The sequence below is a fragment of the Bidens hawaiensis genome, unplaced genomic scaffold (genome assembly GCF_021521415.1).
Source record: "Bidens hawaiensis isolate Kalapana, Puna unplaced genomic scaffold, B.hawaiensis_p1.1 tig00003510_1, whole genome shotgun sequence".
Taxonomy (NCBI): Eukaryota; Viridiplantae; Streptophyta; class Magnoliopsida; order Asterales; family Asteraceae; genus Bidens; species Bidens hawaiensis.
In genome coordinates this window covers 1,198,561-1,270,649 of record NW_027491198.1, presented here as the reverse complement: position 1 = coordinate 1,270,649, position 72,089 = coordinate 1,198,561, and the positions used below count along the sequence as shown (strand labels likewise).

Below are 72,089 nucleotides of genomic sequence, written 5' to 3'. Positions count from 1 at the left end.
GAACTCTTTAAGCAGCTCCATATCAACATCCCTTTTGTCTAGGCTATTGCTCAGATGCCAAAATATGCCAAGTTTCACAAAGAAGTGCTGACAAACAAAAGGAAGTTGGAGGAGATCTCGCATGTCACCCTAAGTGAAGAATGTTCAGCTGTCCTCCAAAGCAAGCTACCGACAAAGATGACCGATCCAGGGAGTTTTACTATCCCTTGTCTCATAGGAAATTTATCTATTAGCAATGCCATAGCTGACCAAGGGGCTAGTATTAATTTAATGCCTTATGCGGTTTTTGCAAAACTAGGGATAGGAGAACCAAAGCCCACCCGCATGAGCATTCAGTTAGCTGACCGATCCGTTAAATATCCTCGGGGCATTGTTGAAAATATGCTTGTCAAAATTGACAAGTTTGTTTTCCCAGTAGATTTTGTGATTCTAGACATGGAGGAAGACAAAAGTGTACCTCTAATTTTAGGAAGACCCTTTTAGCCACCGCAAAGGCTATCATTGATGTTTGCACCAGTAAACTCACTCTCAGGGTCAATGAAGAGGCAATCAATTTTGACATAGGAAAATCTATGCAATATCCGCAACAGCACGATGACATCTTATATTGTGTTGACATCATAGACTCCATCGTAAGTTGCTATATGCGAGATTACTCCATCAATACTCCCTTAGAAACACAAGTCTTAGACAAAACACTCAACAAACCCATTTTAGAAAACGAAAATCTCAACAATAACTACCACGAAGAGTCAGAAATGATATACGAAATCATTGAAAACAATGAAAAATCAAAACCATCAATCGAAGAACCACCAGCCTTAGAATTAAAAGAACTACCAAAACATCTCGAATACGCCTTTGTAGAAAAAGATTCTCAACTCCCAGTAATTATTTCATCTCACCTTTCTAAAGAAGAGAAAGACGAACTTCTTAAGGTTCTCAAAAACCATAAGAAGGCTATTGCATGGAAGATCATGGATATCAAGGGCATCAGTCCCTCTTTCTGTACTCACAAAATCCTCATGGAGGAGGAATACAAACCTGTGGTCCAACATCAAAGACGTCTCAATCCCAACATGCAAGATGTGGTGAAGAAGGAAGTAATCAAACTGCTTGATGCCGGATTAATCTACCCGATCTCGGATTCACCTTGGGTTAGTCCCGTTAAACTAGTACCCAAGAAGGGAGGAATGACGGTCGTAATGAACGAAAAGGACGAACTAAAACCAATGAGAACCATCACAGGCTGGCGAGTTTGCATTGATTACTGGAAGCTTAATGACGCCACAAGAAAAGATCATTTTCCACTTCCTTTCATCGATCAAATGCTTGAGCGATTATCTGGAAAAATGTTCTACTGTTTTCTTGACGGATTTTCCGGATACTTTCAAATTCCCATTGCTCCTGAAGATCAGGAGAAAACCACCTTTACATGTCCGTATGGAACCTTCGCCTACCGAAGAATTCCATTTGGATTATGTAATGCTCCAGCCACCTTCCAGCGTTGCATGGTGGCCATCTTTCATGAAATGATTGAAACTCTATGGAAATTTTCATGGACGACTTCTCAGTCTTTGGAGACTCCTTCGATCATTGTCTGAAAAACCTAGACAAAATGTTAGCTAGGTGTGAAGAAGTAAATCTAGTGCTCAACTGAGAAAAATGTCACTTTATGGTAAAAGAAGGCATTGTTCTAGGTCATAAGATTTCTCAAACGGACTAGAAGTTGATAGGGCCAAAATAGAAACCATATCCAAACTTCCGCCGCCAACTTTAGTCAAAGCCATTAGAAGTTTTCTAGGTCACGCGGGTTTCTACCGTCGCTTCATAAAAGACTTCTCAAAAATCTCAAGACCTATGACCAAACTTCTGGAAAAAGACGCACCGTTCGTCTTCTCTAAGGAGTGTGTTGAGTCATTCAATACACTAAAAGATAAACTTGTCAACGCACCAATCATGACCACACCCGATTGGACCCTTCCATTCGAAATCATGTGCGATGCAAGTGACTTTGCAGTTGGAGCCGTACTCGGACAACGCAAAGAAAAGCACTTTCACCCAATTAACTATGCCAGTAAAACTCTTAATGATGCACAAGAAAATTACACCACAACAGAAAAAGAGTTACTAGCAGTAGTGTTTGCCTTTGAAAAATTTAGATCATACCTAGTTCTTTCCAAAACCATAGTCTACACCGATCATGCCGCAATACGTTACCTATTCAACAAACAAGATGCCAAACCTAGACTCATCCGATGGATCCTACTACTCAAAGAATTTGACATCGAGGTTAAGGATAAATAGGGAGCAGAGAATGTAGCCGCAGACCATCTTTCACGCTTAGAATGTCCAACTCCCGAAGAACTTCACAAAGAAATTATCAATGATAATTTTCCACATGAAATTCTCATGCGCATCCAAGAAGTCATAGAGGAAAAAGACGAAAGTCCTTGGTATGCCGACTTCGCAAATTACTTAGCTTGTAGAATCCTAAGAGAAGGGCTTACCCATCAACAGCGGATAAAATTCTTCTCCGATCTTAAGTTTTACTTCTGGGAAGATCCATACTTATTTAGAATATGTGCGGATCAAGTCATTCGTAGGTGCGTAGCAGGCAAGGAAGCCTTAGACATTCTCCAACACTACCATGAAGGACCAACAGGTGGACACCATGGTACCGCCACCACGGTCAGGAAAGTGTTTGATGCGGGATTTTTCAGGCCCACTATATACAAAGATACACATACTTTGATCCAAGCATGCGATTCTTGTCAAAGAGCCGGGAACATCTCATCAAAAAATGAGATGGCTCAAAAGGGCATTCAAATTTGTGAAATCTTTGATGTATGGGGTATAGATTTCATGGGCCCGTTTCCTAACTCATTCGGAAATAAATACATCCTTGTAGCAGTCGACTACGTGTCTAAATGGGTAGAAGCACAAGCTCTTCCCACTAACGATGCTTGAGTAGTTGTACGATTTCTGAAAAAGTTATTTTCAAGATTCGGTACTCCGAAAGCCCTAATCAGCGACAGAGGTACCCACTTCTGTAACACCCTGATAGACAAGGTTTTAGCACGGTATGGGGTCCATCACCGACTGGCAACACCATATCACCCTCAAACCGGTGGGCAGGTAGAGGTCTCGAATCGAGGAATTAAGAGAATTTTGGAAAGAAGTGTGGGAATGAATCGAAAAAATTGGGCAGAAAAGTTAGATGACGCATTATGGGCCCTCAGGACGGCCTACAAAACTCCTATAGGAACGGCACCCTTCAAGCTCGTTTACGGGAAGGCACATATCTGCCAGTAGAGTTAAAACACAAAGCCTAATGGGCCCTCAGAGCAGTGAATTTTAATCTAGCGTCTGCCGGAGTAAACTGGGAAGATCAAATTCGTGAGCTCGAGGAACTGAGAACATTGACCTACGAAAATTCCTGGTCCTACAAGTAAAAAACTAAATGCATACACGACGCTCATTTAAAAGGAAACAAAAAATTTCAAACTGGCGATCGTGTACTGTTATACAACGCTCGTTTACGTCTTTTCCCAGGAAAACTAAAATCCCGGTGGACAAGTCCATACGTAGTTGAATTAGTTTTTGACTATCGAATAATCGAAATTTCAAATTCAAACGGCCAGAATTTCAAAGTAAATGGACATCGATTAAAACCATACATTGACGGTCCACTTAAAGAAGTTTTGGAGGTTTAACCGTCCAAACCTTTTAAATAAGAAATTAAGGAAACAAGGTCTGGCCAAGACCTTCACAAAATTAGGCCTTGTAAATAAATGTTTAAAAATAATAATAATAATAATAAAAATTTATATTTTGAAAACCACGGGGGCGTGCTTTCAAAAGCACGGTCCCGTGCCTAAAAATACGGCCCGACATCTTCGCTGCAAAAATCTCAGTCAGACTGGCTTGTAACAGAATTGTTAGAGCAAAAACACGGGGGCGTGCTCTCAAAAGCACGGTACCGTGCTCGGGTTACTGGTTGGTTATAAAAAGGCACCTTGTGTCATTGCATTTCTTGCACAAACCAAAACCAATAACCTCTGAAAATTTAGCATGCCAACTGAGATAAGTGAAGCAATCCCCGTTTCCCGACATCCGAGAAACGATGCCCGCCATGTTTCCAAAACCGAGCTTCTCTTGAAACTCCAAGAACTCGTGAAAGAACTCACTGAAATGAATCTTCTTGCTGAGATGCGTCTCGTGCAACTCACTGAATCATTGGAAAACATGAAAATGGAACTCCGAGACATCAACGAACAACTCCAGTTCAAGTTCTCGGTTTCATGTATTTTCCACCACTAGGACCATTCGGAGGAGGAGAGCCTTTCGGGGAACTCTAGGAAACTTAACTTTCTGTTTTCATGTGTAAACAAGTGCATTAAGCATAATGTGTTAGGACTTCGGGCTTAACCCGAATATTTTCTTTTCTTAGGAAACCCGGGCTTATCCCATAATTGTTCTAGGACCTTTATCTTAATGAAAAGTAATTTTTAGTTGACCAAACTTCCAAATTATCACAATAAACGTCATTCTAAAAATTCCGGATCTTGAATCGTGTTGAAAATTAAAAGGAAATTCACTGTGACAAAAAGCACGGGTCGTGCTTTCCTAAGCACGAGGCTGTGGTCACCCCAGAATCTTTAGCATGATACGCGCTGACTCCGTACAATTCTCTGACTCAGAAACATTTATTCCTCTAGCAGCACGGGGCCGTGTTCAACTTTCTACTCTCTATATAATGCATGCATAAATTCACTATTCCATTCACACCAAACACAAACTACCTAAATGGAAGGAAAACGGGTTGAATGGAGACCAGTGAAAAAGGGGAAACAACATGAATCCTCCTACCTTGAGGAGGAAGTCATGAGACTCCAATGCATCATAAGAGATCAAGTTGAGAGCAATATGCAAACCGAGGCTCGAGTAATCGAGTTAATTAACAAAGTCGACATGCTTAGGTTCAAGAACTTCCATGTTGTGGATGGCCACCACAAAGATGTGACTTCCAAACTTAACTTTCTCAACCGAGAAATCGTTATGATTAACAAAAACCTTGACGAACTTTTGGAAGCCAAACGAGCACCACCACACATCGAGGACTTGTTCGGAAGTGGTGGCCGTTGAAGTTCTGACTTTGTTTCGTGTTGAAGTTGTTTCCGCTAGTACTATATGTTAGGATCAGAGAGTTGTTGTACTTTTCATTTCATCTATGTTTAATTATGTCCTTAGTTTAAGTTCTATGTTTTAATGAAGTTTAGAATTACCATGTTAAACTAACCAGAAAATAAAAACCAGCTAAAAACAAACCAGTTCAACAAATAATCAAAATTTAAAACAATACTGTCAGCACTAAGCAGCACGGTACCGTGCTTTCAAAAGCACGGGGCCGTGTTTTTGGTCATAGGGCAGTTACGAGTTTTAACTTAATAAAATAACTTTCTCCAACCACCAACCCCAATATTCACTGCGTTCTGAACCGGAAAACCGCCGACTATCCAACATTTCGCTAATTTCTTCATCAAATCTTCAATTCAAAACCTAAGGTATGTTAATTTAACAATTTCATTGTTTAAATTCGTCATTTTAGGTTTACATTAACCCTAAAATCGCCAAATCGACCAAATCGGGTCAAAACCCGAAGAGGGTATGGGTTATTTTGCTTGCATATGATGAATAGATTGTTGAATGTTTGATGGTTAGGGTTTAATTTAAAGGAACACTTCGGGTTTTGGGTATTAGCATAAATACCCGACACACCATTAAACCTAATTGATATACTCAGTTGGAAACGAGGGTTCGAATCTAAGTAAGTTAGAGGTCAATATTAAAAACACGAGCCGTGCCCAAAACAACACGAGTCGTGGTCAACTAAAAGTCAAACATCAAAGGAAACTGAATCAGAGGCTCCAGCATGGGGCCGTGCTTCTGAAAGCACGCCGCCGTGCTTTGCTCTCTGTTTCAGCAAATTGAAAATTATTCACGAATTTTGACTGATTTGGGTGTAAATTGCAGATGGCCGAGTATGGAGACAAAATTCATGCATGCCTAGTCTTCAGAAACCGCAAGACAAAGGACTGACAGGCAAACACGAGATTAACTTATCTCAACAACAGGTATCCAGAAGCCAACTTCCATGTGTGTGAAGAAACTTTGAGACACGTCAACCAATGGGACCGTTATCAGAACATTTTGAAGGGACCTTGGAGATGGGTTTTGGGCCAAACGAGGGAATCAGTGATGGAACTTACAAAGGAATTCCTAGCCTCGTTCAATATGAAGAAGAAAAAATTTGACATGTGGGATAACGAGGCAATCGAATTCCGATGTGGGGGTGTATGGCATAAAACTTCTGTCACCCAACTAGGAGTTGATTTGGGAATTTACACGACCGAGGAAACTGACTCAGACATCTGGTTCGAGGCTAAAACAACATTTCCATATGAAGGTGATGATGATAAAGCTGAAGCAGGTGCCATAAAGGAAGAAGCTTGGGAACAGTTGAGTTATGGAACAACCGAGTATAGACCGAGCGTTTCAAAAAGCACAGCACTGCGTGACCCGCTCATGAGGTACATCCACCGTTTGCTGAGTCACACCGTCACAGCTCGAGGACAGAGTGAAGGGGTTGTCAACCTGAGGGATATTTGGGCATTGTACTGCATGAAAAACGAACTACCATGCAATATCACTATGCTATTTTGCAAACTTTTCATGTCAAATGCTACTGCCCGAGAAAATACCCCGATCTTCGGTGGTCCCTGGATCTACAACCTCTACAGGGCTTATGGTGCAGACACAGAAGGAACTCCAAGCCCAGACCCGATAGCTCTCAACCTTGATTACTGTGAAAGCATGCAGATTATTCAGCAAATCAGCCCAGGTGTGTGGAGGTTATGTGATAAGAACAACCAAGTTTGGGACCCAGAATACCCGGCAGAGATGATGATACAGGATGTGCATGAGAGACGACAATCACCACCCAGACAGAGACGCCGCCAAACTTACCATCAGAGAGGAGGCCCATCTTCATCAAGGGCCGGCCCTAGTTCGTCACATGATAACCGATACTCTTTCGAGGGTGTATATGGACTTATTGATCAATTCTCAGCTAACACTACCACCTCATTTAACAGGATTACAGAGCAGATGGCTGCCACAGATGCACAGCGAGCAGCCGAATATGCAGAGACAAGGCGAGAAATTGATCGTTTTGGCTATCGCATGGACAGGCAGTGGGGACCATTTGACCCGGACACGGGTAACTGATGACTGGCGGCACTGGCAGGTCGGGCACGGGCATGGGTTGGTAATATTTCATAAACTTATTATTTGTGTTTTAAACAATTTACTTTCCGTCGTACTTGTTTATTTGTTATTATGTTGGTTTGGATATTTTTATAGCCATGGGTGCCAAAGACAATATGCTAGGTACTACTTAGCCCGATAGGGCAAGAGATGGATGATTCCATACCCCTTGGCTGTTTGTGGATGTTTGCAGTTTTATATTATACAGGTACAAAAACAGGAAAACAGACGAAAAACAAGGGACGCTCTGTCGAAATTTCGTTAACCCGTAGGGAAGTAACTCTCCATTTTAACCCATAATACTCAATAGAATTTTTATATTTTCATGAATCTTGTCACATTGAGGACAATGTGAGAATCAAGTATGGGGAGGGGAATTCCTTGACCAATTGATTGTCCAATTAATTATAAAAATTCTCTAAAACAACAAATATTTTTGCAGCAAACAAAGATTACTCTAAAACCTAAAGAGAAAAACCAAGAAACTTTTTTGCAAATAACCAATCATTACATAAAAGTGAAAAGTAAGAAGAAGTTTTTTAATATTGAGAATAAATTTATGCAAGATATGGCGTTAATACCTTTTTTCTCCGTTACTGTGAGATAAACCTCATGCCATATAAATATTTTTCGGAAGCTTTGAGTGAGTCATATGTTTCGTGTGATTTAGAACTTGTCGCAATTATTCATTTCAAGACCGCACGAAGCGTTGTATAACGAAGAAGGTAATATTTACACAATTCCATGAAACCCATCACCAAGTTACAAAACCCAAAAACCTTAAAACCCGATCACTTTATCCATTTTCACCGGTAAAATACAACACTGGTCTTTTACCAGCAGATCCTAAAGAACCGGAAATGCATTCTTTCGATTTCAATTTCCTTTGCTGCATACACTTCACAAAACCTAGGTTGCCTCCAGAACTTAGGGAGAGAATCTTTCTCTTTAGCAATGAGGTGAGCAAAAAGTGGCGCCAAGACGAACAAAGGCCACCATTCTATGGAATTTCCAAAAACGCAATGAAGATAAGATCAAAAAGATATGAACGATGCTTAGTTTGCGGAAACTGGTCCCACGAAGGAAGGTGTAGAAAAAGTCAAACTCAGTCTCAGCATGAATATACCGAACTAATGAGGGTGGGGGATATTAGGCTCAAAGCCGAACGATCCATTAGAGTTGGAAGTTATATTCAGAACAGGATTGAGGAAGAATTGATCCACATCCTTGCTAAAACTGGTTTTGACGATCTGACCTTAAAAGAGTCATTAGGTATCTAAAAAAAAAGAGCTAACCATTGAAGACATCTCAAGACTCCCGACAATCAGTGGAAATTGTATTTACCATCCTCATTAACCCTTGAACCGCCACAAAATACCAAAAACCTACACAAAACCAAAACCCTTCTTACCTTCTGATCTATGCAACCCTTTAAAAGGTGGAGATTTAAACTTGTTACAAGGTTATTTATCACAGGTTGCATTTTGGCTAAGAGTGTTCACATACATACATCACAGGTATGATCAGATATAAAACCGAGTGTGAGTGAACATTGTGAGAACGTGACGTTTTGCATAAACGGAAGCTCATAAAAACAAAAGTTCCCTCTTATTTATCACTAACATAAAGATGGGCTATTTTGCTTCGTCTTCTTGGAGCTCACTTAAGGGATAGCTATAATCTAAATTTGCTGTTTTTAGAGGATATTTATAAGAAGATTGCTTGAGGACAAGCAATGTTCAAGTGTGGGGATGTTTGATGTACATAGAAATATACATATTTTCGGCATCAAATAATCTCAAAAACTGCAATTTCTATCTAATAACATAGCATAAAAGGCTACTTATCATAATAAAACATAATTTCAGGTGAAACCAAGTCCCAAATGAAGAAACAAGCAAAAAGACGAAGAAAAACAGAAGAAAACACAAGAAAATAAAGAAACACGCCCCCATTCCTCAAGAAACACGCCCCCATGCTTCTAACACAAGAAAAGACAAAATCTGGAAGCAAAAGCACGGGGCCGTGCTCATCATGCACGGGGCCGTGGACGGGAATACAAAAAAGACAAAGAAGAATTGAGCACATGTCACTAAAAAACACGGGGCCGTGCCTACCAACCAGGGGGCCGTTGCCACCTCACGAAAAAGACAAAACAAATCTGGCACATGTCATAAAAATGCACGGGGGCGTGCTCATCAAGCACGGGGCCGTGCCTCACTATCCATATTGCCTATAAATAGTGGCTCATGTTGCACTCATTTGGTGTGCATTGAAAAGAGTTCTCTCCGGTTTTCACTTATAAAAACACACACTAACACTCACTTTGAAGATCTAGTGAAGAGTTTGAAGGCTTGGAGGTCATTACCATCAACCATCATCATCAACCATCATTACCATCATTAAGAAGGAAGATTCATCTACAATTGGTTAGATTGTTGTTGGTGCATAAATGTCAGTAGTTCATATGTCTAGTGTCTGTAATCGAGTCTGTAATACTGTTTATGTATTTGTTTGTTTAAAGCGAAGTTGTTGACAAGTTCGCTTAGGCGAACTTGTTAACCAAGCGAAGTTGTTAACAAGTTCGCCTAGGCGAACTTGTTGAACGAGCGAAGTTATGGACAACTTCGCCTGAGGCGAAGTTGTCGTGTATTTATATAGGTTACGGATTATCGTTTTAGTGTTGGTTTTAAGTGGTTAAGTTACGTGTAATTCAGTGAGTCAAGTGACGTGAGGTCGAGAGTCTGTAAGAATCACGTGTTGAGTTATTAATATAACGTGAGTTTATTCGTATCGTATTCGTGTGTTCGTGTGTTTGTGTTCTACGTCCGTAACGATCTACACAGGGATTCCGCACCTGTGTATATCGGGATATCTCGTGTGATCCGTCCAGGGAACCTACAATTGGTATCAGAGCATTTGCTCGATTGTGTGGTTCGAGATATTCACGCGGGTGTAGAATTTGTCCCGTTTCGACTATTCACGGGACGAGTTTTTGGTGTTTTTGCTCATTCTAGCCTCCTACCAGTGTGTTCAAGCCTTTAAACCGTCAAAAACGTCGTTAAAATCCGATTTTCAGATCTGCAGAAAGTTTAAGTTCGTCAGGCGAAGTTGCTGTTCATCAGGCGAAGTTGCCGTCAGGATACGTAGGGTTTCAGCGAAGATATAAGGAGAAGCGAAGTTATTTATAACTTCGCCTACCTCCTCAACTTCGCCTAACTCAGCGAAGTTCTCATCAAGTTCGCCTAGCTCAGCGAATTTTTTTCAAGTTCGCCTACTTTCTAAGTTCGCTTACCCTAAGCGAAGTTATTCTCAACTTCGCCCAGTCACGCGAATTTAAGAAAGGTCCAGCAAAGTTATCCCTAACTTCGCCTACAGTACTGTTAAGAGGAATTTTTTTAACTTCGCCTACTCAGAATTTTTCGGGTTTCTTAGTCTTCAAGAAGGATGTCGTCGATCAACATTTCGGAGCTTGTAAAGATGGAAGTTGAAGCGGGGTCAGCTACAAACGCCCCAAGGTTGCTGAAGGGAACCGATTTTGTCACGTGGAAGGATCGGTTCATACAATACGTTAAGTACCAGGATGCGAAAATGTGGGTATGCATCCAAGATGGATATATTCCACCAGTCATGGAGTATGAGGGTCGAGACCAAATCAAGAAATACAGTAAAATGGAAGAGGAGGAGAAAAAGATGTATGAAGCCGAAAGCAAGGCTCATGCTGCAATCACAATGGCTCTTCCACAGGAGATCCTCCATACGTTCAGAAAGTATACATCAGCTAGAGAGCTTTGGGAAGCTCTTGAGAACAGATTTGAAGGGAATGTAGGTATTCGGGCGTCAAAGATAAAGTTGCTCAAAACTCAATTTTCAGTCTTTAAGTACTTGAAGAACGAATCTCTTGATGATATTATCACTCGATATTATCATCTAATGACTGAATTGAGTAACTACTCCATTTCCTACCGAGAAGAAGAGATTGTGGAAAAGCTTCTCGATGCCCTCCCACCAAAATGGGAGATGTATACTGTGCTGATGAGGGAAGACAAGGACTTCCCTACTTATGATCTTGAAACCACTGTCAACAAGCTCAGAACTTTTGAGCTTAATATGGTAAGAAAAGAAACATCTATAGATCAGGTTCAAGATCCAGGCATGTACGGTGCTAAAGTAAACTCAAATTCAAGTTCAAAGACTGATTCTGCCGCCTACTACTCGAAGGGCGAGTCTTGTGACAAGTCTTCACAGGAGGGGCATGTGTCAGTAAACTCAAATGGGGATGTTTGCTTTGTTGCGGGTGGATCAAGTGGTACTCAACAGATAGCAAGCAAGATTGGTGGATCTTCAAGTTCCTCAAGAAATAATTACTCTAAGATGCCAATGAGCGTCAAATCTGCTGAAGAGCAGTTTGGCCTCTATGCTTCGTTTATTGCTTCATATGAAAACTATATTCAAGGAAAGGTTGTTGATCCAGCGATGCTGGATGAAGACTATGACCAGATCGATGCTGATGATCTGGAGGAAATGGATTTACAATGGCAGATGGCCATGATAGTGAGGAGAGTGAAGAAGTTTATGAGAAAGACGGGGAGAAAGTTTGTTGGTGGCAGGCCAGGGTTCGACAAGTCTAAGGTGAGGTGCTATAACTGTCAACAAAACGGGCACTTTGCCAAAGAGTGCAGAAACGAGCGAGTTGAACGTGGTCATGGCCGGTCTGCACAGCACACTGGGAGTAGTAAAGAAGTCAATGCCATGATATCCAGAGAAGCAGGTGAATACAACTGGAACCTGCGTTCGAATGAAACTAGTGAGCAGGCAAATATGGCTAAGGTTGAGAATGAAGAATGTGAGAAGATTAACGGAGAAGAGAAAGCTACTGGTAAGGAAAAAGCTTTCATGGCAGATAACAAGGATCAACTCTCCGAGGTAAGTTCTAAACCTATTTGTACTAAATGTGAGAATTTGTCTGAGCAACTTGCTACCATAACTGATCAGTATGTTCGTTTAGATGCTGAATTTAAAACTCTTAAAGAAGATCATCACTTTATGAAAGCAAGAGAAAACAGTTACAAAGTTAAAATAAAAGCGTGTGAAAAGATGTTAAAAGCTTAAAAACAAAACTTGCTGAAAAAATTGAAGTAATTGATCTAAGTTATGAGGTTTTAGAAGAAAAGACTAAACTGATTGCTGAACAAGAAAAGCAGATTGCTGACCACCAGGTGAAAGTGGTGGAATTGAACCGAAAACTTGAACAGTTCAGAAATTCCTCAGCTATTCTTGATCACCTTGTTAGTGATCAAGGTACCTCTACAAAGAGGGGAGGAATTGGTTATCACGAGGTTCCACCACCTTATAACCACAATTACACTTTTAACCCTAGTGTTCAGAAATCTGTTGATTTTGAAGTTCCTCAGACAGTTCCAATCAAGGTTACGAGTAAAGAACCAAGTGTTAGTAGTGGCGAAACGAGTTCGCCTGTTTCAAGTGTGAATATTTCTGTTACGAGTCCAGTCTCATCGGATTCGGATAAGTTGTCCGAATCGGGTAAGACAAAAGAGAAGGTAGTGTTACCCACTGGTGGAGAAAAAGATAAAACCTATAAAAAGAGTACTCTACTCAACCCGTACGTCCCACCTTATGTGAGACGAACGGCCGGTAACACAGCCTCGACATCCAAAACAACCTTTGAAAAGAAAAAAGAGCATAGGTGTTGTTTTAGGTGTAATAAGTTAGGACATCTAGTTGCAGATTGCCCTCTGACGCCAAAATTCAGAGGTGTGAGGCCTATTAAAACTGAGCATAAGCCTAATGGTAATTTTAATACTGCTAAAAATGAAAACCCTTCAAAGTTCCGAAATGTAACTAATTCAGGTTTTCACAGAAACAAACCTCAGTTTAACAATGCTAATAACCAAACCACAAGATATAATACTTTCAATACACATAGGTTTGGAAGGCCTCACACTCAATTTCCAAGGAGATTTCTTAATAGGACTGACAGGAATTATCCAGATGCTAACATTGGAAAGCAGAAGTACGGGATGTATAGATCCAAGACCAATTGGTCTTGGGTCCCTAGATTCTAATCCTTTGCTTTATTGTGCAGGAACAGTTGAACAGGGCTGCCCACAGTATTTGGATTGTAGATAGCGGCTGTTCCCGGCACATGACGGGTAACAAATACTTGTTGCGCGACTTAAAACCTGTTCAAGGCGCGAGAGTTAGCTTTGCCGGTGAAAGTGGAGGCAGAATTACTGGAAGAGGAACGGTGTCCAATGGAAAAATGACTCTTGAGAATGTGAACTTTGTAGAAGAGTTGAAGCACAATCTGCTGAGTGTGTCGCAGATTTGTGATAAAGAGTACACTGTTCATTTCACGAAGAATGAGGCGATCGTGTTGAAGCCTGGTTTTCTGATACCAGACGAGTGGATAGTGATGAAAGCTCCACGTGATACAAAAACTTATGTGATGGATATGAGGTCTACTGAAATGGCCACGGAAGAATCATGTTTAATGACGAAAGCAAGCGAATCGGAATCCGAACTGTGGCACAGGAGGATGGGGCACATTCATCTTCGGAAGATGAACCACATTGTCAGGAATGGACTTGTGATGGGCGTTCCCTTGAAAAGTTTTAACTTTGAAGACAAATGTATAGCATGCAAGAAGGGAAAGCAACACAAGAAATCCCATCTCACCAAGAAGGTCAACTCTATTGCCAGTACTCTAGAACTGCTTCACATGGATCTCTTCGGTCCCGTGAATGTAAAAAGTCTAGGAGGTACTTCTTACTGCTTGGTGATCACTGATGACTACTCGCGATATTCGTGGGTATATTTTCTGAAATCGAAAGATGAGACGGCTCAAATGGTGAAGAATTTGATTACCAAAGTTGAGAACGTCATGGGTAAAACAGTGAAGTTCATCAGAAGTGACAATGGAACGGAGTTCAAGAATTTTGAAATGGAGATCTTCTGTCTTCAGAAAGGAATTGAACACCAATACAGCGCTCCGTATACTCCGCAACAGAATGGAGTGGCTGAAAGGAAGAACCGAACTTTAATTGAAGGAGCCAGAACTATGCTGGCAGATTCGAAGCTTCCTGTGATGTTCTGGGCTGAAGCAGTTGCTACAGCCTGCTATGTTCTGAATAGAGTGTTAACCGTTAAGAGACTTGGTAAAACGTGTTACGAGCTTATGCATGGAAGGAAGCCCAACTTGAGTGGTCTTGAACCATTCGGGTCCCCTTGTTCGATCTTGAAGACAAATTCTAAATTTGGCGAAGTAGCCGATGAAGGAATATTAGTCGGTTATGTTGTTGGTACGCCCAACAGACGTGTCTTCAATACTTCGACTTGCAAGGTGGAGGTGGTGTGTAACACCGACATCACAAGTTACCAACCGCCAAAACCAAGCAATGGACCTGCTGAGCTTTTCGACTATGTTAAGCTTTTTAAGTCTTTTAACATACCAGATTTGGAAATTTCTGAAGAAGAAGAAAGAGTTGCGACGAAGATGATACTCGATGAGGAAGAAAATCTATTGCAAAGACAGCTGATTGATAAATGTCAACCTTCCTCATCAAACACTATCGGTACCCCTGCTGCCTCAGCTGAAGAAGAATTTATCAATCATTTTCACTCTCAGCCAGAAACAACCATTGACGAGATCTCTTCTAATTTGGAAGATAATTTGCATGTCGGTTCTGTTCCGACCACGAGAATTCATAAAGATCACCCTTTGGATAATGTGATTGGTGATGTGTCCTCAAGTGTCCAAACGAGAAGTAGCTTGAATGAACATACCTGTGTTTATACAAGCATTAAGGAGACAGGAATAATCAATGAATGCCTGTACACCTGCTTTATAAGCCAGATTGAACCGAAGAATTATCAAATGGCTTTAAAGGACAGCTCGTGGGTCGAAGCCATGCAAGAAGAGTTGGCTCAATTCGAGAAGATGGAAGTTTGGACTTTGGTTGAAAAACCAAAGAATGTGCATGCGATAGGCACAAAATGGGTGTTTAAGTGCAAGAGAGATGATAAGGGGATTATTATAAGAAACAAGGCGAGGCTAGTCGTTAAAGGTTTTAATCAACAAGAGGGGATTGATTATAACGAAGTGTTCGCTCCTGTCGCCAGGTTGGAAGCTATAAGATTGTTTTTAGCGTTTGCTGCTTATGAAAAGATGAAGGTGTTTCAGCTAGATGTGAAGAGTGCGTTTTTGAATGGGAAAGTTGATGAGGTTGTGTATGTTGAGCAACCTCCGGGTTTTCCTGACCCAGACTTTCCAGATCACGTGTACAGGTTGAGCAAGGCGTTGTATGGATTACATCAGGCACCTCGTGCCTGGTATTCAACTTTATCGGATTACTTGCTCGAGAATGGTTTTGAAAGAGGGAAAATTGATAGCACGTTGTTCTTCAAAAGAGATGGAAGCGACTTCCTGCTGGTACAAGTCTACGTGGATGACATTATATTTGTTGCGTCAAAAGTCTCCATGTGTCAGGAGTTTGAAGCCGTCATGAAGAAAAGGTTTGAAATGAGTGCTATGGGTGAACTAACTTTCTTTCTAGGATTGCAGGTTGATCAGAAGAAGGACGGGATGTTCATTCATCAAACGAAGTATGTTCATGATGTGCTCAAGCGCTTCAAGATGGAGGACAGTTCTCCATATGATACTCCAATCTGCGTCAATCACAAATTGGGTGCTGAAGTAGACGGTGATGCAGATGTGGACCCAACTCAATATCGGGCAATAATAGGTTCTTTAATGTACTTAGCTGCATCTAGGCCTGATATAATGTTTGTTGTTTGTCTTTGTGCACGTTTTCAGGCAAATCCAAAAGAATCTCATTTGAAAGGTGCAAAGAGGATACTGCGGTATCTCAAGGGCAAGCCGGAGCTGGGGTTGTGGTACCCGAGAGGAGGAGACTTGGAGCTGGTCGCTTACACAGATTCTGATTATGGAGGGTGCAATCAGAGTCGGAAGTCAACAACTGGAGGATGTCAGTTTCTTGGTGGCAGATTGGTGTCGTGGCAATGCAAGAAGCAGACTTCAGTCGCAATTTCAACCTGTGATGCAGAATACATGGCAGCATCCAACTGCTGCTCTCAGGTTCTTTGGATTCAACAACAGTTGCGCGACTATGGTCTGAATTTCTTACTTACTCCTATTTGCATTGATAACACAGCTGCTATCTCAGTAACTAACAATCCCGTGAAACATAGTAAAACTAAACATATTGACATACGTCATCATTTTATACGGGATTGTGCTGAGAAGAAATTGATTGTGCTTGAAAAGGTGGATACGCTTGATAATTTCGCTGATTTATATACTAAAGCGTTTGACAAATCCAGATTTCAAAACCTTATTGAACTGAATGGGATGATCAATCCCGAGTAACCATGCTTTTCTTGTGATATTTAAAAAAAAAAAAACGTCACTAATCGCTTAAAAATATGTCAGTTATATCAGTTTGAAGGACTTGTCTTCGGATATGTTTTGGTCCTCATTTTCTACTTGTAGATTTTGAGGATAGCCATTAACCAGATTACTGTTAGTGACCGGGGCGGTTTATGATGTGTTTTTATTCTTTCGCTGAGAATTAGTCGATCATAATTAGTTAGAAGGACACATACTAGTATGTGGTCGGTCCAGCTGATCCATTGGATCTTCGGGATAGCCGTTTACCTGAAGACTTTGTTTTGGTCGGGGCGATTAATGTTAAAATTTTGAAAGAAATGGGAAATGAAATTATTTTTCAAGTCTGTTACTTCGTAAGAAGTTCGTTAGCTATGTTTAACAGAAAATTGATCCAACCTTGGAAAATGATAGATATACTAATTCTGTGTGCTTAACTAGTTAAGTTATTAGGCTTAAAAGGCTTTAGGACAGTCTTTGTATGTCATGGTAACTTTTTATGGTGCGTAAAAGTAGACGTGATACAAACTAAATCTACTTGATTTTACGTGGAAACTCCTTAAGAGTTTTGCATGTCTTCATATATATCTTTCCGAATGATAGGCAGAAAAGCGATTACCCAGTCATACACGAGCCCATGTGTGTTCTGATTCCCGTGAAGATAGCGTCTCAAGATCCTGCAGTGATCCAGATTCGGGAGTTGCAGTTAATTTCTACCTTGAAGTCTATGTTTATTAAAAAAAAAATGGAGTTATTGAAACATATTAGAGATGACAAAATCAAGACTTCACAATCATTGAGTAAGAGAGAAGAACGGGAAGCAGATCAAGAATACTTACAACTTAATCAGACACTATGGGTCGAAGTCAATTCGGGGTGACTTGGGGAAAGCCAAATACGCTTTGAGGAGAGATAGGAGGCATCAATATTTCTGAGTTGTTGCCCACTTAAATTTTGAGGCATAATTGAACCTAACTCGTATCACAGAAACGATGAAAACCAACTTAAGTATATTACCTGCTTACAACCTGTTTTCTTATGTCATAATACAGCTAAACACGGATCTATGTGACAGTCACATACTTAGTATGATTCCTGTTCGGATCTTTTCTAAAACGTAGCAGCCCCTATCGAGACTGAAATTTAATCCCTTATACTTTAAATTGTTAAAAGTTTTCCTTTTCTGTAGTTGTATTTTTTTAAAACAGGTTACTTGGACTTGATCGTGTCGTTTAGTTCTTATAAGGAATTCTTAAAGTTTTATAACTTAATTGGAAAAATGTTAAACTTATAAGGTTAAATTCTGTAAATATATAGGCGATGTTGTTGAACAGGCGAAGTTGTGGATAACTTCGCCTAGGCGAAGTTATCCGTAACTTCGCCTGTATAACTTCGCCCCTATATAAGGAATTCTTAGAGTCAAACAGTTCATTATTCAGCGAACTTATATCCAAACCGATTATTCAGCGAACTTATATCCAAACAAATCCAAAATTGTTCACTTGTTCTTCGATTTCAAACCGATCTAAAGGTTGTTTGGGTTCTTTTATCTGATGTTATACGTTCTTTGATTAATCTAAGGTTGTTTCGACAACCGGGTAATACCCTCGGACGACCGATCATTAAACCCAATTTCAAAACTCGTTTTCACGTGGGCATGTACAAACTGATCGTCAACCTATTGTTAAAAGCTTGAGTTTAAAAGTCCTAAATCGTCAATATACCCTGAAAACTTCAGATCTTCATGTTTGAATCATTCGAACTGTCGCCGATTCAGATTCAGGCGAAGTTAGGGTTTAGGCGAAGTTATCCGTAACTTCGCCTGAAGCTTAAGTTCGCCTGAGGCGAAGTTATCCGTAACTTCGTCTGAAGCTTAAGTTCGCCTGAGGCGAAGTTATCCGTAACTTCGCCTGAAACTTAAATTCGCCTGAGGCGATGTTGTGATGAGGCGAAGTTAACATTAACTTCGCCTAGATCATTTTTACTTAATGTTAATTAGACGAACTTAAAGCTGAAGCGAAGTTGTTCCCAACTTCGCCTCATCTTTAACTTCGCCTATACAGAGTTTATCACAACTTCGCTCATGGTAACTAGCGAACTTGTGTTATTCATTAACGTTTATCTAACTTGGTTCGTTTGTTGCAGATATGGCTGCAGTAGCTGGTGCTGGAGGTGCAGGAGGAGACGATGGTGATAACCAACGTCAATTTTTCCCGGGTCACAATATGTACATCACCCTTGACCCGGAAGCGAGCGGCGTTGAGGATTACCGCGAGATTATTACTTTCCTCATACGCTCTAGGATTTTTCATGCCATCACGAACACTCTGCCGATATCCTTACCAAATATCGAAGACTTTTGGCAGACGGTAGAATACGATTGTCGTGTTGAGCCCCTGGTCATGCGAGCGACTGTGAACAATCAACAGGTTCAGTTCAATTCTGAACAGATTTGGGTGGCATTACGGTTTGGAGAAGAGACGAGGGACGACCCAACTGAGTTTGTGGCTCCGTTTCGTGATGGAGCGTTTCTCCGAATGGGCTATTCTGGTCCATTAGGCGATACACAGAGACGGAAGGGTTTTCTGCTTGATCAGTGGCGCTTCCTTATGCACGTCATGATAGTTTGCATGTCAGGAAGGAAGGCGGGCACTGACGGTATGGGTGCGACCATGCAGTCCGCAATGACTGCATTGACTTACAATAAACGCTATAGTTTTAGTCAGATGGTCTTTTACGAGATTGACAGACAGAGAAGGGCGATGGCTCGGGAGCGGTTCATTATGTACCCACGTTTCATCCAGATGATATTGAACCATGTGGCTCCGAATCTACCTCAGAGACGACCGATCAGATACGTGGAATCTGTGAGCAAACGTATCTTTGTTCAATGTCGCACTTCGAGTGCGAGGAGCAACCCTGAACGTCGTCCATGGCATACTCCACTGTTTGGGTTTTTAATCAACCCAGAGTATGTTCCTGCTGGTGGGGACGAGTTCAGAGATCCTCAACCGCGACAGGCAAGAGCAACTCAAGCTACATCTGCTGTGCCTGTTGTGTCGGCTGCAGAGGATATAGATCTTGATGCTGTCTTTGGAGGTCAAGGTTATTTCGATATGGATCAAGTTGAAGAGGTGCAGGTCTCTGCTGCACAGGGTTCGGGTGTGAGTGCTACTAGAGCAGCTACATCGATGGCTGACTCAGATTTGGATGAGATCATGAATGAGGGGAGACGGTTGATGGTGTCTCGAGAGAGAACGGTTGGGAAGAGAAAGAGAACGGAGGATGATGACGAGTCAGAAGAGGAAGAAGATATACATAAGCTGATAAGACGATCAAGACGGGAAAGGACAGGTGCTGGTATGGGAGCTGGAGAGACTTCAAGGATGGTACGTTTTGCTCCGGCCTCACTGTCTGGTATGTCTATCGTTCCTACTTCTATACAGGTTACAAGTACAAGCGCTGCGGATGTTCCCGTGGTGGCTACATCATCTGCTGGCATTCCATCTACCACTACCATCCAGATGACAACTCCGGAGATCGTGTCTCTACCACCTACAACGCTTACTCAGTCGGTGGTTGCTGCACGATTTGTAGAGTCAACGGTCGTCACTACTGCAGGGTTATCAGGTATGGTACCACCTGCGGTTACGCCTGCTTCTGATGTCTCGCCTACGCCTATATCAGACTCAGAGAGAATAGCTTCACTAGAGCGGATCGTGGCAGAGCAATCGAACACTATTCAACGCCTAGTAGAAGCAAATCAACTACAGTCATCCCTCCTGGTTGAGCATGGGAAAATTATAGATGCCTTGAAGGAGTTCTTGGCATCTCAGGGGGAGATGAGCTGTAAGGGCGACGAGCTAAGGACGAAAAGAAGAAATGACCGAGACGATGATCCCAATGCATCGAAAGATGCAGGTGGTGAGCTGCCAAGAACTTCTCAAGCTCTTGGTACTTCCACAGCTGAGGGGGAGTCTGCCGACGCGGCTGGTGGTTCTGGTGGTGATGATGTGGTGTTGGTTGATGATGACGTGATTGATGCGTTGAAAGAACTTGACGATGATATGTTCAGTGACGATGTGTTGTTTGATGAAGATGTGCTGCCGAGTGATGTGATTGAAAAGATCGGTGAGCAGATTGAGATTGAGAATGAGATTGAGGAAGGAGAGATAGTAGAGGAAAACGTCGAACATGACATTCCAGAGGTTGAGAAGGCTGATATGGGCGATCAGACGGAAGTTGAAGATACTGAATGGGAAGAGCAGCCGAGGTGGAAGGAAGGATACGCTCAATGGTTCGTCAAAACAAAGAAACCGGCAGTCCCTACCATGTTCAAAAAGAGTTACAACATTAAGGGCTATGCTGAAGCAAAGAAATGGATTATATGCTGGATTTATGATGAGCAGTTGCGGCTCTTCGTGATTAAATGATATGATGGAGTTCAGTACCTTAGAAGAATGTTGAGATCGTTAAACACATTGCCTGAGTGTGAGGTTAAAGACTTAGCCAGATTGGGTTTGATCAATCGAAGTGACGATAATATGGCTAGAGTCATAGGGAAAATTGTATGGAAAGAAAGCATAAAGGAAAAGAAGTTTGAGCTGCTGAAACCACAGAAAGGGAAACTTGTTGAAGACAAGGATAGAGGTTTGAGAGTTGATGGAAAGCCTTGGATGGTTATGAAGTATAAACCAATCCGGTGCCTTAAAGAAGTACCGATGAAGCTTATGCCCAAGGATGTGCTCAAAGACCTAAAGTGGTGGTTCGTTGATTGTGAGACAGCTGAGGCAGTGATGGAAGATGAGGATGAACAAGAGATCCTTAGAGTTTACGATCCGATGCATCTTGTTAACTTATCGCAAGCTGATCTGAAGATGCTTAACGAGAAAAAGATCTTTTATATTCCAGCTTGGAAGGATGAAGCAAGAAAGTATCAACGAGTTGTGTCGGTGTGTGTTAGAGAAGGAGTGCACGCGTGAAGATACAGGATTACGAGACAAGAGCTGAAAGATCAAGATATGAAGCTACTGCCAAGGGGGAGTCTGTTGGTGCATAAATGTCAGTAGTTCATATGTCTAGTGTCTGTAATCGAGTCTGTAATATTGTTTATGTATTTGTTTGTCTAAAGCGAAGTTGTTGACAAGTTCGCTTAGGCGAACTTGTTAACCAAGCGAAGTTGTTAACAAGTTCGCCTAGGCGAACTTGTTGAACGAGCGAAGTTATGGACAACTTCGCCTGAGGCGAAGTTGTCGTGTATTTATATAGGTTACGGATTATCGTTTTAGTGTTGGTTTTAAGTGGTTAAGTTACGTGTAATTCAGTGAGTCAAGTGACGTGAGGTCGAGAGTCTGTAAGAATCACGTGTTGAGTTATTAATATAACGTGAGTTTGTTCGTATCGTATTCGTGTGTTCGTGTGTTTGTGTTCTACGTCCGTAACGATCTACACAGGGATTCCGCACCTGTGTATATCGGGATATCTCGTGTGATCCGTCCAGGGAACCTACAATTGTTCCAAGTTTAATCATGTATTTGTTATCATCATTCATCTTAATGTTTATCATCATGCTCATCATGAGCTAAACTCCTTTTACCATCTAAAATCTATGAAGAAGCTTTGTTTTACTTGATAATTAATCAAGACATGTGATGTAGTCTAGTAAAGTACATGGTTATATTACAATTATCTTTTGATGAGAAATGTTTCACCGTCTTAAATCACTAATTCAAAGTTGGTGGTTGTCAATTCCATTGGCAATCGTTCATGATCGATTCATGTTCTTGAAAGATAGAAATACTTTGATACATTATCGAAACATGGATCCTTATATTGTACTTAGAAATGATGAGATATAAGTTATGATGTATTTTTCTAAACCTTGGTAATCCGAAAACGGCTTTGCTTAGGATATCAAATTAGTTAAAGAAATCATATGTTAACGGAATGTGTAATTATAACCTACATAAATCAACCAAGGGGAGGTTGTGTGATGAACTACAACCACCCGAAGTTGTTAGAATTAGTATTTGAGAAATTGAAGTCAATTCTAATCTTTCTACTTTACGAAACTACTTGCCAACTTAAATTGACATCATTGAGATGGTATGACATTAGAAAAGGGTGCACTTTAAAATGCGCATGCTATCTCCTTAGTGCCAAAGATGCTCACTTAAGGTTTAAGGAGCTATCTATCATATATTATTATGGCAAGTTTATCACATGTCCAAATATTAATTATCAATGTTAAAATGGAGTGGATTCTTGATCTTAGATGGTTACCTTCGCATAACTGAACAACTCGTTTAGAATTTCTTGTCTTGGTCACCTATATATTATATATATATAAGTATTTACATTTTATAAAAAGTTCAAAAATTAACCTCAAAATGATTACAACCTCCGATTAAAGTAAAACGACGATTTATTATTAGAAACATTTGTGTCCACGGATCGATACTTGGTTCTTACCAATACTATTATGCATATACGATAGGTACACTTGCCTATTTTGTGTGTGTTGAGTCTTTGTAGAGATCACTTTCATAAATTTAAAACACGATCTTGTGCAAAAGCAAATATCCAACTAATCCCTTTATATTTTACAAGCCACTCGCACAACCCATCACCTATCCGAATTATTACTATCGGAAGATTTACTTCATACTACTATGCTCTCTTCTCTCATATTACCTATTTATATATACATACCGTGATACCGATTATGATGAATAATATACCGACTTGAGCGTCGAATGTTAGTTCGGTCTCTGACTCATTCTAACATATTCTCGTTGACGGGTGCATGTTTATAAGAGATTAGAGAAGACGAAGTGTAACGAGTAAATCTCCTCAATCGCCGCTAAGATCTATATCTTCTATTCCGGTTAATACATTTAGCCAGAAGAATTTAAGACAATCAATGATATTTGTTGTTTTCATGCTTTATATCTACTGTTTATCATTTATATTGTAATAATGATAATAATGAAATAGTAGAGTCAATTAAAAATAGAAGCAGTATAGTGGCGGGAGCGGGTCTACCCTCAAGGTAGAGGTGTCGGGCCTGTCGGCCGTCCCTGTGAAAAGAAAATTTTTAGTAGCGTTATAGTGTTAAAATCTCAACCAACCCCAGTGAAATTTTGACACCGACCCCTGTAGAATTTCGATATTAGATGGGTGATGAGAAACGGTGAAACCACAAGTGAATTTTAGCCATGTTTTCCGATCATCAGCGCAAACTACAAAGTTGCGTTCTATCCGTTAAAAGTTGCAGAGTACTAGAGGAAGAAGAAACCTAATATTAGTTATCTATTGGGCCTTTTAAAAATCTAGTCCAATATTTAAAAAAATTACCTTGGGGTCAAAATGAAAAATGAAAACAAAACTATGGAAACTTGAAAAGTGTTATTTTCAAACATTCCTTTCATTAAGTTAGTTTTATTTTAGCTTTCAAATATAAATTTCAATAGGTTGTTTCTTTTGATATATAAATGATATTTGTTGGTAAAAAAAAATATCCTTTAGATTTTTTTTATGTTCATTTACTAAACTAATTTAAAAAAAAAACTTAAAATATTTATCTACCAGATTTCTAAAATACAGTTAAAGTAATATCGAAAAGTTGACAGTAATTATATTCGTGTATGCAGTACATAGATTTTTTAGAAAAAGGTAGCAATGTGAATATAATAACATTAATTTGGACCCTTCACTTGAAATTTGTTGGTTTCATCACTACTTATGACAATTTTATATATAATATATTTATTATGTATATCTAATTATATTTTGGTTGATTGTCTCCTTTTTATATGACCCGATTCGACCCGATCAGAACGCCTGATCCGGAAAAAAAAGAAATTATATACCGATTTGACCCAACCCAAACTGCCAAATTAAACCGGAAAAAAATTACAGCGGAAAAATTCCGACCCCTACGAAAACATTTCCTAAATCCGCCACTATAATAGTGGCAAACGATTTGATAATACCAATTTTATATGTGACATTAAAAATAGCTTACGTAGCTATTTGTTGGCGCAAACTATGCCACAAAAGTTTTTTCTTTCTTAAAGAATGTACCACTATCAGCCTAAAAGCATAAAAAGTCATAACTAAAGAACCTAGTGATCGTATTCTGTTTGATCGAAACATCAAATTCTGGTGTACCAAAATAAAGTGAATAGAGAAAAACAAAATTTACATATTATAGTGTTGCGAATATGAAAAACAAAAAACAATAAGGTATGAAAAACAAAAAACAATAAGGTATCTTTATTTTATGTCATTTTTTAAAATCATTATATCTTTTTAACGGTTAACTATATTTAAATGGAGACACCTTATCATCACACCATATCCTTTGAGGGCTTATAAATTTTTACGTGTACATCACATCAAGAAATCTTAAAAAAGATTATTTTTTCATGAATATTACATATTTCATCAACGATAATTGGAAGATGCAAAGCCATAAAATGAGAGATATCAGTGTTGTTTATATCTAACTAGGTTATTGACCCGTGTACGACACGAGTGAAAATATAAAAAACGTTTAACAACAACACTCGAGGAGACAATAACATGATATATAATTGTTATTATAACGTATTATAAACAAAAAGTTGCTTCAACATAAGTACAACCAAAATAACATTGGTTCTACAATTACTATATACGTAATACAAAATTGAAAATGATAATTTCATAAACAACAAAATAACTTTCGTTTTACAATTGTATATGTAGATGTCCAAAATAGATGTATCATTATTCAAATTGCATGTTGATAGTACCAATGTAAGTAGTAATGTTAGTTGGATCACGATAATGAAGATTCCCTAATTTAAAGTTTTATAAAAAATATGTTATTTTTAAACGAACATTAGAAAGAATAAACATAGTAGTTGGTTTGAACTATAAACCAAGAAGAATAGAGAATACAAATATAAAATAACACCTAACATTAGGAAAACGCAAATTCATTGCTATCCATATGAAATTCAAGCACGACAAATAAAACCAAATTGATAATGTCAAATAAAGGACAATAAACACAAAAACATCCCATCTCAAACCAAAAAAAATAAAGTAAACATGCATGCAAAACGTTGCATTTATTACGAAAATTTCAAATCAGTCCATTTTATATCTTTTGCATTCCAACGGTATCTCCCTCACCAACATTAGCATCAACAATTGGTTCTTCGTCAACCTTCGTCTTGTTTGCAGACATACAAGTGTCATCATGAACATCATAAGTGTCATCCAACTTGCGTTTGAGTTTTGCATCAACGATAAGTAAAGAAATAACCTTTTCGTCAAGCGATGAAAGACGATCAGGAATAATATCTTCAGAAATTGAAATCGGAGTGAACTGGTTGGACGAAGGCGTACACATATCCTACGAAGAAGTTTAAAAAAATGTTTTTAGTCTACACATTTAGATTTCATGAAATATTATATTTAGACAAATTGATACATATTTCATTATTATTTTTAATGTCTTACCTTTTCGGTTGACTTCAGGCCAGAGGTTGATCCAGTTGTTAAAGACTGATTGGCGTTAGGCTACACATTTAAGTTAAAATTAGTTAAATAATAATCAAATAAATAAATAAATGGATTATGTAGATTTTCATTATTTTAAAAATTGAAACAGGTCATTATACCTGACCATGACCAAGCTGCTTATCAAGCTCATTAAAAACGTCCTCGTCATCCGTTAACTTGCTGACACCGTATACATCATATGAGTTTCTTATATTAGTCACTAACCTCTACAATGAAAGCAAACTTTTTCTCTAATATAATATTGAGTTCTTCGAGAAATGTGTGCATCGGACCAAGCTTCAACAAAATAGTAGGAAATAAGTAACATAATCAGAATTCATTTAAGAAATTAAAAAACAGTAACAAAAGAAAGGTAAGACATTATATGTAAAATTAAGTTGGTGAATACTAAAAGAATTAACAATCATGTTGAAATGACAAAAAGAATTTTGGTTTTACATTTAAATATCTAAAATATGATAAAAGATGATGTTTATAAAAATGAAACACAAAAGTAATAAAATTAACACAAAAGCAATATATTAAACTCATTACTGTACATGACAGAAACAAAAGACAAAAACGAAATTTTATCGGAGGGTGGTGCAAATGTGTAGATTGACAAAACATTGATGGTATAACCAAATATAAGTTTTATTATCATATAATAATCTCATACCTCAACATCAGTGGTCACAAAATGATCTGCAGCCTAATTGAACAACTGTCTTGCATCACGATCAAACAACGTAAGCGAAACGAAACCGGTGGTATCTTGGACACGAATTGGAATACGGAATCTGAATCATAATGAAGATTATTTAAGAATTTAAAAAAATGTCTATTAAAACAGCCTATAAAATTAATATTATTTAATAAAAAAATATTAGTAAAATATATTTTAAACCTATAAAATAGTACCTTGGTTCAACGTTTAAGCCTAGAGAATTACAACTTGCACTCTTACATTCAAAAACCTTCACTCCATCAACAAAAACCTCCTGGTGATGAAAAGAGCTTTTTTTCTCTGAATCATTTTGAAACCCCGAGATTTCAAAGTCGGTGATGTTAGAAGGTCGTTATTTTTTGGTCAGATACCTAAGTCGGTATATCTTTGAAAGCTCAGATGGAGAGAATAAACGGACTCCTCGAGGGCTACTTAAGCCACTTTAGTGCAAACTAGAAGGATTGGAGCTGTTGGATGTTGCTGAGTGCTATTATAACTTAACAACCAAAAAGCTCTGCGTCGAACTTCAGCCCCTTTGAGTTGGCCACGGGGCAACAGCCTCTGATGCCCCACACCGTTCTACAACGTTTGCAACCATTGTAGTACAATTCCTTGTTGCCTACTATTGCCTTAACGGTACCAACTATGAAGACGTTTTTAGCCTACAAACAAAAACATAATGGAGTTTTTAGTAAAACTAATACTTAAGATGACTTTTTTAGATACAAATGGTTATATACCTCCACAATGGTACAAAGGTCACTGATTGAATAGAATTGAAAGTTCTTCAAAAACTCATCCTTCACAGTTAACAACATAGAGGAACCAACCGGTATAGGTATTTCGACATGGACTTGAGTGAAAATTTCAAGCAACCTATTATTTATTAAAAGTAAGTCATAAGGTGTTTAAAAGAAATAATAATGTTTTTAAGGAATAAAATTACATTATAATTATATAGGTATAAGAAATAACCTTTTCTTGTAATCAAGCACTTCATACAAGTAATCATTGATCAACAACCTTGAAACAGCGTTACCATAAGAGTTGTTGACATATACATTTTCTACAATAATCATATTTAGATATGTCACACTCAAAATTATTAACTATAAAGAATTTGAAGGGTAAAATATAAAAGTTAGAATTATTAATACCTCCATAGTACTTGACTCTTGCGAATTAGAGGACGATAATGAGATACTCCTCATTCGGGTTGTCAGCAACGTATTTGGTAAGTTGCTTCAGATAGTCATCCCATAAAGTGAGATAAATCTTATTGCCACTGGCAAAGAAAATCATAAGTTAACACAACTGATTTATTTGATTATACATGATAATTTATATTATTAATAATACCTCAAGTCAGCAAACTCCATGGTTCTTCGATTCTGATGTTGTGACTCTCGGAAGAATGAGTTCTTGTTGGTAAAAAACCTGCTGACATGCCCGATTACGTCTGGGAAAAAATTCAAAATTAATGAAACATATATTAAACGGTCTGCAAGAATTGAATGCATAGAATTTAAAAGTGTATTGGTAATAAATAATTGAGGTAACCTATTGTTCCATTTTGAGGTATGTTCTTGGATTTGATATCATCAAAGGTAGCAAAAGAGAATCCATAAAGGTGACCTTTAAACTCATTGGTAATACAAAGACGAGTTTCTGATGTGAAACATAGCTCATGTGGGCTGTCAACATAACGGTATGTTGAGAGATTTGCACCAAGTGAAGGTTTTCGAACAATCAATGACTGATTCTCAGATAGCCAAACATCATGTTTAGGTATGCAAGCTTTCCTTACATATGATTGCATCCTCTCACCCTGTTACATTATTAATACGACAAACATTATAATTATTAATTATAAATAATGAGGAAGAAAAAAAAAGGAATAAAAACAATTATATTTGTATATAATAATACCATCTCATCTTGTAAAATCATTTCTATGGACCAATCCACTCCGAGTTTATTGTTGTCCTTCAAACGCCATAGTCTGAGTATACGAACCTTCAGTACACAGTCGTTGTTAGAAACATCCAAATCCTTGAACATGGTAATGTTTGATGCTTCCATTTTGCCGTGTCAGAAACAATAAAATTAAAGCAAAGATTAAAGATTCAATAATTAATATTCGCTTTATACTTTGAAAAAAATTAATAAACCTTGAAAATGACATAAATATGAATTCTGAGTAAGGAATTGAGAAATGTGAGAATTTCTTTATTCGGGTTATAGTATATATAGATAAACATATTTTCTTAGAAAGATTGAATTGTTAGATTAAAAGCAAAGGTGTAAATATAGTAAATTTAAGGAATAGGGAATACAATTAGGGATTTCAAGAATGTAATTGATAATTGATACTTACTTAATTTGGTAGTAATAACCGAATATTAAATACAGTCAATTTAGAGAATGTAATTCGGTATTTATTTATAACACAATAATAATAATAACTCATAAATCATATCAATATCAATTACATTATATTTTAATTCATGTTTACAAAATTAGACACATTAATATGAGTTTAATTTAAATTGAAATCCTTAAAAAAGTTGTTAGGTTATAGTAAAGATATGAATCAATAAAAATCAAATACTGTAATTTAAATTTGGAATGAATTACACATTCAAAATTTAACAAATACCATAATTGAAATTCAGAATCAATTACACATTAAACATAGAAAACATATTAATATCATCAATAACTCATATCAATTAAATTATATTACAATTCATGTTTATAAAATTAGACACATTAAGTTGACTTTGAATTTAAATTGGAATCAATTTCACATTCAAAATTGAACAAATACCACAATTGAAATTTGAAATCACTTACACATTACACATTAAACATATTACACATTAAACATAGGAAACATATCAATTAACATTAACAATTACCAATTCAACATAATAACCTAAGAATGTAAAACACTAACCTAGGTTAATAATCTAAAATATATATATTAAATTTTTTTTAACATATAATGTAATTGAAATTAGCAATCAATTAAACATTAACCATTAACCAATAGGAAACATATCAATATCAATTAAACATTAAACATACTAACCTAAGAATGTAAAATAATAACCTATGTTAATATCTAAATGTAATAGTGCCTTTTAATATCAATTATCCAAAAACACTAAAAACTAAAACTTGTGCCTTTTAATAATAATTTTAATATCCAAACTTACGGATATACCATCTTTTGTACAGTGGGATCTTCCATCATCTTCTCCAAAGCTTCAACAGACATAACCGGTTCTTTTATGCCTTTACAATATTAAATAAAACTAAATTAGCCTCTACTTTAAAACATCATAATAATGAAACATAAATACTAACATAAGAATGTAAAATACTAACCATAGATGTGAATATATGATTAACAATCGTCATAGATCTACTGAAATCGTTTCCCGGATCTAATCAAATCAATCGTTGTTATAAAATAACGGACCATTTTTTTATCGTCGATGGCCCAATTCATAATCCGAACTCCGGTGTCGATTGTATATGAAGAATCTAATGAAATCATTATCAGATTGATATCAAATAATGGCCGATTGAAGGGGTAATTTGTTGATTAGGTTAATAGGTTAAGTATGTAGAAAAGGGGCGTGTATTGTAGTTGAAAGAATAGAAAGTTGGAAACCGGGTTTTAGTCAAATGGTTACATTAAGTGTTTTAATTTGAATTATTAGTATTTTAATTATTAGTAATTGATTTTATTTTTGATTTATTTAATTGGTAAGAAAAAAAGAGAAGTGCAAGATATATTTGGAAAGAAAGGAAATCATCCAATAAAAAAGGGGCATGTGGAGGCAAACTAATTTGTTTTAATAGTATAGTAGGATATCTAACTCGCTTCAACTAATTGTCTAGTTTCAAAATTTTCACAATGTTTATTTAATATTCATGTCTTTGTATGATTAGAACATAGATATGAAAATATCAATAGCAATCCACACAATAAACATTTATGATTTATCGATTCGATTGTTACTAGCCAAGCTATCTTTAGGAGGTATTATATTTTTCGATGGTTGTTTTAGATGTGTTTTTTTTGGGCGATATTAATTGTTGATGACGAAATAGATAAAAGAAAAAATTACAAATTTTGTCCTTTTGAATTACTAAAATTATGGAATGGGTCATTTTCAAAAATGAGTTTCATTCTTTATCCTTTAGTTGCATATTTTCCTCGGTTTTAGTCCTTTACACTAACGACCGTCCATTATTTAAGTTAAGCATTGACACTGACACGTGCACTGCACATGAGGGCTTTTTAGTCTTTTTAACATTTAAGGGCTATTTATGTAACTAGTGAGGGGTTGTATGTGTCAAATATAGAACCCTTCATTATTAACAGGACCTCCAGCCACCACTATCAACAGGACCTCCGGCCACCACCGCTTCAACATATTCATGATATCAGGTTTGAGACCCGCTGACCACTGCTTAAATCCACCATACTTACTAGATTTAGCTGGAAAAACACAAGACACAACCTCCCACCCAATTTTGAATCACAAAACTGCCTCATGTCACAAATCAACGACATGGTGATTTAGGGTTTTCCTGAAAAGGGATAAAACCTGATATCATGAATATATTGATTTAGGGTTTTCAGATCTGGAAATGGTAGTAAGAGATAAAACTAGTTTTCCTTCATCCACGATTTCAGATGTACCATGGTGGCGATGAGGTAGCGGTGGTGGTCGGAAATGCAGAGGCAGTGGTTGATGGTGGTGGGTGGCGATGGGGTTGGCACAAGAGAGAAAGATCTGGTTTGAGTTTGTGGTAGAAATTTGATGTTTGTTGTGTTGAATATGATAATATGAGCATATCATCAGTTTGACCACCACCAATATGAAAACGTTTGTAGGGGCTGAAACATTTGTTGGAAATGAATTAGAGTTAAGACAATTAAGTTCAAGAAGATGGATGTTGATGGTGGGTCCCGCTATCTTATTTAATATATACATTTTCTAATAAAACTAAAAGTTTATTAAAAAAACTAAACTTAAAATTTATTTTTACTCTTACAGTTTTAATTATTTGCACAAATAGCCCTTCAATGGTAAAACGACTAAAATGCCCTCATGTGTATAACACATGAGGTGATCTAAGGGGGTGTTTGGTTAGGTCTAAATGGGACCATTAAGAGGTTTATGTCTAATTCGCTCAGATATAGGTGTGTTTGGTTTGTTAAATGAAAGCCTCTAAATGATCTGGTATCCCTCTGAGCCATTCAGCCTCAATATCTTGCTGAACCATTCAGCGCATACGTATTCACCAATATACCCCTTCAGCCCCTTCTTCAAAATATCCCCTTCTTCACCACTGATTTCGTCACCACTCTCCAGCCTCTCGTTGTCGTCTTCTCTATGGCCAAGATTAGATTTTTCAATGGTCATTCCATCGATCTCCTAGTTTTTTTACAACCCTACTTTGGAAATCGGCGATTCGCCTTGCTCAATCATTTTCTCCTTCGCCCTCAGCTCTCAAGAAGGTAATGTTTCTTGGTTATTAAATTCGCGATTGACTTTTGTATGCATATAGTTTTTTGTTTGTTTAGGGCAAAGCAATTACAAACATCAAATCAGATATGGATGTTCATCGACACGAGCTGTAACATCAATTTATTTGTTGGCATATTTTGTTCTATGTTACATAAGGCTGAGGGGTGTGGGGCTTCAACGGGGGCGCTAGAGCCCCTCCGCTCGCGCCCCCAGGCGCTAACACCACACCACCGGGGCGCTAACTGGTTAGCGGGAGAAGAGAGAGAAAAGCACGGGATTTGATGGTTTTTTGACCGTTGGGAGCCGACCAAACCCAAAAAAAAATATTTTTCCTATATAATTATACCCCATTAAAGCCCCCATTAAAGCCCCCCATACCAGGGCCAGGGGCTCCAACACCCCCCTTATCCAGTTTCTCTCTCTGCCACACGTCATAATATTATTGGTTGGAGCCCCCACTGGAGCCCCCATTAGAGCCCCCCACACCCCTCAGCCTAAGGGGGTTGACTTTTAAGTTTTAACCCAATTATAGAATTAATTTTGACAATACAAGTTTGAATATTATTTGATATCTAAAGAAACCTGTATAGGTGATGTGTTGTAAAACACACTTGTTTTCCGTCCCTTGTTATCATGTTTTAAGTGTTTAATCGTATAATAAATAATAATTATGGCTTGTTTTTATATGATCTTACAAAGTTTATTATTTGGTGTAGGTGACGAGTTTTAAAAGAGAAAAGGTTCGGGTTTTTGAAGATATTGGAGGCCTTTATGATTAGGTTAACAAAACCAAAGCTCAAAGCCCGACCCAAGCCCGTTAGTGAAAGCCTTACATGTCTTAATCTATAACATAACTTAAAAAAATAAAACCCTAAGCACCTAAACACCTTGGCAACACTAATTCCCGATCGGAAAAGAACAAAGAAAAAAAAGTTGGTGGTTTGTATTGGTCAGCTAGGCTAGGAGGTGTAGATTTTTTTTTGCTTTAAGGAAGCACACAAACATTTATTGTTTGTGTGGCTGTGAACACAGCTCACGTGAGCAGCAACAATAACAACAAATCAACAAACAAATATATATAAACCAAAACAGCCCCTATTTTGGCCGATCGGAAACGGGACAACAAGGAAAAAAATTATTTTTCAAGGTTTTTGAAACTAGGAAAGAAGAAGAGAGCCAAGGGTGACTTGGTACAGCAGCTAGGGTCCATCTTCATCAAGAAACTCAGCCCTAATCTTAAGTATTACTCTCATAAACTTTGTGTTTTTGTTCAAGATTCATAACTTGTTTATTTGATCTTTTTACTTTGAATTGTTTTGCAAGTAACTTAAAGATTGACTTGTGCTTGATTGAGATTGATTCTTGAATGATTTTAATTATTTTTATGTTGAGTTTTATGATGTTTAATCCATGTGTTTGCTGCTGTCCAAAAATCATGTGTAGCTAAACTTGTTAGTTCTACCTAGGTTAGATGCATATTGTTAGGTTTTAATAAGTAATATGGATTGTTGATCATCATGGCTTGAATTGTTAATGAAAAGTTTGGTTTAACATTAAATTAGGTTGTGTTTAGTGGCTGTGAATTTGTTAATTACACTCATATACCTCTTGCTTTGATTAATTGAATAAGTTTTGATTGATTGTCGCTTGTTAGAACTCTTTACTTGGTGTTTAGGGTTTGTTTGTGGGGTGATCAACCGTAGGGTTTAAGTGAGTGTATTAATTGAATATAATCAACGGGTGAACACCTTCTTAGAGACCGATAGGTGATAGGAAGTAAGGTCGTCTCATAGCTTTTACTTGTTAGAATTAGGATCGCGCGAGAGCGGGTTTGGTTCTTGTCGGGTTTGGGTTTTGAGCGATTAGTTCATCTAGTTTAAGTTAAACTAAATTGTTCCTCTATCCTTGGTTGCGTAGTATTCGTCTCCATTAGGATAGTGTGTCGGTGAGACCAAGAGGAGAGTCGACATTAGAGCACTTTAACAATTCGTTTCCCGGTTTTGTTCTTAAAATCAACTAAGTGTAAATTAGAGTTTGTTAGTGAGACTGAGAGGTGATCTAGCTTTCTTGAGTGAACCTTAGTTGTGTCATCCTTAGGAACCGGTGTCATGAGATTCATCAATCCATTATCTTATTATACCTTCAATATGATTCTTACCTAGGTAGACGTTTTTCTCCGATTGTAGTTGAAGCTTCCAAGTTTCGTCAAGAGTTTCATATAGTTAAGTTAAGCTTAGTTAATTAATTTAGTTAAAGTAAGTTAAGTTAAGTAGTTAATTAAATCTTAAAAATCATTTAAATATTCTTAGGTTAGTCTTGGTTAGGGTTAAGTATTTTTTACGTTTTCAAGTGTCCTTGTGTTCGATACTCGGACTTCATTAGTGCTATACTATTAGTGATCGGTACACTTGCCGGTTTTGTGTGGTTTCTTTATGAGTCTTGTTTAATAAATTTAAAGCTTAGTTGTGAGAGCATCATTATACCCACATCAATAGGTGGTTATCAAAATTTAGTGAGGAATAGATAAATCCTTATTGATCGGTGTATTTCTATTTGATTATGGATTCAATATGTATATATCTTATCTTCTTAATAATACACTGATGCGATATCCTTCTCGTGGATAGTCGGTTATTCAGTGAGCAAGAGTTAAGAGCACTCCACATTTTGATTGTTTTTACATGAGATCATTGTTTGAAATTATGTACTAATTGAGCTTTGTTGATTAAAATGATTGATTGTTTTGTAAGAAACAAAGCTACTTGTAGATTTTGTTGATTAAAATGATTGATTGTTGTTCTAGTTATTTTGTTTTATTATTTTTCAATTGTATTTGGTGTATTTAATCGGGCTTCATGAATTTTGCCTATCGCCGTCAGGTTTGTAGTATACTGGAACAACCTATGACCCGTGTATACTCAATATTGGGTGCATTCCTTTGAATGTTATCCTGTTGATCATCCACTTCTAGAAACTTAGGTTTTCATTCCTATTCAATTTAAGCAAATTTGTTTGGCCTTTCTATGGTTATATATATATTTTTAGAACCTAATTTCCCGCCTCATGCTTTGGTTATGCCTTTTTATTTAGCTAAATGAACCCACATAAAGTAGTAATCTTCTCTTTCATCTTAAAATTGATTAATTGAATATCAAATATGCTCTTAGTGCATTATACTAGTATTGGTTTAAGAAACTATCACTTGATTTGCAACAATCCTATATACTCAATTTTGATCATATTTATACCAAATTTTGATAAGAAATATGTAGTCTTTTACTTTTTGTTTGTTTACATGGACTTGAATAGGGTTGCAATTTGCATAAGAAATTCATTGCAGGCTTTTTTTGAAAACTATATCTAATGTGATGCAGGTTACATACTTTGCATATGCGCCCACTACCGTATAATCGAAGTCATCTCCAATATGTTAACAATGGGGTGTTTGTTGTTGATGGAGTGAGCAAGTTGTATTAAACTGGTGTTATATTTGTCGAGATATAACTCAAGCGTTATTTGATGTTTAGTGGTTTTGTCTACTTGTTAGCGTATTGTTAAGTTATTTGTATCAATGCCTTGATGAACTAATTTTAAAGATGTATTTTGGTCGGTTATAATGAAAGTTTGTTTTAATATGTATTTTTGTTGGTTATAATGAAAGTTAAGTCATTATGTACAATTATTAAGATCATAACTAAACGAATATATTTCATTCAGCACGAAATAGCTCGAAAGGGTAAAATAGTCATTCTGCACAGTCATTTAGATGTCGAACCAAACAACACTTACTAGTTCAGCACTTACTGGCTCAGAGCCTCTTAATTATTCAGACCTCTTAATTATTCAGCACTTAATGGTTCAACACTTGCCAAACAGCCCCTAACTAGAAAACTAACATTCGTTAGTGTAAAGGAGTAAAACCGAGCCAAAAATCCATATAAAGGATAAAGAGTGAAACTCATTTTTAAAAAAGACTTATTCCGTAGTTTAGCTAATTCAAAAGGACAAAATTTGTAATTTCTTCTAGATAAAATTAGGATAATGTTGGGTTTTTAGATAGCTGCACGAACTTAAAAAATATAAAAAATGACTCGTCATATCACAATGACACCATCAATTAAACTGGTGTTATATTTGTCGAGATATAACTCAAGCGTTATTTGATGTTTTGTGGTTTTGTCTACTTGTTAGCGTATTGTTAAGTTATTTGTATCAATGCCTTGATGAACTAATTTTAAAGATGTATTTTGGTCGGTTATAATGAAAGTTTGTTTTAATATGTATTTTTGTTGGTTATAATGAAAGTTAAGTCATTATGTACAATTATTAAGATCATAACTAAACGAATATATTTCATTCAGCACAAAATAGCTCGAAAGGGTAAAATAGTCATTCTGCACAGTCATTTAGATGTCGAACCAAACAACACTTACCAGTTCAGCACTTACTGGCTCAGAGCCTCTTAATTATTCAGACCTCTTAATTATTCAGCACTTAATGGTTCAACACTTGCCAAACAGCCCCTAACTAGAAAACTAACATTCGTTAGTGTAAAGGAGTAAAACCGAGCCAAAAATCCATATAAAGGATAAAGAGTGAAACTCATTTTTAAAACAGACTTATTCCGTAGTTTAGCTAATTCAAAAGGACAAAATTTGTAATTTCTTCTAGATAAAATTAGGATAATGTTGGGTTTTTAGATAGCTGCACGAACTTAAAAAATCTAAAAAATGACTCGTCATATCACAATGACACCATCAAAGGTTGCCATGCAGTAAGAACACGTTTGAATTCAACACACTCGATGATGAACATTGATATATATATAGTAGTCTATGTCTTAAATTACGAGTCATTCACTATAATATTTTAATTTCGGAAAGACTGAAAATTGCCTTCTAGTAGTTGTCAGAAGTTGAAGCTAATTACTATGATGTGATTGAGTTGTTTTTGGAATTAAATATCAACATATATATTTTCAAACCCGTATATGAAATAGAATTTGTGTTCAACGAATGAAGGGTTACTAAAATCTAATAAGGAGAGAAAAAATAGAGTGATAATTTCGAAGTTTGATATAGATTGATCAACGATGCATGGGTTTATAGGAGTTGTGGCTATTTTTTGTCCTTATCACAAGTTGACAAATATTAAGTTAAGGTGATTAAACTTAAAAAAAAACATACAAAAAATACATACGCATTGTTTAAATACTATTAAATATAAGGTAACAAGAATGGAAGGAACCACGATTATTATAAGGTAACTTTAATATCGATAAAAGTGAAAGTGAGTTGTTTGACAACAGTCACAACACCACACCATGCATCATCTATGACTAGTAATTAGACCCGTGAAGAGGTAGGTCCCAGCAGAGCCCAGTTGGACCCGCAAGACTCACCTTGAAGATGGACGTTTGTGCAAGGACCAACTGGTTCCGCAGGACCCACCATGCTCAGAGATGAAAACCTTACGCGCAGTACGCCAGCTGTTCCCGCAGGGAAAGCCTCCCAATGGTGAAGTACCCCGCCTGTCCCCGCAGCTGCGGATACAAGCCATCAGGGAAGGCTACCCGCACTAATAGCAAGGCTACACGCACAAGGCCCAAAATAATTCAGTGTCACCTGAAGGAATGAGCAAGGCGGGAATACTCCCGCCCAAATGAGCCAGTCCGTATGCTTCTGGAAGATCTTTTGTACTATACCTGCCAAGGTATGGACAAAATAGACAAGATCTGACCAAAGCAGCCCATGAACCAATCACAGGGTGACAGCTCACCGACAACAGTACGAGGAGCATGCTCTAGTAGCCGCTGCCTACTCACCAACCCTTGTCGTGGCACGCACATAGCCTGCAGTTGGTGGAAAAGGAATAGTACACAGCCGGCCTGGTCAGTATCAGCCGCTGCCTACCCACCAACCAGCATGGCACGTGCGTAGCCCATAGTTGGTAGAACAGGAATATTATACAGCTGGTTGTACCTGCTTGGAAACCTACATTCGGCTATAAATACTACAACACCTTGGAACGGTAGGATCATCTGGTATTTTACCTTCACTAGCTATTTCTCTCAATATACACTTATATTCAGAGCAATCTAGTCTGATTCTCACGCCGGAGGGTGGTCACAAGGAGGAACCCCCCCCCCCCAATTCTCAGTGACGAGCTCACGGTGTCTGTTTTGCAGGTCATCTGAAGAACATCCTTCTTTGCCGGACCTAACCCTCGTGGGAAACATTACTTAACCCCCAGATTATCCATAATCTACTCGGGGTCGATTAGTGTTTCTTCATTGGCGCCATCCGTGCATAAAAGCTAGAACTAATTCAGTTTTTTCAAAACTTCTGAAAAAATGGTCAACGTTACTCCGGTCCCAAGGCCAGTAAGTGACCAAGAAACCCCGGTAACCACAACCCCAGCTACTGGGGGGAACACCGGCGGTTACACAAATTTTACGAACACTACCCCGGTTACCCAAGCCGGGGCAAGTGCAGTAAACAATATTTCACTGGGGTTCATTGATGCCCAGTTGGAGAAACAGAAGAGGCTCCCTCGCCAAACACTCGATCAAGTTAAGGCGTGGGCCGAAGCACGTCAGAAGGAATTCCAAGCTGAGTTGGATGAACGTTTGCGTTCACTCCAACAGGCTGACGAGTTCGGGAGCACTCGACAACAGCTCAACATGAACAGTGAGTGCGAGTATTCGGACGATGATCGGGAGGAATCCGACACTGACGCGAACCCTCGCCATAGGGCGAAAGGGAAGCGTAAAGAAACGGACTTCCAACCAAGAAGGAATTTCGGAGAAACCTTCAAACCAAGGAACGCGGGGGGAAACCCACGCGACTTCTCCAAAACCTTTAGACCAACTGCTGCAAATGCGGGAACATCCAAGTTTGCAAGGGACATTGCGGAAGCAATCGCCCCGAGAAGTGCCAAACAGATGTCCAACATCGGCACTTATGATGGTCTATCCGACCCAGACGATCACTTGAACAGATTCATAGCGGGGGCAACCGTCAGTAACTGGACGGAACCCACGTGGTGTTATATGTTCCAGATGACGCTGGTTGGAGCGGCCAGGGCGTGGTTTGATCGTTTACCGGTCCACCACATCTATGATTGGGCGGACTTTCAACACAAGTTCAGCCAACACTTCAGTCAACAGAGGAAATATACTGAAGAGCAGTGGACAATCCTCAACTGCGTGAGAGAGGAAGATGAATCTTTACTAGACTTCATGACTCGCTTCAACTCCAAAAAGCTGAGTCTGGGCAACATAAGTGAAGATCTTGTTCGCGCCGCTGTCATCCAGGGCGCCGAATACCCAGAGTTTATCCGCACGTTGACGGGTAAGGACGGCATGCCATCCACATGGGATGCCATCATGACGGCGGCCAAGCGCTTTGCCGAGACGGAGAAGCAACTGGGTAGGGACCTTCCCCAGAGTACACATCTCTACACGCAGAGGACCAGAGAAAACAATGTTCGGATCGCCCGGCAGAACAAAAAGAGGAAGCTAGGTATTTGGCAGTCAAGGGTAAACTTTGACACCTCATCCAGCTCTCGCCCTCTTGTTGGCGGAAGGGATAACACGCACCCTTCAAGCCGAAAACACCGGTGGACGCCACTCACCAAAAGCGTCACGGAGATATTTGCCACCGAAAAACTCCCATGGCCAAAAGCTCCAATGATCCGGCAACGACCTAATGCGGATCAGAGCAAATCCTGTGACTTCCACGGGGCAAAGGGTCACAGTACAGAGGAGTGTACATCCTTGAAGGATATTGTTGAAACATTCGTCAAGGATGGAAGACTTGCACACCTTGTGGCATCAATCAAGAATGGATGAAGGAATGATAACCGGTATAAAGGCAACGGACGAAAGCCCGTTGACATCAGCATCCACATGGTTCATGGCAACATCAGAGGAAGAAAAAGACGAACGACAGAACCATGCGAATGGAAGGAAGCTGAGGTGCGCTTCCCGCGAGTGCCAGGAGGACCCAGCAAGGAAGGCCCTATCGTCATCAAAAGCCAGCTGGGGCATTACATAACTTCCCGCACTCTTGCTGACAACGGCGCCTCGTCAACGGTTATGTACAGGCAGTTCTTCGACAAGCTAGACGACGAAGACAAAGAACGCCTGGAAACGGTTTACGCCTCAATGGAAGGGTTCGACGGCAGCACAAACACACCCCTGGGTATCCTATCTTTCCCCGTCATTCTCACAGACGGAAAATACTCCCGCACAGAAGACGTGGACTTCGTCGTAATGAGGAAGCCACGTCACACATACGACATTCTCTTCGGGAGAGAAGGGATGACAAGATTCAACGCCGTGGTATCTTCAGTCCATGGCATGATGGGATGGCCAAATGCTGAGGGTGTAGCGATGATCACCGGTATCCCCCAGGTATGCATCGCATCCGTCTCATCTAAACCCAAACCAAAGATGGCTAAACCAACCATCACCGAACCAGAAAAATGGGCCCTCAATGGCAAATACCCTGACCAGGCTGTTACAATTGGCCCAACAATCGCTGATCCTACGCGCACCTTACTCAAACGCTTACTATAGAGAAACGCTGACATCTTCGCGTGGACACCAGCTGACATGACTGGTGTACCTCGAAGTAAAGCAGAGCATAAGCTCAAGTGTGACCCGGCTTTTACGCCAGTCATACAAAAGCGCAGAGTAATGGGGGCGGAACAGGCTAACGCGTGTAGAACCCAAGTCAAGGAACTCCTTGACGCGGGCATCGTACGCGTTAGTAGATACCAAACATGGGTTGCAAATCCCGTTATGGTACCGAAGGCTAACAAACAATGGCGCATGTGTATAGATTTCAAAGATTTAAACAAAGCATGCCCCAAAGATTGTTACCCGTTACCCGAAATTGACCTCAAAGTGGATTCATTAGCACCGTTTCTCCTTAAATGCTTCCTTGACGCATATAAGGGGTACCATCAAATCCACATGGCTGTAGATGATCAGGACAAAACCGCATTTCGGACGCCCGATGGCACATTTTGTTATCAAATGATGCCATTCGGACTTAAGAATGCAGGGTCCACATACCAACGCCTGATGGACAAAGAGTTTCATGCCCAAATTGGGAGAAACTTGGAAGTCTACATGGATGATTTGGTCATCAAAAGCCCTGAGCCAGAAGTGATGTTGAAAGACATCGAAGAAACTTTCAACACGCTCAGGAAGATAAACATGAAACTCAACCCGAGCAAGTGTTCCTTTGGGATGGAAGAAGGGAAGTTCTTGGGAGTCATTGTTACTAAAGATGGCTTCAGAGCGAACCCTGAAAAGGTCGAAGCCATTATCAAAATGGAATCACCTACTACCATCAAGCAAGCCCAGACACTGAATGGACGCATAGTCGCACTTAACCGCTTTTTGTCAAACCATGCGGATAGGTCGTTCCCACTCGTGTCAACATTAAGAAACTGTTTAAAGAAAACGCACTTCCGCTGGACACCAGAAGCGGAAGCAGCTTTTCAGGAAATTCGGTCACGCTTGATCGAACTCCCAACGCTCACAGCACCAGAAGCGGGGGAGGAATTAATCATATATCTTTCTGCCACAGATAGAGCAACCGGGGCAGTCCTGCTAGTAGAGCGGAAAGGTATCCAGATGCCTATTTACTATGTTAGCCGTGTCCTAACAGACGTAGAAACCCGGTACTCCACCCTGGAAAAATTAGTCTTAGCACTTGTACAAGCTTCACGCAGACTAAGACGATATTTCCAGGGTCACCCAATCACCATTCTCACCAACTTCAAACTCGCAAACGTTCTAGGCAAACCCGAATTATCGGGACGTCTAGCCAAATGGGCAATCGAGTTGGGGGAATATGCGATAAAGTACAAGCCAAGACCAGCTATGAAAGGCCAGGTCCTGGCCGACTTTATTGCAGAAGTCCCCGCTTCGCGGGAGAAAAGAGTGCCAGGAGGAGGCTCAACCCTCCCCAGCACAGGACATCAATGATGTCTGGCGACTCTACACTGATGGAGCAGCCAGCAACGAGGGGTTCAGGCGCAGGGTTGAAATTAACCAACCCAGCAGGCCAAGAATACACTTACGCTATTCGACTGGATTTTCCAAGTACGAATAACGAAGCCGAGTATGAAGCATTCTTGGCAGGGCTGAGAATTGCGCGTAAAATGGGAGTGAAAAACTTGGAAGCCCACGTGGATTCCATGTTAGTAGCCAACCAGATAAACGGAACGTACACGGCCGTGAACGACACAATGGCCCTGTACCTCGCACAAGCAAAAACCCTTATGCGTGATTTTAATGATTGTAAAGTCACACGTCAAGCGTAGCGAAAACAAATCTGCGGATGCGTTAAGCAAGCTTGCATCATTAGCCTTCACCCATTTGGGAAAGGACATCCGCATTGAACTCCTTGAAGCACCATCAGTCCCGCACAAGGAAATTTGTGTCATCCAAACCGGTACAGAAACGTGGATGACACCAATAATAAATTACCTTGCAGCGGGTATACTACCAGAATAAAAAACACAGGCATGAAAAATACGCCGTAAAGCATTAAACTATCAACTCATCGATGACATCCTTTACAGACGTAACTTTCTTGGCCCACTCTTAAGATGCGTGGGCAACCAAGATGCTGACTACCTCCTAAGGGAAGTACATGAAGGCATCTGTGGAGTACACGCAGGTCCACGCGCTGTTGTAGCTAAGCTAAACAACGCGGGATACTTTTGGCGGGGGATGCATACGGATGCGCTGACATACATCAGAAAGTGTAGGTCTTGCCAGCTCTATGCACCCAACACGCATCGCCCGAAGAATGAACTTGTTCCAGTCACCTCTTCATGGCCATTTCAGAAGTGGGCCATCGATGTGACAGGCCCATTTCCTACAGCAGCAGGAAACGTTCAGTTCCTAGTGGTAGCCATCGACTACTTCACCAAGTGGATAGAAGCAAAACCCTTAGCCCAAACAACTGCAAAACATATTAAAAAATTTATTTGGGAATTTATTATTTTTCGTTTTGGACTTCCACAGACTTTGGTGAGTGATAACGGCACCAACTTTGCTGACAAGAAGCTACAAAAGTGGCTAGAAGAACTTCAAATCACCCACACCTTTACCTCAGTGGCACACCCGCAAGGTAACGGTGAGGTGGAAAGAGCAAATAAAAGCATCGTCGAAGGCATAAAGAAAAGACTCCTGGAACACAGATCCGGCTGGGTAGACGAAGTTCCACACGTTCTTTGGGCAAACAAAACGCTGAAAAAGGCCAGTACGGGAGAAACCCCGTTCAGCCTCACTTATGGCACTGAAGCCATGGTCCCAGTCGAAATTGGTTTGCCCTCACCAAGGGTCTTGATTCAGCCAGAAGACAATGATGCGGAAAGACGGTTAGACCTTATGCTAACCGAGGAACGCAGAGACTTAGCCGCAGCGCGTGGAGAAAACTACAAGCGACAAATGCAAAAGTACTACAACACGCGGGTAAAACTCTGCAACTTCAATGTAGGAGACTACATATTGCGTAACAACGAGGCTTCAAACCAAGAGCGCTCAGGAAAACTGGCACCGGTCTGGGAAGGACCGTACATTATCAAAGAAGTTTTGGGAAAAGGCGCATACCGGCTCGAAAGGCTCGATGGCACTCCTATCCCAAGAACATGGAACGGAGCTCAATTACGCAAATGTTACATGTAGATCAATTCCAAACTTGTAAAGAAAAGGCCTAGAGCCACTTCTAATGGAAATGATTCTCCTTTCACATTGTGTTGATAGCCTTACCTTTATACTTATGAACTTCCCACGCTGATATGCCGGTATTCACCGCATAAATATGGGAAGAAGTAAGTCGTTGCGTGTGGAAGGCGGCAAAACCCGCATAAACACATAAAACGGTAAAAATTTCTAAGGAAAACCTTCACGCAGGTCAGCTATAGGTGAAGTTTGGTCATCCCAATAAATGAAAGTGACGGTCCTACCCGCACAATCATGATAGAGGAAACTGAACATTGACCTATTGGCAACCGCGCGTCGAAAGGTTAACTTATTCAAAACACTTAGAAAATTTCAAAGGAAAAGATGAGGAAAACTTCCACGCAGGTCAGATATAGGTAAAGTTTAGCCATCCTACTAAGTGAAAGTGACGGTCTTATCTGCACAATCACGAAAGAGGAAGCAAAACTTTAACTTATTATCTGCCACGTTGAAAAGTTAACTTATCTAAGTACTAAAGAAATTGCTAAGTTAAAACAAAATATGAGCGAAATAAACAAGGCAAGACATTAACAAATAATTTTTATTCCATCAACATTCAAACATTACAAGAATTGCTGGGTACATACCCGCATACAAGATTAGAAGTCTACAAACATAAAAATCTACTCTAATGGTGGAAAGGGATCTAAAGTATCAAGCTTCAGGACCACTCCCACTTGGACCCGCACCATCAGTAGAGTGTGGCGGTTCAAGGAAAGCTTTGAGGATAGCTAGCCCATCATCAGCAGCAGCAATCTCGTTTACCTTCTCCGCCACCGGATGCGGGAAGGCGGCATACTGATTCACTGCTTGGTCATACGCAGCTTCAGTATCCACATTGTAAAGAGGGAAGTTGGAAGGCGGAATGCCTTGTTCAACAAACCCTAGACCAAGCAGGAAGCCAGCCTTTTCCCCATCCTCATGAGAAGCGTTGAGGGCTGCGCTCATCGCATCGTCATATGATTTGTTCGTGAACACCCGATGCACAACCTAAAAAACAGAAGTATATCAAAAACTCTTCTAAGGAAAAGCGTAAAGAAATTGTGAAACTGCGCATACCTGAGACAACGCTTCTCGGAGAAGCCATTCCTTGGTAACCAGAGCCTCCTGGAGGGCAGCTTGAGCTTCATTACGGGCGCGTTCGGCTTCGTTCTTTGTAAGGTTGGCAAGCAACACATCTTTGGCTGCAGCCTCTAAGACGCCCTTTAGCTTACGCTCAGTGTGGTCAAGCACCCCTCTCTGGTCCAAGATCTCTTGGAGCTTCTTGGCATCTTCCATGGCCAAGGCATCATGAGCCTGCTGGAGCCTCTCTAATTTGGCTTTAAGTTCCTCATTCTCGATGCGTAGAGGCTCAGCAGCAGCTTCAGCCTTGGTGGCCCTCTCGGTTGCGTTCCGTGCAGTTTCCTTAGCCAACCAAAGCTGTTCATTAACAACTTAAGCGGCCTTGGAACGGGCCTCGAGACGAGCCTGAACTTCAACCTCAAGGGCCTTGAAGGCCTTCTCCTTCTCCGCAGCAACGGCGGAGAGCCTCCTGTTCTCCTCCCGGACAGCCCGCGCCTGAGCTACTTCTTGGTTACGAGCTGCCTTTAACTTGTCGTTTTCACGACAAAGCAGCTCGACGCGCGGCTGCATCCGGGCTACGAGAATGCGGAGCTCATTTGTCAACCTACCCTCCTGGTAGCTTGACATTGCTTCCCCCAGCGCCCCACTTGGGGCGGCGTGGCGCGCCCACTCGACGCATTCCACAGGCGTCTGAAGGGTTGTTCCTCGGCGGATGTTCCATCGTGGAACATACACTTCATTGGAATCCGACACTGCAAAAGCAAAAAGCAGTTAGGAAAAGATGATAAAAAAAATATATAAAATAAAATAATAAAAGGCCAAAATAACCCTACGCACCTGTAGGGTCGACGACAGGCCTGTAGCCGCCAAACCCATCACCCGAACCTAACGGATATCCATCCAAGAGGTCAGACAGATGGGAAGGAGGCAAAGATTGGCTTGACGCCCCAACCCCGGACATACCTGAAGGACCGGCCGTAGTCGCCGGCGCCGGAGGAGGCATAGAGGAGGCCGCCGTGGTAGAAACCAATGGAGGTGAACTCACCGGAGGTGAACTCACAACCGCGGCCGCGGCTGTGGAAGAATCCACAGAAACACTCACCGCCGGCTCAGTGAAGGAATCAGTGAATATGGCACTGACAGCCGGCGGAGACGTCGTCACAGTTGGAACAGTTGGCTCAACCGGGTGAGCAACTGAACCAATTGAGGCAGGCGCAGTCGTCTGGGTCATCGCCTCAGGTAGGTTGACCAAACCTACCGTCATGGGTCCGGAGGTGCTCCTCCCCGCTCCACCCTGGAATGCGGTAGCATCCACACCTGCACAAAGAAGATATATAAGTATAATGGCGGAAAGTTATGCAGTTAAGATAAAGGAAGTATACTTACGGGTCCTTTTGAGCTTGAAGGTGCGAACGGGCGGGGACGAACCCGATGGAGCCGGCCTCTTCGTACCGGTCACCGTTGTGGTCCTGAGCTGCTCGGAGGTGACAGCCGTTTCAACCTCCAGAGCAGTGGTCTCAACACCACCCGGGTTCCCCGCCGCCTCTTCACTCTCGGTCTCCGACTCAGACCGGTTCACCTGGTCAGCAGTGGAGGCTACCTTCGCCTTGCCCTTCCCGCCAGCAGCCTTCTTCTTCCGCGCAAGAAAAGGACCATCTACGGATTCCTCATCAGAAGACAAGATTAGAGGAATTCCAGCAGAGGTTTCAGCATTCAGAGGGTGAGGGTTAAATAGTCTTTTACCTGGCCGCGTGGCGCTCAGTATTTCGTGGCCTGGCGGGTAGGCCTCCACAAACCGATCCGCAGTCTGCGCAAGGATGGGCAACTCGTTCTCGTCGAGCGGGACCGTCAGCTTCCCGCGGATGCAGGAGGGACTGCAAGTCATTTCCCTCTGAAATAAAAAGAAAAACAGTTAGAAAAAACCTTAAATCAACAAGGAAGACGGAGCATACCGTAAGGGATAAAGTTCAAACCGTATTCAGTACGATGGGAATTTGTGGCGCATCCGCCCCAGCATCCTTCCACACCCTGCTCATACCGAGCATCACCATCCCGGACTCCGGAAAGCGGTAAACCGGATTCTGGATCCGGGAAATCTTGGAGAACCATTCCGCCTCCTGGTAGTTGGAGGCGTGAAGGCTGGGGAGAGCTCTCCCGTTCTTAAATGTCATCGCTATAAGGACGACACGGGCAGAGATGTAAAAGAACTCCCGCTTCCAAGACCGAAGACTGCGCTCGGTAGCGCAGATCTTCAAACCCTTGATCTGGGTGACCAGGGTGTACCAGCCTTGGATGCACCTCCAGGAGTAGAAGGTCATCAGGCGGTCGACGTGGGGATCCACTCCAAGAATGAGGCACACCCACTCAAAATGGCGGATCTTGGCGATCGCCATTGGGTGTACCTCCGTCAGGTGCATACCGTGTCTATCCAAAACACGGTATACAAACTTCGTCAACGGGAACCTAAGATTCCCATAGACGAAGAAGGCGGCATATACCCCTATTTTGACCTTGGGGGCATCGTACACCGTCTGGTGTGGCTCCGGAAACTCAGGCTCGAACGGCTCGAGCATGAACTTCCGGACGATGTACCGGTAAAGCTCGATGGGAAGAGCACACTGGCATTCGCCAGCAGTACTCTTATCGTCCTTATCGGACGTAGACGTCGGGTTCTCGACATACAAGTCAGACTCCTCGACGGTAGCTTCTGGATCATGAGTAGACATGTTTTGGAGGTAAAGAACGATTTCCGGAGAATGCTCGATAGAAAGTTAGTATTCGCCGGAAATCGCTTAGAAGAAGAAGAAAGAAGTGAAAGTGTGGATTACCGTGAACCCTCTCCCCCTTTATATACTCATCGCAATGAATGCGATGAATTTAATGCGGAGAAGAGAGAAAAGAGCTGGTGCAATGAAACTATGACACGTGGAAAAAACAAGTTGGCAACAGCTGTTGACGGGACGCGCGCCGTAAAATCCGCACCCACGCGCCCGAAAAATCGTGCCCACGCGCCTGAAAAAGCGTCTGGAATGACCATATACTGTCACGTCGCCATAACTTCCTGCACGTCCTGACACTGTCAGAAGAAACCGTCGGACGACGTTTCAACAGTTTGGACTGTTCTTATCCTTTCACCAACTCTTCGAATTTCAAAAAGATTCAAAAAAGATTCAAAAGTAAGCGGGACTATACCCCTTACCTTGGCAACCAAGTAACTATAAGACAGGTGCGAGTACAGTGTCAAGGCAAAACCCTTCACATACTTAGCACCCGCAGGGAATGGACGCCAAGAATACCTTGGAAGTAAGATAACTATAAGACGAGTGCGGGTACAGTGTCAAGGCGAAACCCTTCACATACTTAGCACTCGCAGGGAATTGAAACCAAGAAGGATCTTCTGGGCCATGCTTGCGGAAAGGGAAATAACATCCCCGCATAGCGGGAACGTTGAGAACTAGATTGTTTGAAGCTCCAGGATGGAATTGGTTCTTTAACATAATTGATCACTATGTTTAAAACTACCGAAACCTCGTGGAGAATCTACACAAATGAAACTCGACGCTCCTGACTTGCGAGGAGGTTACACACCTACCCGCATCATACCCAAAGATCAAGCAGAAAAGTCGGGAATTTCTGCGTGACATTAGGGAAACCGCGGGAAGAATCCCCACGGACAACCTTAAAACTAAATCCTTTTCAAAACCCCTTGATTAAGTCCAAAGTTCACCTCATTAACAATTCATGAGAAGAACATTGGACTGGGGGGCTTGAAGAGGTAGGTCCCAGCAGAGCCCAGTTGGACCCGCAAGACTCACCTTGAAGAGGGACGTTTGCGCAAGGACCAACTGGTTCCGCAGGACCCACCATGCTCAGAGATGAAGACCTTACGCGTAGTACGCCAGCTGTTCCCGCAGGGAAAGCCTCCCAATGGTGAAGTACCCCGCCTGTCCCCGCAGCTGCGGATACAAGCCATCAGGGAAGGCTACCCGCACTAATAGCAAGGTTACACGCACAAGGCACTAAATAATTCAGTGTCACCTGAAGGAATGAGCAAGGCGGGAATACTCCCGCCCAAATAAGTCAGTCCGTATGCTTCTGAAAGATCTTTTGTACTATACCTGCCAAGGTATGGACAAAATGGACAAGATCTGACCAAAGCAGCCCATGAACCAATCACAGGGTGACAGCTCACCGACAACAGTACGAGGAGCATGCTCTAGTACTGTTTGTCACTATTAGCCGCTGCCTACTCACCAACCCTTGTCGTGGCACGCACATAGCCTGCAATTGGTGGAAAAGGAATAGTACACAGCCGGCCTGGTCACTATCAGCCGCTGCCTACCCACCAACCAGCATGGCACGTGCGTAGCCCATAGTTGGTAGAACAGGAATATTATACAGCTGGTTGTACCTGCTTGGAAACCTACCTTCGGCTATAAATACTCAACACCTTGGAACGGTAGGATCATCTGGTATTTTACCTTCACTAGCTATTTCTCTCAATATACACTTATATTCAGAGCAATCTAGTCTGATTCTCACGCTGGAGGGTGGTCACAAGGAGGAACCCCCCCTCTCAGTGACGAGCTCACGGTGTCTGTTTTGCAGGTCATCTGAAGAATATCCTTCTTTGCCGGACCTAACCCTCGTGGGAAACATTACTTAACCCCCAGATTATCCATAATCTACTCGGGGTCGATTAGTGTTTCTTCAACACGCGTGCGTTGCTGCGTATCATTACGTAGCAATCTAGTCTGATTCTCACGCCGGAGAGTGGTCACAAGGAGGAACCCCCCCCCCCTCTCAGTGACGAGCTCACGGTGTCTGTTTTGCAGGTCATCTGAAGAACATCCTTCTTTGCCGGACCTAACCCTCGTGGGAAACATTACTTAACCCCCAGATTATCCATAATCTACTCGGGGTCGATTAGTGTTTCTTCAACCCGCGTGCGTTGCTGCGTATCATTACGTGTATGTGTTTGTTGAGCGACACGATTCTATCCTATCCAACTTTCTCTAAAGTTGGCTAGAGCTCCTATTCTTTTTTATTTATTTATTCCTAAGAAAACTATTACCAATAATAACTGAAATGTGAAAGACAAAAGAACAGTCAAAATTAATGTTTCTTTGCAATGTTTCAATTCTAAATGTAAACTGTTTTCAATTACATTATTTTAAAAATAAACAATTGCTGCAAGGATTACTTTGCTACCAAGTTTAGCAAATCTATTTCTCTGCAAATATATACATAGGAAAGTAGTGCTACAGAACCACAATGAACTAGAAATCTGCATACACAAAAATTATGAATTAGTTATTGTTAGGACTGATATTTTCTCTGCTGAGGATATATTATCATTGAAGATATGTCTGGATCAGTATCCTCCCGAAGAGCTCCAGAACCATGTCGAAGATCAAGGATTCTCAGAGGTTAATATAATTAACAATTGTTTCATGTGTGTAGGTTATTGTTCAACAAAAGTAACGGCTATGTGACTTGGTCCACCTTAAATTTCGCTACTGGAAGCTACCAGCACGTGGTCAAGGAACGTTGGAAGAGTAGTGGAATAGTGGCGGATAGATAGGACTTATTTTTGTGTTTATTTTCTTTATAAACATCGAGATATGATCGATTAGATATATCACTTATACTCACACACTCTTAGGGCAGAACTCACTATTCTCTCTATACACGTTAGCTACTACTGTAACATCAATCTAATCTCCACAACCATTGTAACCCTTTTTTGATATTAATAAATTGGTGATCGACGAGTTGTCATCACCCGGGGTTTTTTTCTTTTGATCTGAAAAAGATGAAAGGGTTTTTCCTCGCAACAAATCTCGGTGTTCACTCCATTTTCATTCACATAATCATTGTTATTGGCATAGCACTAGACCTCACTTTTACGGATTGGATACATTATCCTTAGCTGATTTTTATCCAAAACAGTTATTAATGAAGAAGAGCCATAAACACTTCCTCAAACACATACAATTACTATATTAAACCACAAACAAAGATAATAGTTAAGGCATTTCACAAAATTTGTATTACCAAGTCAAAAGTAATGGTTGCACATGTATTGGGTATGGTTTGCAAGTTCAAAGTGGATCTACCACTATTAATAATTACAAATTTAAGGTTAAAAGTATTGATCATTTGATCGTAAAAAGCTGTTGTAAACCAAAAAGGGGTGTTTTGGTCACAATAAAAATTTTGAGTTGAAATAATCAAATAGTTTGATTGAAGTCAAAGCTTGTGTAGAATGTATTATCTGAACAAAATTCAGTCTAAAATCTAAATTGACTAAATTACTCTTGAATTAAATATGGTTTGTTTGTTTGACCCAAATCAAGAAAGTATACTTACATATGCAAGACTACCTAAAGTTGGGTAAGTCCATATTATCATCTCCAAGTCTGAAAAGAAATAACCATTTGGCTCTTGCAATTATGTGGCAAAAAAATATATAAAACATCATTTTTCACCGATACAATGCATTTAAAAGTAAATAAGTATGTATCTGAAGGCAAATAATAATACCCGAAGTAAAGTATCAGATGCTGCTAATGACCAGTTTGATCCCAAACAAATCTATTGCTAATAAAACTATATATGTTCACTATTAATCATACGTGACATGGAGCTCGACTTGTTATGACCTGGCATGGCCCGTTACATAATAAATTAGTTATACAATGTAAGTTAAATCTTTGATAGACTAAGCTAAAAAGAATTTGAAAATAAGGTATGTTATATATTTAGTGATTTAAATGATATCTAATTTAAGATATGAATATAACAATTTATTTCAGTGAAGTCTACCTGATAACCTAAGTTCCCAAACCCGATTTATCCGACAACCATACAGATCGGTTGGTTCCAATATGAAACACAATAACCCAATCTACCGGAAGAACACCCCTACAAAATTATAACAACAATAACATACCTTTTTTTACGGTTTCATGCATGTACTTGTCAAATGATGTTCCAATCCGATAAGATGAGGTTGATGTCCCAGTCCGCACGTAGTTGATTTCTGAAGATCTGATGCACACAAAAGTAACATAATTCTTTGTCAATACTACATTCAATACAAAGCACCAGACTGCATAATTTTGCAAAACACAAAAGTAAATTAACTAAATTTCCAAGTTTAAATCTTTCTTTGCAGAAGTAACAAACCAATTACTAAATCCTAGAATTCCACATGTCTCTTGATAATCAATTTAGGGCACATCATTTGAAACCTTAATAATCAGAAAACCTAAATCACATTTGATACCCGATATTCAAGAAGTCCTTTAGGGATTTTGATTTGATGATGAAATATGTAACCTAATCAACATAAAAGAGACGAAATACTTACCTTAATAGTGATGGATGATGAATTTCATAACCCAAATCAACTAAAAAGAATTAATCAATAATTCACGTTACAAAACTGAGTCATCATAGCGTATTAATCTTAGTTTCATCAAACATCAACCAAACTGAAGCTTCTGATTTAAACAACCCAAAACAAAGATTAAAGAAAGAGTATTTACCTTAAATCACCAGGATTAACCTCATAAGCTTTCCACCTTCAATTGAATACCACTATATCTCCGTCACGAATTGGTTCCTTATGTGAAAAAATAGAATATCACTGTGCAAGTTATAACTTCAAATATAAATCTCTCTTAAATAACTAATGTAAACAATAGTCTAGACATGTAACTGTTCATTTGCCCTTTTGAAGCCAACCTCCACACTTACAGATAGCACAACTGGTGCACAACCAGTCGTGCACATTAGCCCTTTCCACATTATTAATGCTGATGTAACAATCTGTGAAAACTATCAAATGAGCAAGGTTCAATAATAGCATCATTTTCCAAGAACTAACCTGCACAAGTGCTCATAGTCAATAGGGGTGTATATCACCTAAGCCGCTCGCGAGGTACTCACGATCTGCTCGCTAAAAACTCAAACAGAGGTGGCCTTAAACGAGCTAGAGCTGGCTCGTGAGCTTAAATGAATTATTATGCAAAAACTCTGCAACATATCATATTAGTAAACTTTACAAACTAGCTTATTCAATTTCATATATAAATCAAACACAAGTATATGAAGATCAAACGAAACGAAACAAACTAAAACACATGGTGGTCACAGATTATTATGGAGGAATGCAATTGTCCTTTCTTGAACTAACTTAAACCAACATGTCGTTGATTCCAACAGGAAGCGAATCAAGACCTAAACAAAAAACCGAACCCAATTGAAACCAAAACATAAAGAATACCGAAAACCGAAACCAAACCAAAATGAATCTAAACAATTGAATAAACTGAAACGAACCAAAATGAGACTAAAATAATGAAAACCGTACCGAAACCAACAACGAATAAACTGAATCAAAACTGAAACGTAACTTAAAAAACACGAAACCAAAAAAACTTAAACGAAACCAACACTGAAAAATGTCTTACCAAAACAAGCCCAAGAACACAAGCGACTTAATATGAAATTCAACAAAAACAGGGAAAAATCAAAATCAAAATAATGGAGAAACACAAAAAAATTAAAACCAAACCGAAACCAAAAATTGATAAAACTAAACCAAATTGATACAAACCGAGCAGAAAATAAAAACGGAAACATCAGTAACAGCTCCTTCGTTAGATTTTGACATAAAACAACCACCATTAGTTGTGTTTTAATGATGGTTATCGTGTCACGTGTATCCAGTATACACAAGCAAACCTGAGCAAAAATTCAAGCCTAGTTTATTAAGATTGAATTGGTTTGATTACCTAGACAAAATCAAAACAAATCAATCTCATTTAAATTAAAAGATTACAGTAACAATAGAAAATCAAATTGACAAACTTCGTAAAGATGCCAACACCGCATTCTTCTACCTTTGGTGAAGAACAAATTTGTATCTAGTATGATATGTTGTATCATTCATTTCATTAGGTATGATAACCCTTCAATTCAATTGATGACATATTCATTGCAATTAAAGGTAGGAGATCGATAGAATGAACGTTGCCTAAGGATCAACTGAAAGGTCGCTGGAGGCAAACTACAATATGTCGCAGACCATGAACCCTACCATATTTTAGTTATTACATTTATCTTCAATTAATACAATAAAACTTCATTTAAATTTCCTGACAAATATGTGCCTAAACATGAAACATAATTTTATACTCAGATTTGCTATTAAACTCCCGATAAGCAGGTATAGAGGTAGGGTACCAAAAAGACCCAAATACCCTTAAGGACTACCCGCGGGTCAATCAGAAGCCCGTGATAAGTCACCCGCGGGACATATAAATCATCCGCATAATCATTTGAGGAAGAAACACCCTCATATCGCATGCGGAAGCACCACAGTACCCTCAAAGGTCACCCGCAGGAAGAGATATCCTTTCGCGGAAATAACCACGAGGTAAGTGCTCCAGGACAGCTGTCAATACACAATTGCCTTCTAGAAGATTCGCCAAGGTACTTTCTTGGGCAATACGTGAGCCCTCGGCTAGTCAATTGATGACAAGTGGCAAGGACGTTATAACCGTGCACATGGCCAATATTCTCCAAGCAACCAATGAGGAAGAGACGCGTGTCCAGGTTGTTATACATGCACATGCAACGTATGGAATAAACCTATTACATAAGGACACGTGTCCAGACGGTTATAAAGGCATCTTCTTAAGGGACAGCTGCCCCAATCACCTTCCCCCATCCTTCGGCTATAAATACCTTGTCAAATGGTATGAGGTATTCATTCACTCACCTATATTCTAACTACACTTAGTCTTTGTACTTCAGTACTTTCTACACTACGAACGTTACTGATTCTCACGCCGGAGGGTGGTTACAGGAAGACCCCCCATCTTGTCCTTCTTGTAACGAGACTCACGGTGTCTGTTTTGCAGGTTTTCGTCATTGGACTTTGGGAAGTTTTACTCGTATCGTGTAGTAATTATCGTATTGTACCCTGTGGATTCACTGGATCCAGGACCCATACCCGGGGAGTGGATCCGTGTTTCTTCAGCAGGTGTCTAGCTATGAAACATAATTCTATTCACCGAAAATTCATTAAACATCCCAACAAATATATGTAACTTTGAAACATAAACACTCAGACGTGCTATTAAACTCCCGACAAGTATATGTCCGTTCGTTAAACATAATTTTATTTTATACAATGAAAGTTCACTAAAACGTCCCAACAAGTCTGCATCTAACTATGAAACGTAATTATATTCCCAAAAATTCAGGTATCCCGTAATAGAATTCTAGAAACCTCCTTGCACTGGCAGCTGATTTTCATATTACTACTTTCTACTCATCTTATTATATCTTCCCGAAATCCTTCAATTCTGTTTTCCGTCATTCAAAATTGTCCGATCTCCGTCACAGGTATGTATATGTATATATTTAGGGTTTCAATTTTCAATTTACAACGGTTTTGTTTGTAAGTACGCGTTTTTATTTAAATCATCGGTTTCGGATTTGATGAACGAGAGGTTTATACGCTTGTTACTGCTGTTGGGTGTCTAATGATTATGCTGATCAATTTAGAGGTTAGGTTTGTTATTTGAAATTGGGTAAATTGGAGATCTTATTGGTCTAACAAAGTTGATCTTTTTCATAATTTGTCATGTAGATAGATAGTTAGTGCTCATATCATACTTATTAAAACTCTAGCTTCTTCAGCCTAGGCGAGGCCCAATATAATATATGCGCTTCTACTTCCTAGGCCCTCGCTTCTTGAAGTTGACGGATCAACAACAATCATTATTTGATTTGAACCTTTACTATTGATTACTCTTTGAACTTTTGGTTTTCATGTTTTTAAAATTTTGTTATTCAAGTTTTGGAATTACATTTGAATCTTGACTCATTTAGAACCTTTGGTAGTTTGGTACTAATTAGATGATAGTAGATGTTATACAATAGCTTTTCTTTATTTTATATAAAAATGGTGTTATCTTCTAATACATAATACTATTTTTATTAAGTGCGCTTTTTTTTTCTTAGGCCCTCACTTTGAGTGCGCATTTGATAAGTATGGCTCATGTTAGGTAGTGATGGCAATTTGATATAAGGTGAATGAATATGGTTATATAGTTGGAAAATTTCGACTGTGTTACCGGTTTAAACAGCGAAAATTTAGTGGAGAAAGAAAACACATTTTTACCTTTTTTTTGTGCTTCGAGTTGCTACATATGTTTGTAATTCTCTGTGTTTAAGCTGAAAGTGCATTTGCAGGATGATTTAAATATTATGCATTTACAGTTGATTTTTGACCTTAAGGTTTTATCGGTTTGTGAGGATCAATTGCTATTGTTAGAAGATTAAGATCTTTTTACCTGCTATACAAAGATGTAATAAGATGCTATTGATTTGCACGTTCTTTCTTTCTAGATTCTGGATTTGTAATAAAAATGCAGTGTTCCCTTGAATATTTGCATCAGATACATTTCTAACTTGATTGATCGTGTCTGTATTTGGTCCACAATCTTTAAATGTTATTGGATTTTCTCTTTAAAGTTTTATTTTTAATTTATAAATTGGTTGCGTTTTACCAGTGAGATAATTTGAAGAACAAGATGCAAGGTGGAAGGGGAAGAGGCAATCCTTTCTTCGGTTTTGGTGACCCGTTTTCTAGTTTTGGTATGCCTGATCTTTTTGGAGGACGGGACCCGTTTGATGACCCGTTCTTCACCCGCCCATTTGGTGGAATATTCTCATCTGGCCCTTTAGGTGGTTCTCCTTTCATGGACTTCAATCCATTTGGATCAGGCATCTTTGGTCAAACAGCAAACCCGTTCATGGTTGACCAACCACCTAGAATCCATGAAACCAGACCCTTGTTGCCAAACACTTCACGTGGACCAATTATCGAAGAAATTAACTCTGATGATGAAAAAGATGAACCTGACTCTGAAAATAAGAACCAGAGTTCTAACAAGCATGTTAGATCTGAAACACAGCCTTACATTGTTCATCCTGATGATGACTTTGAAGGTAAACTGTGTTTTTAGTTTTTTACTTATTGCCTTTGTACATATGTTTCGTGTGTTTAAAATCATCTTTGTTCATGATAGCGCATAATGGGCATGAGTTGAATATTATGAATAATAATACGCGCTCAAGCCCGCAAGCTAACAGCTTCACTTTTCAAAGCTCTATGGTTACATATGGTGGCTCAAATGGAGCATATTATACGAACTCTATGACCAAAAGGACTGGCAGTGATGGAGTAAGTAAAAATACATGCTTTTTTTTAAATGACACAAACATATGGTGGTTTGTGTCTCTAATGACTTGTTATTTTGGGTTTCAGTTAAGATTTGAAGAATATAAAGAAGCGGATTCGGTTACAGGTCAGGCGGCTCATAGAGTTTCAAGGGGAATCCATGAAAAGGGACATACGGTTACAAGGAATTTGAAGTCAGATGGTCAGGTGGATACGATGCAAGTGTTGCACAACATTAATGAAGGTATTTTCTGTATTACGATTATAATTATAACTACAATGCATATGTATATGAAACAACGCGTATTGATGTGCGTTTGTGTTAGATGAACTTGGTGGTTTTGAAGATGTTTGGAAAGGAAAAGCTAGGAAACATCTACCTGGATGGACCAGTGGGTCTAATACTCATGAAGGTATAAGTCGCCGTTATTGTTAGGGAAAATGACCAGAATGTCCATTTGACTGGTCAAAGTTATCATTTTCTCTATTAAAATCTAGTCTTTCCAAAATGCCCATCTCAAATCCAGTTCATCAGCCTAGATAATAATCATTACCCGACTGGATTTTCAACCAACCCGGTCACGCCACATGTCAATATCTAGTCTAGTCGCGTGGATTTTTTGAAAAATCAGTTGAACCACCCCGATTTTAAAAATAATATTTTTTCAAAAAACTAGTCGAATTGCCTAGTTTTACAAAAAAAAAAAAAAAAGTGTAGTCGCCTGGATATTTTCAAAAAAACAGTCGAACCGTCTTGATCTTTTCAAAAATAAGTAGAACAACCTGGATTTGGGATGAACATTTAGAGGATACCATATTTCAGTTGACAAAATGCTAACTTTGACATGTCAACTGCACAGTTTGGTCATTTTCCCTTTGTGTTATTATTGTTTTTTATTTTGTTTTGATTTAATATAGGTAACCAAATGATATATGTTTTAGGGTTAGGTGAGTCAAGAAGGGGTGGTTGGGCACTGCCATCGAGTGAAGGATTAAGGAACCATGGCGGTTCATCTGGGTCACATGCAGGTGTGAGAAGGAAGTCAGATAGTGGCGACGACCGTCAGTCATCAAAGACGAGGAGGGTTTAGATTAAAAGGGATATGGTTTGGGGGTGGGTGCTAGTATTGTAGATTATTGCAAGAGTTTGTTGACTAGTAGCTTATATTGTCTACATGATTATTGATAGTTATCTTCTCATAAACATGAATGAAGAATAAAAAGACATATTGATTAACGTACGTACCCACGCACAAATTTTTTGTGCACGAAAGAGGTTCGAAAATTCTCTTAACTGGAATGCTATGTGTTTGTTTATATGGTTATAACAAATGAACATTTCTTTTTAATAATTATACAAAATAGGATTAATTTTTCATATTTCGAATCTTTTGAGTTATACAGTTTGCGTGAATCTTGTTCGCCTAGTTGATTCATGTTCATTATTGTCTGAAGCTCTTTTGTTGCCTGTTGGTGATTCAAAAAATTGTTGTCTATGCTGTATTTGATTCAGTATATCAACACTACATCATGTAATCTAGATTCAAGCTCTAGAATGAACGGAAGAAGAAATCAATAGAAGAGTTACAAGAAAACTGTTACAAAGAGTATTGTGGCTTCTAAGTTTTAACACAAGCAAGCCTCCTTTTATGTTATATATGTAACACGTTTATTTTATATGATAAGTCAGCTAGTAAGATTGATCCACTTGGCAGTGAATTGGATTGGAGTGTGAAAAGTTAGAGGTTGTTAATTATGTTCATTTATTTTAGGTATCTTCAAATGAGACTTTCTTACAGTAAAATAACATCAGTAGAGTTTTTATGCAAATTTGTTCTTGTATTTGATTGGATTATAAATATCTTGAGGATGTTAGAAAGGATGTGGCTTCTTATTTTGCATTATTTCTTACTTGTATCGGTATTAGTACCAAAAATATTAGAAATTTGGGAAAAAAACAAAAATATAAAAAACAAAGTGGTATAAAAGTGGGTGTTGTACCGATGGTATTGGCATTTGTTGTTATTATAGGTACCCTGTCCGATTCAGCCTTTTAGATTCTAGTACCGTTACTAACAGGCCAACCCTGATCATAAATAGAGCTTCCCCTTGGTATATATAGAGAGCTTATTATAGAGGGAATAGTATCCTCTTTACAACTCTAAACTAACCACCACCAACATCATGTAGAAATCAGCTCCTCTCTCTCTCTCTCTCTCTCTCTCTCTCTCTCTCTCTCTCTCCATGAGACCCGATCTCACCTAATACCATCCTAATAGTACACCTAGACGGGAACTCATTTCTCATCATTAAGATCGGAATTATGTCTTCCTTCTCTGTGTTCTAAGATCTAAAATGTACACATGATTCATCTCCTTCTCGTTTTCAATTATCATGTTCAAAGAATTAACATGCTCTATATTATTTCGTTCTCAATAGCTATCATCACCAACCCGCTAAGTCTTTCTTTGGGCATTGCGGATTGTAAATAAGATTTCAATAACTATAATTTAATTTCGAAAAACTTCTTTCTGCAGATGCTACCGTGACTGCTGATGTTCCAAGTCGACTTTGTTATTATCCCACCTATTCGTTTCTTTCATTTAATTATTTAACCTTTTTTTTAGTTAAAAATAATGAATATTTTTCAATTTTCAATGGGCCTATAAGACTTTGGGCAATCTAAAAAAATGGATCTAAAATATGTTTGATTATTATAAAAATAGTGGAATTATAAGCGTTTGGCTATTCTATATATAACATCGGGAGTTTTTAAAATTTTTTGTACCCACGATAGAAACGTGTCCTGGCCGGGCACTCACATGGCACATCTTAAAAGTCGGCACTGCATACTAGAAGATACGTGATAAATCCTTCAAGGAAGATGAGGGGAGAAAGGAGGTGGTAGGGAATTTGCCACCTCCTTTTTTATGAAAAAAAATATTATTATTTATATTAAGAAAACATTTTTGTAGAAAAAAATTAAAAAAATAAGTTGGACCGGGTCTCAACCCCATAACTTTTAAATATGTTAGTGCTATATTATTAAAAGGAAGATCAGATTGATCAAATTGGGGTTAGGGTTTTAACCATTACAAAACCACTTCGATCGACGATGGGTACTGACGGAGCTACGAGTGCTGAGACACAGGCGGCGAACGGAAAGAAGTACAAAACAAAAACTATCAACTTCCGCAGCCATGAGAAGACGACCTTGTTGCAGAACGATAACGATAGATGTGCATTAATTGCTATCTGTAAGTATTACTAGCGCGGGTTTTCTTCTCTATTTTATTATTGCCAGTGATTTTAAGTTTGTCTTGTGAATTTTCTGTTGTATATGTTTAGGGTTGTTGATAGATTTTCTAAATTAATATATAAATAAATAATTAATAATGATAATAAAACATATCTAACCCGAAACTGACCCTGTTAAGTTTCGGGTTTGTCTGGTTCGGGTTAGTTGAGGTCGACCCCTATATATTAACCACTTTCTTAAAGTGTTTCTCAAGGTACATATAAGTTTTATTAATCTTTGTTTACTTCTGCTGCAAGTTGGAGATTGTTTGTTATTAAATGACTCTAGACACAAAGGTCGAAATTGTTAGGAAGTTATGTTTAACATCTAGGTCAATGATAGTCATTGGGCTTGTTATTATCATTAGTTGTCAAGTTTATTACTTTAGGGGTCTTAACTATCAATTGGTGAATGTAGCTTAAGAGCGTTTGGTTTCACTTCTCACGTCTCATGAAATTTGAAGGGTTGTTTCTGTCAAATACGAAACTAGTTGGTTACCGCTTGAGTGACTGCTATAAATAAACAGATTCGATTAGGTCATTAACAGCTAGTTCGTTCGTTCATTTTCTGAGTGCGACTTCTTTCTTTGTAATGTAATCGTTTCTATTGAATAATCCCTAATATAAATTTGGATAACCATTGTTGAGTCGTACGCGTTCTTATTTCAATTTCTATTGTGAGCTCTTCGTAGTTAATTCATTTTACTTCCGCAAATATAAAGTGTTGTTTATTATTCAGGTAATGCTCTGTTGCTTCAAGGCAAAATCGATATCATCCCGGATGTAACTAAGGAGATATCTGAGCAGGTGCTCATATCAAATCTGGATAGCATGTTGAGAAAGTTAAGAATTTTGGAGAAAGCTGAACTAATTGAATCCCTTCCTAAGCTTTCAAAGGACTTTCATATCGAACCAAAATTCAATGGGTATGCTGTTTTTTCTTATTTTGTTTTTTTCCTAATCCTAGCCTCAAACTCACAACGCAATATTTATTTTGTTTCAGTATTAATGAGTTTTCAGCTAGTACTGAGATAGATATATTTAAAATGCTTGGCGTCCCACTTTGTCACGGGTGGGTCGTTGATCCAAGCTATGATGCATCTGTTGCCAATATCATCAGTTCAAGTTCGTACGATAAACTGAAGTGCGTGGCTGATAAACTGGAGGTCATCTTTGTAGACAGTGAACAAATTTCCGATGATCAAGGTATAAACTTAGTGACTGTTAATGTGAATATCCGTCAAATGCTAATGCGTTTGTTTTTCTGATAGTGGGTTTGATATTAAAGTTTTTAGAAGAAACTTCTAGTCACCTCACAAAGCATGGGTATGGTTTCTTTTGTTAATGATTTTCACGTGTCTGAATCATATCATAAGTTAGCCTCTTTTTAGTAGTCTTGTTTTGATAACTGTAGGCTATCTCGCTTGAAGGATGAACTGGAAGAACATGTGCCCTGCATTCTGTTCTGGAATGATCAGCTGAGCACAATGACCAAGTTTAAATCATAAAATTACGTTTTTTGATTAAATATTATTGTTCATCATGCCCCATTTGGCAGTGAATTGGATTGGAGTGTGAAAAGCTAGAGGCTGTTAATTATGTTCATTCATTTTAGGTATCTTCAAATGAGACTTTCTTCCAGTAAAATAGCATAAGTAGAGTTTTTATGCAAACCTGTTCTTGTATTTGATTGGATTATAAATATCATGAGGATGTTAGAAAGGATGTGGCTTCTTCTTTTGCATTATTTCTTACTTGTACCGGTATTAGTACCAAAAATATTAGAAATTTGGGAAAAAAACAAAAATATAAAAAACAAAGTGGTACAAAAGTGGGTGCTGTACCGATGGTATTGGCATTTGTTTTTATTATAGGTACCCTGTCCGATTCAGCTTTTTAGTTTCTATTACCGTTACTAACGGGCCAACCCTGATCATAAATAGAGCTTCCCTTGGTATATATAGAGAGCTTATTATAGAGGGAATAGTATCCTCTTTACAACTCTAAACTAACCACCACCAACACCATGTAGAAATCAGCTCCTCTCTCTCTCTCTCTCTCTCTCTCTCTCCATGAGACCCGATCTCACCTAATACCATCCTAATAGTACACCTAGACGGGAAATCATTTCTCATCATTAAGATTGGAATTATGTCTTCCTTCTCTGTGTTCTAAGATCTAAAAGGTACACATGATTCATCTCCTTCTCGTTTTCAATTATCATGTTCAAAGAATTAACATGCTCTATATTATTTCGTTCTCAATAGCTATCATCGCCAACCCGCTAAGTCTTTCTTTAGGCATTGCGGATTGTAAATAAGATTTCAATAACTATAATTTAATTTCGAAAAACTTCTTTCTGCAGATGCTACCGTGACTGCTGATGTTCCAAGTCGACTTTGTTATTATCCCACCTATTCGTTTCTTTCATTTAATTATTTAACCTTTTTTTTGTTAAAAATAATGAATATTTTTCAATTTTCAATTGGCCTATAAGACTTTGGGCAATCTAAAAAAATGGATCTAAAATATGTTGAGTATTATAAAAATAGTGGAATTATAAGCGTTTGGCTATTCTATATATAACATCGGGAGTTTTTAAAATTTTTTATACCCACGATAGAAACGTGTCCTGGCCGGGCACTCACATGACACACCTTAAAAGTCGGCACTGCATACTAGAAGATAAGTGATAAAATCCTTCAAGGAAGATGAGGGGAGAAAGGAGGTGGTAGGGAATTTGCCGAAGAATGGTATCGTTCTTTTCAAGATTAAAGGTTTTGAGGGTCGTGTAGTTATATTAAGTGAGCATAGAGATACGGTTAAGTTTGATTGGTTGCAAAAGGAGGTTGCAGATCAGTTTAAAATGACTAGTGGTACATGCTATCTCACCTACATGAACGAATGCAACAAAATTTTACTTACATCTGAAAACGCTTTGCCAACATAATTAATGGTGATGTCGAATAAAGTTGTGGAGATGATTATGGCAAAGTGAGTGGCTGCTAATTGCCTATTACTTGAATAGATACAAATAATTTTTTTTAATATATGAAACACTCAATGGTTCAATTGCATCTTGAAATATCTGTTAAAGCAATTAGGTTAAAGTAATTACACTTTTCAAAATTATCCATAATGTTTATATTAGAAATTCGAAAGCTATAACTAACCTGCATGCCCCTAAGTGTAGACCCAATTATGACCCCGCATTTTATGTGTAGTTCTTGCCCGCAGTTAGCAACATGGACTATTGTATGGATGGACTTAGCAACATGGACTACGGTATGGATGGACTTAGTGGTCCACCAACCTAGTTTGAGAAGTTGTATCATGTTCTACAATTATACTCCTAGACGCGCTCTATCATGTTTAGGTGTCATGCCACCATTTTGACCGATATTAAGGTTATTATTTTAGACATATGATGGGTGTGTTGTGCGTGGCGTAAAATATAAAGGGATGAATTGCTTTTGCACAAGATCGTGTTTTAAATTTATAAAAGTGATTTCTACAAAGACGAAACACAAACAAAATAGGAAAGTGTACCAATCGTATATGCATAATAGTATTGGTAAGAACCAAGTATCGATCCGTGGACACAAAAGTTTCTAATAATAAATCATCGTTTTACTTTAATCGGAGGTTGTAATCATTTTGAGGTTAATTTTTGAACTTTTTATAAAATGTAAATACTTATATATAATATATAGGTGACCAAGACAAGAGATTCTAAACGAGTTGTTCAATTATGCGAACCTCCACTCCATTTTAGCATTGATAATTAATATTCAAACATGTGGTAAACTTGCCGTAGCAATATATAATAGATAACTCCTTAAGCCTTAAGTGAGCATCTTTGGCACTAAGGAGGTAACATGCGCATTTTAAAGTCCATCCTTTCCTAATGTCATGCCACCTCAATGATGTCAATTTAAGTTGGCAAGTAGTTTCAAAAAGTAGAAAGATTAGGATTGACTTCGATTTCTCAAATACCAATTCTAACAACTTTGGGTGGTTGTAGTTAACTCACACAATCTCCCCTTGGTTGATTTATGTAGGTTATAATTTCACATTTCGTTAACATATGACTTCTTTAACTAAAATGATATCCTAAGCAAAGCTATTTTCGGATTACCAAGACTTAGAAAAATACATCATAACTTATATCTCATCATTTCTAAGTAAAATATAAGGATCCATGTTTCGTTAATGTATCAAAGTATTTCTATCTTTCAAGAACATGAATCGATCATGAACGATTGCCAATAGAATTGACAACCACCAACTTTGAATTAGTGATTTAAGATGGTGAAACATTTCTCATCAAAAGATAATTGTAAGATAACCATGTACTTTACTAGACTACACCACATGTTTTATATAATTATCAAGTAAAACAAAGCTTCTTCATAGATTTTAGATGGTAAATGGAGTTTAGCTCATAATGAGCATGATGATAAACATTAAAATGAATGATGATAACAAATACATGATTAAACTTAGAACAATCTAACCAAATGTAGACGAATCTTCCTTCTTAATGGTGATGATGATGGATGATGATGATGGTTGATGGTGATGGCCTCCAAGCCTTCAAAATCTTCACTAAATCTTCTATGTGAGTGTTAGTGTGTGTTTTTATAAGAGAAAACCGGATAGAACTCTTTTCAAGGCACACCAAATGAGTGCAACATGAGCCACTATTTATAGGCAATCTGGAGTGAGAAGCACGGCCCCGTGCTTTCGTAGGCACGCCCCCGTGCTTTTTTAGTGACGTGCTAATTATTTTTGTCATTTCTGGAAGGTAGGCACGGCCCCGTGCTTCCTGAGGCACGCCCCCGTGCTTTTTAGTGACATGTGCTATTTATTTTTGTTGTTTCTAAGAGGTAAGCACGGCCCCGTGCTTCCTGAGGCACGCCCCCGTGCTTTTTAGTGACACGTGCTATTTCTTTTTGTCTTTTCTGTGAGGTAAGCACGACCCCGTGCTTCCAAAAGCACGGCCCCGTGTCCAGCTGTTCACTGATTTGTCTTTTCTTGTAGATTTTTTTGTCTTTTCTGAAAATTGACCAGAAGCACGGCCCCGTGCTTCCAAAAGCAAAACCCCGTGTTTCCTAAAAGCACAGCCCCGTGTTTCTTGAAAGCACAGCCCCATGTTTCCTGAAGCACAACCCCATGTTCCCTGAACCACAGCCCCATGTTTTGCTGTTTTCTTTGGTTTTTCTTTGTTTTTTTCATTCGTTTATTCGTTTGAGGCTTGGATTCACCTGAAAATACATTTTAACATGATAAGTAGTTATTTTAACTATATTATACGATAGAAGTTGCAGTTTTAGAGATTATTTGATGCTAAAAATTTGTATATTTTTTATATACATCAAACACCCCACACTTGAACCTTGCTTGTCCTCAAGCAAGCTAATTATAAACATTCTCTAAAATAGCAAGTTAGGACCATAGCTTAAACATCCCCAAAAGAGTTCCAAGAAAATGGGAACAAAATAACCAACCTTAAATCATAGGAATATATGTAGTGATATATAAAAAGGTGATTTTGTTTTTATGAGTTTCCGTTTATGCAAAATGTCACGTTCTCACAATGTTCACTCACACTCGGTTTTATATCTGATCATACCTGTGATGTATGTATGTGAACACTCTTAGTCAAAATGCAACCTGTGAAAAATAAGCTTGTAGCAATTTCAAATCTCCACCTTTGTGAAGGGTTGCATAGATTAGAAGGTAATATGGGTTGGTTTTGTGTGAGTATGGATTTGGTATTTGTGGTGGTTCAAGGGTTTAGGTTAATGAAGATGGTAAATACAACTTTTTCTGCATGTTGGGGGAGTCTTAAGATGTGTTCAACGGTTAGCTCCTTTCTCCCGATTGCTTTTTTTTTTAACTAGTGACTCTTTTAAGGTCAGATCGTCAAGACCAGTTTTGTCGAGGATGTGGATCAGTTCTTCCTCAATCCTGCTTTGAACATAACTCCCAACTTTAATGGATCGTTCGGCTTTGAGCCTAATATCCCCACCCTCATTAGTTCGGTATATTTATGTGAGACTGAGATTGACTTTTTCTACATCTTCCTTCGTGGGATCATTTTCCGTATCCTAAGCATCGTTCATATATTTTCGTTCTTCTTTTCATTGCGCTTTTGGAAACTTCACAAAATGGTTGCCTATGTTCGTCTTGGTGCCACTTTTTTTTTCCTCATTGCTAAAGCGAAAGATTCTCTCCCTAACTTCTGAAGGCTACTTAGTTTTTTGCGAAATATATGCAGCAAAGGAATTTGAAATAGAAAGAATGCATTTCCAGTTCTTTAGGGTCTGCCGGTAAAAGACCAGTGTTGTATTTTACCGGTGAGAGGGATAAAGTGGTATGGTAAGGTTTTGTAAGGTTTTTGGTTTTGTGATTTGAAGAATGGTTTGATGGGAATGTGACAATATTACCTTCTTCCTTATACAACGCTTCGTGCGGTCTTGAAATGAATAATTGCGACAAGTTCTAAATCACACGAAACATATGACTCACTCAAAGATTCAGAAAAATATTTATATGGCATGAGGTTTATCTCACAGTAACGGAGGAATTGGGTATAAACGCCATATTTTGCATAAATTTCTTCTCAGTATTACAAAACTTCTTTTTACTTTTTTCACTTTTTTTTGGTTATAATAGATTGTAGTTGGTTATTTGCAAAAAATTTTCTTGGATATGCTTTTGGTTTTGTTATAAAAATAGTCTTTGTTTGTTACAAAAATTTAGTTTATTAGAGAATCTTTATAATTAGTTGAGCAAGCAATTGGTCAAGTAATTCCTCTCCCCACACTTGAATCTCACATTGTCCTCAATGTGAAAAGATTCATAAAAAGATTCATAATAAGATTTATATGAAGTATGGTGGGTAAATTGGAAAGAAACTTACCTACGGGCCAACGAAATTTCGACAGAGCGTCCCCTGTTTTTCGTCCGTTTTCCTGTAGTGTACCTAAATAATAAAACTGCGAACAACCAACAAACATTCAAAGCATAATAATACTGAAAATTTTAATTATTATTATTATTATTATTATTTTTATTTCTATTTACAATGCCAGGCTTAATCAGGGTCTTGGCCAGACCCTACTTCCAATATGTTCATCGGTTCTGGTGGAGGATTAGTACCTCCGAGACGGTCTCGAATGGTCCATCGATGTATGGTTTTAATCGATGTCCATTAACTTTGAACTTGTGGCCGTTAGAATTTGAAACCTCAACTGTCCCATAGTCAAAAATTGATTCAACTATGTGTGGACCTGTCCAACGAGATTTCAACTTTCCAGGGAAAAGACATAAACGTGTGTTATATAATAGTACACGGTCACCAACTTGAAATTTCTTGTTTCCTTTTAAATGGACGTCGTGTAAACGTTTAGTCTTTTCTTTGTAAGACCAGGAATTTTCATATGCCAGTGCTCTTAGTTCTTCGAGCTCGTGAATTTGATCTTCTCGGTTTTTACCGGCGGACATTAGATCAAAATTCATTGCTCTGAGGGCCCAGTAGGCTTTGTGTTTTAATTCTACTGGTAGATGACATGCCTTCCCATAAACGAGCTTGAAGGGTGTTGTTCCTATGGGTGTTTTGTAGGCCGTCCTAAGGGTCCACAAAGCGTCATCTAACTTTTCTGCACAATTTTTTCGATTCATTCCTATAGTTCTTTCTAAAATCCTCTTAATTCCTCGATTTGAGACCTCCACCTGCCCACTAGTCTGAGGGTGATATGGTGTTGCCAGTCGGTGGTGAACCCCATATCGTGCTAAGACTTTTTCCATCAGAGCGTTACAGAAGTGGGTACCTCTGTCGCTGATTAGGGCTTTCGGAATACCGAATCGTAAAAATAACTTTTTCAGAAATCGTACAACTACTCGAGCATCGTTAGTGGGAAGAGCTTGTGCTTCTACCCATTTAGACACGTAGTCGACTGCTACAATGATGTACTTATTTCCGAATGAGTCAGGAAATGGGCCCATGAAATCTATTCCCCATACATCAAAGACCTCACAAAATTGAATGCCTTTTTGAGCCATCTCATTTTTGGCTGAGATGTTTCCGGCTCTTTGACAAGCTTCGCATGCTTGGATCAAAGCATGTGTGTCTTTATATATGGTGGGCCAGAAAAATCCTGCATCAAACACTTTTCTGACTGTAGTGGCAGTACCGTGGTGCCCACCAGTAGGTCCTTCATGACAGTGTTTGAGAATATCTAAGGCCTCCTTTCCCGCTACACACATACGAACAACCTGATCGGCCCCTATCCTAAACAAGTATGGATCTTCCCAGAAGTAGAACTTAAGGTCGGAGAAGAATTTCTTCCGTTGTTGATGAGTTAGCCCTTTTCATAGGATTCTACAAGCCAGATAGTTTGCGAAGTCGGAAAATCAAGGACTTTCATCCTTTTCCTGCATGACTGCTTGGATTTGCATGAGAATTTCGTGCGAAAAATTATCATCGATAATTTCTTTGGGAAGTTCTTCTGAAGCTGGGCATTCTAAGCGTGAAAGATGGCCTGCGGCTACATTCTCTGCTCCTTTTTTGTCTTTGACTTCTATGTGGAATTCTTGGAGTAGTAGAATCCATCTGATAAGTCTGGGTTTGGCATCATGCTTGTTGAAGAGGTAACGTATGGCGGCATGGTCGGTGTAAACTATGGTTTTGGAAAGAACTAGGTAGGATCTAAACTTTTCAAAGGCGAAAACTACTGCTAATAACTCTTTTTCTGTTGTGGTGTAGTTTTCTTGTGCATCATTAAGAGTTTTACTAGCATAGTATATTGGGTGAAAGTGTTTTTCTTTGCGTTGTCCGAGTACGGCTCCAACTGCAAAGTCACTTGCATTGCACATGATTTCGAATGGAAGGGTCCAATCGGGTGTAGTCATGATTGGTGCGTTGACAAGTTTGTCTTTTAATATGTTGAATGATTCAACACATTCTTCAGAGAAGAAGAATGGTGCGTCTTTCTCTAGAAGTTTGGTCATAGGTCTGGAAATTTTGGAGAAGTATTTTATGAAACGTCGGTAGAATCCTGCATGACCTAGAAAACTTCTAATGGCTATGACTGAAGTTGGTGGTGGAAGTTTGGATATGGTTTCTATTTTGGCCTTATCAACTTCTAGTCCTGCTTGGGATATCTTATGACCTAGAACGATGCCTTCTTTGACCATGAAATGACATTTCTCCCAGTTGAGTACTAAGTTTACTTCTTCACACCTAGCCAACATTTTGTCTAGGTTTTTCAGACAATGATCGAAGGAGTCTCCTAAGACTGAGAAGTCTTCCATGAAAACTTCCATAGAGTGCTCGATCATTTCATGAAAGATGGCCACCATGCAACGTTGGAAGGTGGCTGGTGCATTACATAATCCAAAGGGCATTCTTCGGTAGGCGAAGGTTCCGTATGGACATGTGAAAGTGGTTTTCTCCTGATCTTCAGGAGCAATGGGAATTTGAATGTATCCGGAGAATCCATCAAGGAAACAGTAGAACATTTTTCCAGATAATCGCTCAAGCATTTGATCGATGAAAGGAAGTGGAAAATGATCTTTTCTTGTGGCGTCATTAAGCTTCCGGTAATCAAAGCAAACCCGCTAGCCTGTGATGGTTCTCATTGGTATCAGCTCGTCCTTTTCATTCATTACGACTGTCATTCCTCCCTTCTTGGGTACTACTTGAACGGGACTTACCCAAGGTGAATCCGAGATCGGGTAGATTAATCCGGCATCAAGCAGTTTGATTACTTCCTTCTTCACCACATCTTGCATGCTAGGATTGAGACGTCTTTGATGTTGGACCATGGGTTTGTATTCTTCCTCCATGAGAATTTTGTGAGTACAAAAGGAGGGACTGATGCCCTTGATATCCATGATTTTCCATGCGATAGCCTTCTTATGGTTTTTAAGAACCTTAAGAAGTTCATCTTTTTTTTCTTTAGAAAGGTGAGATGAAATAATTACTGGGAGTTGAGAGTCTTTTTCTAGAAAGGCGTATTCGAGATGGTTTGGTAGTTCTTTTAATTCTAAGGCTGGTGGTTCTTCAATTGAAGGTTTTGATTTTTCATTACATTTAGTGATCTCATATACTACTTCTGATGCTTCCAGATAGTTATTGGCATTATTAAGATTATCGTTTTCTAAATTGGGTTTGGTAATAGTGTCAGTTAAGATTTGTGTTTCTAATGAGGTATTAATGGAAGATTTCCGCACATAGAAACTCACGATAGAATCGATGATGTCGACACAGTATAATGTGTCATCGTGATGTTGCGGATATTGCATCGATTTTCGTATGTCAGAAGTGATTGCCTCGTCATTGACCCTGGGAGTGAGTTTGCCGGTGCAAACATCAATAATAGCCTTTGCGGTGGCTAAAAAGGGTCTTCCTAAAATCAGAGGTACACTTTTGTCTTCCTCCATGTCTAGAATCACAAAATCTACTGGGAAAACAAACTTTTCAATTTTGACAAGCATGTTTTCAACAATGCCCCGAGGATATTTAACAGATTGGTCCGCTAACTGAATGCTCATGCAGGTGGGTTTTGGTTCTCCTATCCCTAGTTTTGCAAAAACAGCATAAGGCATTAAATTAATACTAGCTCCTAGGTCAGCCAGGGCATTGCTAACAGACAAATTTCCTATGAGACAAGGGATAGTAAAACTCCCTGGATCGGTCATTTTCGGCGGCAGCTTGCTTTGAAGGACAGCTGAACATTCTTTACTCAAGGTGACATGCGATAGATCCTCCAGCTTCCTTTTGTTGGTCAGCACTTCTGTTGGTACATAGATGTCAGTAGTTCATAGTCTAGTGTTTGTAATCGAGTCTGTAATGTAATTGTGTTTAAGTTTATCTTTATGTATGTAAGCGAAGTTGTCAACAAGTTCGCTTAGGCGAACTTGTTGAACACGCGAAGTTGTTGACAAGTTCGCCTAGGCGAACTTGTTCAACGAGCGAAGTTATTGACAACTTCGCCTGAGGCGAAGTTGTCGTGTATTTAAGTAACCTACGGGTTACTGTTTAAGGGTTGGTTTTTGAGAGTTCGTTTTAGAGTTCGTGATAGTTGTGATCATTT

At 39.1% G+C, this 72,089-nt stretch overlaps 2 protein-coding genes across 2 annotated transcripts; both read left to right on the top strand.

The window, feature by feature from the left end:
* The first annotated feature begins 55,785 nt into the window (after positions 1–55,785).
* LOC143623657 (uncharacterized) lies at positions 55,786–58,948 on the top strand. Its single transcript, XM_077094508.1, has 6 exons — positions 55,786–55,844; positions 57,017–57,455; positions 57,536–57,690; positions 57,775–57,931; positions 58,014–58,100; positions 58,630–58,948. Exons 2-6 carry the CDS (start codon positions 57,038–57,040, stop codon positions 58,776–58,778), a joined length of 966 nt encoding a protein of 321 aa, XP_076950623.1. The 5' UTR covers positions 55,786–55,844; positions 57,017–57,037; the 3' UTR covers positions 58,779–58,948.
* Positions 58,949–60,802: 1,854 nt separating this feature from the next.
* On the top strand, positions 60,803–62,252 carry LOC143623675 (uncharacterized). Its single transcript, XM_077094523.1, has 3 exons — positions 60,803–60,944; positions 61,724–61,910; positions 61,988–62,252. The coding sequence occupies exons 1-3, from the start codon at positions 60,803–60,805 to the stop codon at positions 62,250–62,252; spliced, it is 594 nt and encodes a 197-aa protein (XP_076950638.1).
* Positions 62,253–72,089: the final 9,837 nt, after the last annotated feature.

Excerpts from the sequence above, each read along its gene's own strand:
- LOC143623657 (XM_077094508.1), top strand. The coding sequence starts at position 57,038 with ATGCAAGGTGGAAGGGGAAGAGGCAATCCTTTCTTCGGTTTTGGTGAC. Across the intron at positions 57,691-57,774 it reads AAAGGACTGGCAGTGATGGA|TTAAGATTTGAAGAATATAA; the intron begins GTAAGTAAAAAT and ends TTTGGGTTTCAG. Across the intron at positions 57,932-58,013 it reads GTTGCACAACATTAATGAAG|ATGAACTTGGTGGTTTTGAA; the intron begins GTATTTTCTGTA and ends CGTTTGTGTTAG.
- LOC143623675 (XM_077094523.1), top strand. The coding sequence starts at position 60,803 with ATGGGTACTGACGGAGCTACGAGTGCTGAGACACAGGCGGCGAACGGA. Across the intron at positions 60,945-61,723 it reads ATGTGCATTAATTGCTATCT|GTAATGCTCTGTTGCTTCAA; the intron begins GTAAGTATTACT and ends TTTATTATTCAG. Across the intron at positions 61,911-61,987 it reads ATCGAACCAAAATTCAATGG|TATTAATGAGTTTTCAGCTA; the intron begins GTATGCTGTTTT and ends ATTTTGTTTCAG.